Raw genomic sequence first — 72,089 nt, 5'->3', positions numbered from 1 at the left:
CCACACTATGCTCATTTAGCAGAAATGCTTGGGTAGATGTTGTTGAAAGGTGAGATTCTCTGTGATTGCCTAGTGGGTAGGATGATACAACATATATTTTATGTTTGCATGGGCCCCACAGCTTCCTTCACACTACTCCAGAAATAAAAGGAGGCAAAGATGAGTAAGGTAATGGCAGGCCTGAGGCCAACCCTCCGATACACCCATCAAGTTGTCCATTGGGGGCTGTAAGCTGCACTCCATGAAGAGAACACTGCATGCTCCAAGTTGTGTTTTGCCATTAACTTTTTTATAATCAGGATTATTTTTGAGAAAAATGATGCATTGAAATGTAATATATCATCCGGTTCAGATGGTATTGAGCCAAGAGTTCTGAAGGAACTTAAATATGAAACTACAGAACTACTATCTGTAGAATATAACCTGACACTTATATCACCCTCTGCACCCAAGAGCCATGTCTACACGTGCACGCTACTTCGAAGTAGCGGCACTAACTTCGAAATAGAGCCCGTCACGGCTACACGCATCGGGCGCTATTTCGAAGTTAACTTCAACGTTAAGCGGCGAGACGTCGAAGTCACTAACCCTATGAGGGGATAGGAATAGCGCCCTACTTCGACATTCAACGTCGAAGTAGGGACCGTGTAGTCGTTCCGCGTCCCACAACGTCGAAATTGCGGGGTCCTCCATGGCGGCCATCAGCTGAGGGGTTGAGAGACGCTCTCTCCAGCCCCTCAGCTCAATGGTGGCCGCGTGGAGCGGCCCCTTAAAGGTCCCCTCCCCCTCCCTTCCTGTGCAGGAAGCTGAGGGAACGTGCAGGTGGCAGCCCAGACACGCGGCCGGCCTGCACGTCCCTCAGCCACCCAGAACAGGGCCAGCACCTGCCATGGCTGCCCAGCAGCACCCCCAGCGCCCCCAGGGGACTCCCCCCAAGGGGAGCCAGGGCAGCCAGTCCAGCCAGGAAGGCAGCCAGGCTGGCAAGCAGCAGCGGGGCCCCTCCTGGACGGAGGCCGAGCTGCGGGACCTGCTGGGGCTCTGGAGCGAGGAGGAGGTGCTCCAGGTAATGGGGAGCAAGAGGCGGAACGCGGATGCGTTCGCTCGGCTGGCCGACGGCCTGGCTGCCCGGGGTCACCCTGCCCGCACTCCAGATCACATCAGGAGTAAGGTGAAGGAGCTGTGGTAGGGTTACTCCTGGGCCCGGGATGCGGCCGGCCGATCTGGGGCCGCCCCCGTCACTTGCCCCTTTTACAGGGAGCTCAGGGACATCCTGGGCCCCCGGCACACCTCCTCCCCTCCGGCCACCCTTGATACTTTGGCCGACGAGCCTCAGCAGGCCCTTCAGCCAGAGTCCGCCCCGGAGGTAAGCCCTGCACACCGCCCCCCCCCCCCCCCCGGAGCCCACCCCCGGGACATCGCGGCAGGAGGAGGAGGAGGACGAGGAGGGGGGCTCCTCCTCCGCAGAATCCGGGCTGCAGATCCTCCTCCTGCCATCCCGGAGCAGCAGCCGGGCCTCCGCCCCCCAGGGATCTCCGGACCGTGGGAGTGGACCGACAGGTATGTACCACCCTCTGGTGTACACCCCTGGGCTTGAGGGGCGGGGGGTAATAGATATGTGTCCAGGGCCCCCCACATGCTCACATGGCCATGGCCCCAAGGACAGCAGGGCCATGTCCCTCACAGCAGTGCATCAGCCCCTGCCCCCCCCGCACCCCGCACGACAGTGCCATGCCCCATCCCCGGGGCAGGGGGGAGCGGAACCTCGAGGGGCCCCCGGGAGGAGGGGGTGGGACACCCCACAGCAGCAGCAGCAGCAGCAGCAGCAGCAGCAGCAGCAGCAGCAGCATGTGATGGAGTGGGGGGAGTCCAAAAGGGAGACTCAGGCTAGATATGAGCAACAAGAGCCGAATAGCTCCCAGGGGCAAAGGATAATCCTGGGGCTACAGCTGGCAGGTGACACCTCTGCCCTGAACAAAGAGGAGGGAGGAGCCGAGCTGGCTTTGAATCGGGGGGCGAGGGTGGGGGCCACAGGTAGAGGCTAGGGGAAGGGAGAGCTGGAAGGCAGACAGCCTGAGGAGGGGGACAGCTGCATCCCAGAGGGGCCCCCCTTGGGGTCTTCTCCCCAGGACGGGTTGGAAGGACTGTCTCTTCCGACAGCTGGTGCTGTCACTCCTGGCAGAAACTGGGCATCTGTGGCCTAAGAAACCTCTCCTGTCAGACCCTGCGGAGTGAAGTGAGAGTCGCTCCCACCAGGGGACGGGGTGCAGTGCAGGGGGACCCCTGAACCCCATCCATCACAGCAGCATCTCCAGGGGACGGGGATGGGGAACCTGCAGCACAGGGCTGGGGGGACAAAGGCCACGGCTCGGGGCCCACACTAACGCCTGTCTCCATTCTTCTTCCCCCCTCCTCTCCTGTGTCCCGCACCTGCACCATCAGAAGGACCGGAAGAGAGCGCCGGTGAGGCATCAGTGGTCCCGGAGAGCCCTCCGGGGCCATCGCTCCAGGCAAGTCCCTCAGCCGAGGACCGACCGGCCCCACGGCGGGCTAGACGGTGGACCCCGCGCCACCACCAGCCGATGGCGACGGACCCCCAGCTGCTGGCCATCCACCGTCGGCAGCTGGAGGTCGCGGAGCAGCACCTGCAGCTGCAGAAGCGGGCGCTGGCCTGGCGCCAAGAGGCATGGGGGGCCTACATGGAGACTTTCAACCGTCTGGTGGACTACCTGGCCCCCCATGCCGCGCCGGCCGCCGCAGCGCCCGACGTGCCCGCTCCACCCGCCACACCACCAGCTGCTCCGCCCATCGCCGTCCCATCCGCCATTGCCCCGCCACCCACCGCCGAGGGCCGAAGCGCCTAGGGACCCCTGGAGCCAGCTGAGACTCGCCGGGCATATCTTCTGGTCCGCCCCACCCCCAGCCAGCCCCAGACAGGGCTGCGGCCGCGGCGGGGCTCCCGGCCGCCCACGCCCAGTGCCGGACTTTAGGGGCGAGGGGCCCGGGACGTGGCCCCCCCAGTTGTATATAGTTGGGACTTATTATTTTGTGCCCCCCATTTGCCCCGTCCCCCCCATGTAAATAGTTCTCCCCTTTATCCTCCCTGGTTTTCTTTTTATTACTGAGCACACTTTTTTATTACTATTGTTTTATTTGTACATATTACTTTGGTTCCACACATGTTGCATATAGTTTGTTCTTGTTTTATATTTATAGTTAAAAAAAAAAGTTCTAAAAGAAAAAGCAGTTTAAGTTCAGCCACAAGTGCGTGCTGTCATTTGTCCAGGAAAAGTGGGAGGGGGGTGCGGTTGGGTGCTCCATGGTATGGGTGTTGGGGCAGGGAGTGTGGTGGAGGAAGGGGCGGGCAGTGGGGGGCCTGGCAGAGTTCACCCCGCGGCCTTATCATCGAAGTGGGCCCGCAGGGCCTCCCGGACCCGGGTCCCTTCGGGGTCCACCTGCCGACTGGGGGCAGCGGGTGGCTGCACGTCGGCCCTGCCGGCCTCCACAGCCCAGCCCTGGAAAAAGGCCTCCCCCTTGCTCTCCACCAAATTGTGCAGGGCGCAGCAGGCACCCACAATCAGGGGGATGTTGTTGGGGCCCGCATCCAGGCGGGTCAGGAGACATCTCCAGCATCCCTTCAGGCGGCCAAATGAGCGCTCCACCACCTGGTGCGCGTGGTTCAGGCGCTGGTTGAAGCGCTCCTGGCTAGCGGAGAGATGACCCGTGTACGGGTGCATGAGCCAGGGCCGGAGGGGGTATGCCACATCTGCGATGACGCAGAGGGGCATGGTGGTGTCCCCCAGAGGGATCTCCCGTTGGGGGATGTAGGTCCCCGCCTCCAGCCGGCGGCACAGGCCCGAGTTCCGGAAAACCCGGGCGTCGTGGGTGCTGCCAGGCCAGCCCACATAAATGTCCTGGAAACGGCCCTGGCTGTCCACCAAGGCCTGGAGGACCACAGAATGGTAGCCCTTGCGATTCATGTAGCGTCCTCCACTGTGATGCGGGGCACGGATGGGGATGTGAGTCCCATCCAGAGCCCCGAAGCAATTGGGGAAGCCCAGGGTGGCAAAGGCCGCGATGGTGGCATCTGGGTCCCCCAGCCTCACGAGCCTGTGCAGGAGCATGGCATTGATGGCACGCACAACCTGCAGGGAAAGCACATGGGAGAGCACCAATGAGGGGTGAGCAGGGTGTGCGTGGCCCTGCCCTGCCCTCCCCTCCCCTCCCCTGCCCTGCCCTCCTCTGCCCTGCCCTGCCCTGCCCTCCTCTGCCCTGCCCTCCCCTCCTCTGCCCTGCCCTCCCCTCCTCTGCCCTGCCCTGGCCTCCCCTCCCCTCCCCTGCCCTCCTCTGCCCGGGCCCCCCTCCCGTCCCCTGCCCTCCCCCCGTGGGTTCTCTTACCTCCATGAGGACAGCCCCAACGGTGGCCTTGCCAACACCAAACTGCTGCCCCACGGATTGGTAGCTGTCGGGAGTGGCCAGCTTCCAGACAGCGATGCCGACCCATTTCTCCACTGTGAGGGCACGCCGCATGGCGGTGTCCTGGTGCCTGAGTGCGGGGATGAGCCACTGGCACAACTCCATAAATGTCTGCTGGCTCATCCTGAAGTTCCTGAGCCAGCGGTCGTCGTCCCACTCCCCAAGCACCAGCCGGTCCCACCAGTCGGTCCTGGTGGGGTAGCTCCACAGCCGCCGGCGTGTGAGGCGGGGGTGGGGGTGGGGTGCTGCAGGGTTGGGGGTTGAGCCCTGCTGCCCTGGGGGCAGCTCCTCCTCCGGTGTAGCAAGGAGGTGCTCAGCTGCCTCCCACATGGCATGGGTCAGGGCAAGCCCTGCTCCTGCCGGGAGGGCTGGGTGGACCTCTGGCTGCTACTGCTGCTGCTGCTGCTGCTGCTGCTGGGGGTCTATGACTGCGTCGCCCGGGGTCTGTGTGCCTATGGCTCCTCAAACTGCATGCTGTGCAGGCTGAGTGTGTCTGGGAGGGGCCCTTTAAGGGAGCGGCTAGCTGTTGCCCCGGAAGCGCTAGTCCGCCCTGTGACCCTGTCTGCAGCTGTGCCTGGCATCCCTATTTCGATGTGTGCTACTTTGGCGTGTAGACGTTCCCTCGCTGCGCCTATTTCGATGTGGTGCTGCGCAACGTCGAAGTTGAACATCAACGTTGCCAGCCCTGGAGGACGTGTAGACGTTATTCATCGAAATAGCCTATTTCGATGTCGCTACATCGAAATAAGCTATTTCGATGTAGGCTTCACATGTAGACGTAGCCAAGGACTGACAGCTAAAGTAATGCTATCTTAAAAAGGCTTCAGAGGCAATCCTGGCAATTACAGGTTAGTAAACGCAACACTTCAGCATCAGGCGGGTAAATTATTTGAAGCTCTGGTAAAGAACAGAATTTCAAACAGAGGCAAACATGACATTGTTGAAGAGTCAACACTGCTTTTACAGAGGAAGCAGTCCTATAGAACCTTAAAAACTAACAATTTTGCTTGGAAATCATCCCTCACCCACCCATTAGAATACTTTGACAGGTTAAACAAACATGTAGACAAGACTGATCCAATATATATAATGTACTTGGCCATGTAGAAAACCTTTCATAAAGTTCCAAAACAAAGGCTCATAAGCAAATTAAGTGTTCATGATTTCAGAGAGAATGCCCTCTCTTGGAGCAGTAAATGATTAAGAGATAGTAGGGAAAGGGTAAGGTCAGTTTTCAAAGTGGAAAGAGGTAGTGAGTAAGGGCACTTCAAAGTTGCGCTGGTACCTCAAAGTGCCCACGGCTACACAGCTCGCTGGTGTTTCCAAGTCTGCAATTCTGAAGTTCCTGAACCAAGAATTAGCCTAATGAGGTGCTGCATATGCAGTGCAGCACCTCTTTGCTATTTGCTGCTCCGGCTCATTTCCATTCCCCCTTCGAAGGAGGGGGCTTGTATAGACAAGCCCTTCTTGTGTTAAATTAAGCCTTTTTCTGTTTCTTTCTATTTGTAACTGAAGACGCTGTAGGAGTTTGTTATTGTTTGTTTCACAGAGCAGGGATTGAAACTCCAGTCTGGGGATGTTTGATTTTATTTTGTAGCATGTTAGAACCCCATTCACGTTTGTAACCATTTGTTTCCCTCAGGGAAAATGTTTTGTTTCTGAGATGGCACAGCTCTTCACCGACCCTTATCACAGACTGTGCCTAGAAGGCACACTCCAGCACTAAGCTTGTTAGGCTTTAACCTGCAACGGTCTTAAAAGGTCAGACCTGGATCTCGCATTGATCAAGCATCGAATGGCGCCAACATTGCTGAAACTGTTGTCATGGCTACTCCTCTGCCTTTGTAACAACAACAAAGGGTCCTGTGGCACCTTATAGACTAGCAGAAAAGTTTTGAGCATGAGCTTTCATGAGCACAGACTCACTTCATCAGACACTGGTTCACATGCATTCACAGTGAATGGCTGGCTAAACACAAAAGCGGCTTCTCCTCCCTTGGTGTTCACAACTCCAGATCAACTGCTGGTAGTAAGCTTCACCCTTCCTGACTGAGCTAACCTTGTTACCCCCACCCTTGCTCTGGCTTATTTATACCTGGCCCTGCAGATGTCCATGACCAGCATCTGATGAAGTGAGTCTGTGCTCATGAAAGCTCATGCTCAAAACTTTTCTGTTAGTCTATAAGGTGCCACAGGACCCTTTGTTGCTTTTACAGATCCAGACTAACACGGCTACCCCTCCGATACTCCTCTGCCTTTATTACTGAGCAGCCAAACTTCTGCATGTTGTATAGTTAGGGTTTCCACATGGAGTTGTGGTTGCAGTTAGCTAGCTTGGAGGTAACAAAGGTGAAGATCACAAGTAGCTAGGGCCTCATTGGGGTGGGGGAGTAACTCAGTGGCTTGACCATTAGCCTGTTAAACCCAGAATTGTGAGTTTAATCCTTGAAGAGGCCACTGGGGCAAATAGATTACTGTCAGAAGAGATCTTTCAGCCTAACTTCTGTCTACAGATCACATCCACACACAAAAGCAGATCAAAAGAGTAATCCACTCTGTCAACAGAGAGCAGCCCAGCTGCTTGCTCAGCAAACAGGGCTGCCCATTGAACTGGAAGCCCAGTCTGTCAACAGAAAGCCCCACCCCCCAAGCATTTTCCATGCCTCTTTTTGTTGCCAAAAACTGTCAACAGAGGTGTTATTCCTCCTTGTGGAGAGACAGAATCCTGTCAGCAGAAGTCCCAAGCTTTGGCAACAGACTGCTGACAAAACCCATTTCAAGTGTAGATGCTCCATGGATTTTGTTGACAAAATCCTCTCATGTAGATGTAGCCATTGCGGGTGCTACTCCTGGAGACTATTTCTACCTGTTTAGTCACCTCCTTCCATGTTTGCCAGCAGACTGCCCTCAGGACCTCAGCATCCATGGCAGGAGGGGAAGACTGCAGCTCGATGCTCACCATTGCTCCTTTCCAGTTCAGCACTACGTTGAGAACAAATGGAGTCGGTAGGAGCTGCTGCCCAAATACTCCCTGGGCTGCAGGTCTCCACTCTGCACAGACAATACAAACAGTGAAGCATCCCAGCAGAAAGCAAATGCTGCAGCAGCCGCTGTTGTTGATCACCTGAACTGCTGTCCAGCCTGTGCAACTCAGGCCGCCATGAGCATCATCCAGCCACTAACACCGTGGCAGTCACAGAGCACTGCAGGTAAGCTGCACTATACAGTGCCTCATGACTGAAGACACTTAGCACTATACAGTGCAGCTTACTTGGGTGCAAACCAAGTGTGCCTTCACTATATAGTTTGTCATGCCTGTTCGGTGAGAATCACTAAAGTTAGGCAGCAGGGACCAAGGGTGTGAAACTGAGGCAAAAGAAAAGCCATGAAGAAAAAAGCAGTCCAGTAGCACTTTAAAGACTAACAAAATAAATTTTTAGGTGATGAGCTGTCATGGGACAGACCCACTTCTTCAGATCATAGCCATACCAGAACAGACTGTCTGTTCTGAAGGGAGTTTGTTCTGGTGTGGCTGTGATCTGAAGAAGTGGGTCTGTCCCACTAAAGCTCATCACCTAATAAATTATTTTGCTAGTCTTTGAAGTGCTACTGGACTGCTTTTTTGTTTTGATAGTATATAGACTAACCCAGCTATCTCTCAGTTACTACTGAACATGAAGAAAAGTATAAAACAAAGAAGTGACTGTTCACACTCTTCACTGTTTTCATTTATTTCACAGGAAAATCCAGAAGAAGGAGAGAGATTAAATAACTGGTAACAATCTTCACCCAGTCAAAATGAGTCCTAGAACTGGATAAATAAATTCGAGGCTCCTTGCCACACGTGCAATAGTCTCAAATCTGTCAATGTTCTTCTTTGCTGATCTGTAAAAATACCAGTTCTTCCTCAGCACTCCTGATGGCTGGTAATAGACAGCTATGGGAGTTTGAAGAACTGTGGCAAGAGTGAAGAGCTTGACATCTGTACCCCAGACTTCGTCTTGCTTCGTTTGGCTTTGGAGCAAGTCTTTCTTCACAGGAACACTGGTCAAGACTTGAAAAGCTTCTCGGTATTTAGGAGATTTCATCACATTCACAGCAGCAGCCCTAACTACAACACAGCAGTCTTCAGACAAGGCAATCTCTTTGCTGATAGCCCTGAAGAGGCAATTGTCATCACCAGTCATCTTGCCTAGATTATATTGTGGACTCAGTTTTGCTGATTTCTTGGGTAGCTCTTTCTTTGATCAGGGAATTGGCATTTGCAGCGTTTTACAGGCTGCTGTTCATCAAGTAGCTGAGGTGGGAATGAAGGGCTTGTCGGGACGACTCTTGCCCATAATTCTGACAACAGTGTCTGAAGGATACAATGCTTTTTTACAAGTAGTAGCAGGCGTGGGAATGATGGGCATGTCATCATGCCTCTCACTGCATGATACGTCTGTGTCTGCAGGGTCTGATGTTGACAGTAAGTTTGAAGGCCCTTTCATCTTGAGAGGGATTTTGCACTCATAAAAATCTTTTAGATTTGAGCCATTATGTTTCTTCTGCAGCTTAATGCCTTTTTCATTTGCTAAGGTATACAAGCCCTTTGAGTTTTTTCCCATGGCTGTATAAGGGCCCAGGTAAGGTAGCTGGCCTTTGTCCCCCTTCCTCTCTGCCCTTTGCATATAGTAGAGGAGCACCTTTTGACCAAATTTAAAGATGTCTTGCTGCTTGTGGCATTCTTCATAATCCTTTCTTGTCTTGCTTGCCCCTTAACAATGTTCTTTGAAGCCTCCTCCTCCTCTGCTATTTTTTGTACCTACATGATGCAAGTCAAGTGATCTTGGACATCACTAGCATCTAAAGTACAGTCCATTAAATCAAGATCAACAGGAATCCCAGCATTTAAATCTTCACTGTCATCATTGTCTAGGCAATGTATGGGCAGCACAGGCTTCCAGGCACACATAAGTTCAGAAGGTGTAACACCTTTTGACCTATGCCTGAATTGGCCGATTTGCACGCTCTACAAAGCCATTTGCCTGTGGGTAGTAAGTGCTGGTGACCCTTTGCTTTGTTCCTGTTCAAAGATGTAATTTTTTTTTTAAACTTTGTTATGGAACTCATGCCCCGATCATTAATTTGGATTTTGGTGCAACCAAATCTGCAAACCAGCTCATAAAGGAAAAATGCCACCCCTTCGGCATTCTTATTCTGCAGGGGCTTCGCCTCTAGCCACTGAGGCTATGTCTACACTTGCAGTCCTCTTTTGAAAGAAGCATGCAAATGAGGGAAATCAAAAATGCAAATGAGGCACAGATTTGCATATTTTCCACCTCAATTGCATATTGTTATTTCAAAATAGCTTCTTTCAAAAGACGATAAGCAATGTAGACACTGCTCTTTCGAAAGGAAACCCCCATCTTGGAAAGAATCCTTCTTCCCATAAAAAAAGGGAAGAAGGATTCTTTCAAAGATGGGGTTTACTTTCGAAAGAGCGGTGTCTACACTGGTTTTCTTGTTTCAAAAGAAGCTCTTTCAGAGTAAGACTATGCAAATGAGGTGTAAGTTATGCAAATCTGTTCCTCATTTGCATTTTTATTTCCCTCATTTCCATACCTCTTTCGAAAGAGGATGCAAGTTTTGACACATCCTGAAAGAAATAATCTGCTACAACACAAATACACACATAGCCCTCTGGATTTTTGGGTAAAGAACATAAATCTTCTACTTGAAGCCATACTTTATTTGGGATGGGCATATTGTGACATTCTGGAGCTGACTTGCTCAGTTTTTTGGCCCCTTTCTGGCAGTGCTTGCAGGTGGCAACATATTCTCTAACATCCTTGTTTATATTTTGCCACCAGAATCCTGAGTCTAATAATTCCCAAAGGGTCTTATTGCAACCAATGTGCTCTCCAAGTGCCTTAGCCTGTTTTGCTGTTCCTAACCCTTCACAAGCACATTTCAATAGTTCATGTCTTTTCTCCTTGTCCTTAATAATTTTTAAAGTGTCATATGCCAAGAGTCTCTTCAGTTTCCTAATATCACTGTACCGGTAATGCAACTCTCCATTCTTTATTGTGAAACACCCAGCTTGTTGAATAAAATTATTCTTCACCCCAATATTCTTGACTCCTTTGACACACTCAGGAAAGTCACTGCTCAACAATTAACTCGATTTCTTCGTAGTTGGGTTCAACTCCCACCTGCCCTGCTTTTTTTGATCTCACCATTTTGGATTGTCTTGTCATTTTGGAAAGATCTTGCCATTTTGAAAGGGGTGAGTTCTGATTAACAAGTGGAAGTAGTGGGTAACAGAAAGTAACTGTAACAGTGACAATGTCAAATAAATAAATTTGGTTTTAAAATTCAAGCAGTCAATTGCTTATAAATGCCTGCTCCTCTACCATTCATGGTGGAATGCAGATGTCATACCTTCAGTGGCTTTTCCCATGCACCCATTGCATGCTGTATGCCTGATTTCATTTCTCAGGCAGTGCACAGTGTATAGTGAAAGTTACCCAACTTCAGTGATTGGCATCCAGGCAAAAGTTAATAAATTTAGTGTATGTTGCCCTGGGTGAGGAGAACCATATAGTGCTTGCTACTGGTTTAGCGCCTCCTGTCTCCCACACCAAACTGCAGCATCACCTCCAGCTCAGCCTGCAATCCTCAGCAAACAGGGAACATCTTGTTTACAATATTGTTGTAGCTACATTAGTCCCTAGATGTTAGAGAAACATGTGGGTGACATGATGTCTTTCGCTGGACCAACTTCTGCTGGTGAGAGGGAAAAACCTTTCTCAGAGCTCTTTTCCAGGTCTGTGAACGTCTCCAATTATCACAAGAGGCAAGTATATCTCATCCCATTTTTACAACAGGAAAGAATAAGAATGGCCTCTAGCACCCCTTCTCTTTCCTTGCTTCTTTTGCTGTGTAATCATAGCCCTCTCTGTTGTACAGACAGGGAAGGTTTTTTACTTATCCCATCTCTTCTCAGTGTAAAAATAATTCGAACACATGATGTGAACAGTCACCATGAAAGAATTTTTCACATAAAAATCCAGTAGGCATTTCATTGCTTGTTGATGCAGTATGTTCTCTTCTTGCCATGAAATTCCTTATGCTAAAACATTTCATAATAATTTCTGTAGTAATAAGCCCTTTTCACAAATGTTAATATGATGTCTCCATCCAGTGGTGAAGTTATAAAATGCTTTCTGTAGACAATTGTATAAATGTGAAGTATTTCTCCATCTATGCCTAGTAGTGATCTTCAGCTTCAGGTCACGGATTGTAAACTAAATCCCTGTCAGTTACTGCTATCTGATCCTACAAATTCCATATATTATAAATGGTGTTATTTTGCATTACAAAATGAGCGTTAGCGTTGGTGACAGTCCCATTTCAGTACTTATGACTTTTATCATTCAGGCTGACATTTTCCTGCCTTTTCTGTCCCAAAATATATTTATCCTCTAAAAATTGCACAAAAAGAGATTCCTTGGGAGAGGTTAAAAAACAAAGAAGATTTCTCCCACCATAAAAAAGATATATCATGACCTTTAAAAAAAAGCATTCATTAGCACTCAAATTGGCAGTGATTGAAATCTGAAGTAGCCCTTAGTGAGAAGCACCTATGTCCTGGGGGAAAAGAAAAAGAAAAATATGTTTTTGATTTATTACTACTGTTTATTTTGGGGAGCATTCACAACGTGTCAAACTTTATCAAACACAAAAAAATGACGAATTCCATGCTGATGGAATAATTGTGCAAGGAGCCTCTGAAATTCCCCCTCCCTTCCCAGTTTCTAATAGCATATGGAGTAAAGGTAGGCTCATTGCAAATACAACAGAAGCTAATTTAGCTACAGAATCAAAAATGTAGTAAATCCAGGCACCAAAGGTGTCAGAACTTTGCAGGCACTTGCCTCCTTCAATTCACTTCTTGTAAAGTGAATTATACTCATCCTGTTGTAAAACTAGACAAATATGTAAATTAGTTGGTTTACCACCACGAAGACCTCTGCATACCCTGCAAATTCCATCAGGCACCAGCAACCTTTCTGGGGCAGAGTGCCAAAATATGACTTTTGCCCTGTATATACAGTCTAAGTGCCGGTGATACTTTTTAAAGTCACTAAGGCTGTGTCTAGACCACAGCAATCTTTCAAAAGATGATCATCTGGAAGGTCTCTTCCAGAAGATCTTCTTTCAAAAGAGCACGTCCACACACCAAAAAGCAGATCAAAAGCTCAAGCCACTCTTTCGATAGAGAGTGACCCCACAGCCACTCCTTTTTCAAAAGAATGGGCCAGGATCAAAAAAATCCAACGCCCATGAGAACTGCTCCTTTGAAAAAATGGCCTGCGGACCATCTACACATGCTTTTTTCCAAAAGAGGCGGTCTTCCTGATTAGGAGTGGAAGAGGGCTTCTGGAAGATGAGCTGCGCTGTTTCTGTTTTGGATTGAAAGAGCACTTTTGTGTATGTATGCTCCATGTGTTCTTTCAAAAAAGGGACTGATTTTCCAAAAGAATTTGCTAGTGTAAATGTAGCCTAATAGTCCTACTTACAACAGCTTCATTAATAGGTAAATAAATTTGTAGAGTTTTAACGTTTAGATAGTGGTTGCTAGCATTAGGTGCTCTTTTGTTAATCCACAGATGGCATAGCTCTAAGCAAGCTCCCCTTGCATGGGGGAGGAGGGGTGGGGCTGAGATCCTGCCTCATGTGCCAATGAAAATTGGCTCACATGCCACTCTTGGCACTATTGCCAGGGGTTGCTTATCCCTGGAGTACATGTACTCCTAACTGAAAACCACTGGTTTATTGCACACAGACTTTTATTTTCTTTTTTTTAAAAATGCTCCCAGATTTTCTTGAACTTTCTATCATCCTAGGTTTGCCCAAGAGTTCATCCAATATACCATGATTTCCAATTTAATCTCTCACAGAGATCTACCCAGTCATCACCATTGTTTAATACTCTTCCTTGTCCAGAATCCTATGTTGAGGATTTTTTGAAAAGCCTACTTTTTAAGAATTCTGTCATAATAACTTGAATGATGGGCAGTTACAGCTGCAGTAATTACAGATGCAATTTGTGCAACACACCTTTGAAAGTGTGGGCCTCAAATATTCAAGAGATCATTTAAGTGTTTCATTTCAGAATTTACAATGTTATTCCCTTGGTTTGTCTGTTCACATTGATCTCATGTCACTGGATAAGGCCCATTAATTGGCTGTTTCTGATTTCAACATAATTGTAAGAAAGTCCACAGTGCTGGAATTTAAAATATCGTTATTTGGCTGCTGGGTTAACACCACACGGAGGTGAACAGGGGAATTTGCAGTTCTGACCTTTCTGATGGTCATGTCTCAATCTAACCATATTGTCAAGCTTTTTGGATGTGAGCCGATCAATCATAAGAGCTATAATAATATTATTTTTAAATTAAAACTGTCATTCTACTGTAGACCCTATTTTGAGAGTTCCCATAGCACATATTTCTACTAGCCCTGACACCCAAAACTCCTGTAAGAAGATCAAGAGGATGGTCATCTGTTTTGCCTTTTTTCCTTGCCATAACAAAATATGAAAATACAATATGGAATCCTGTAGCATCTTATAGACTAGCGTAACCTTTCAAGGGTAAAAGCACTTTGTCAGATGCATGAAGAGGAAATCACAGAGGTTGAGTAGATATAAATATAAATACAGATATATAAACAAACTAGCATATCAAAAGAAGGAGGCTACTAAGTATAGGCTAAGCGTAGGGCCAGTGTTAGCAAGGCCAGTGCAGTCAGGATGAATGGATAATATGGAGAAACCACCTGATTAATAGTGGTGTGGACATAATCATGTTCTGTAACTGTACACATAATATACAATTGTGCATTCTACATGTGCATTCTGCCACTCTGACAGAAAAGAGAGCTATTTCAGGAATCAGACTATTTAAAGAGTTAGTAACCAGTCACTAAAGACAACCTCACACCATCTGAACCCAGGGATCCCATGATTCACTGTAATGCAGATTGAACCTCTCTAGTCTAGCACTCCCTAGTCCGGCAACATCTGTAATGCAGCATGATTTTAGTTAGACAGACAACCACTTACTACGGGTGTGGTCAAATTTCCGTAAAGTTTGTTTACAGTCACCAGTCCTGGCTCTCTGTGTTCTGTGCTGTTATTTAGCTCTGATTTATCCCTGACTGTCCCCTAAGAGCCTAGTAAGCAGTCAAATTGCTGGTAATGTGCTAGACAATATTGACCTCCCATGGTTCAGCAATTTTTCTTACCCATCCATTCCCAAGGGCGCTGGACAAGAGAGGTTCACCTTTAACACTAGGGATTGGTGAACCAGTTTGAGGGGAAAAAATAGTTAACACAAAACCTTGTCATCACTCAAGCCAATTTTTTTCTTTTTCTTTTTTTCACTGTTTAGAGGTATTTAAGTCACTTTCTAATTCCATCAAAAAGTGTGCACTTGTTTCTCTCAAGGAGCAAAAGCAGTCACGTTGGTGACTGACCTGCTTGGATGTGGTTTTCTGACCCATTCGGCAGACTCAGGAGATCCAATTTCAGATTCAACCCACATGAATTGAACTGTTTGCATTTCCCTGAGCACTATCTAAAACATATTTGTTTTTAGCTCTAGGGCATGTTACTCCAGCTTGTCCATTCCTATGCACTACTGAACAAACCAGAATTAATCCCAACCATGCAATCTTCCACTGTGCTGCAGAACAACATGGAGAAAATATTTCTCTCTGACTCCTATATCCCCAGGTCAGTGCTGAAATTTGCAATGAAAATTTGAATACAGATGTAAAAAGATTGCATGTGAAAATTAACAACATCAAGAACACTGGCAATTTCACAAGGAAATATTGACAAAACAAGAGTTTGCCAAAGCTCCAGAACTGAAGAGCATCTAAGTGGTAGCAATCTTTTTCAATGTACGTGCAAATTCCAGGGAGCTATAGGTCTACTGCATGCATTTCAGCTTTCATAGCTTCTTATCTACACAATCTCTGCCTATTTCTCCATGCCGTCAGTCATAGTGACCGTGGAATTTTATGCAAAATGCTAAAACATTAGGCAGCTTCGTTACAGATAAAATACAGCCATTGGTAAATTAACATGCATAAAACCAAACATTTCAAGGATATGCTGCTGTACCAAGGAGCCAGTGTAAATATTCAACTTTATTTTCTGGTTCAGTCTCCTGATCTAGCTACAGGTGACAAATATGAATATTTCCATCACATGACTACAGTCAAGCTCCACTGCTTCTGCAATTAGTTGTGTTTTAAAGCCAGTGAAAAAAAATTGCGTAGCATCCCATGTTTTAAAAATGGAAAAGTTTGGTTGACATTAAAAAGAAATATCCTTCTTCTAAATGTGGATTGACTGCTGGCACCTCATTCGCATCTCTGCCATGGCTTTACCATTCTTTGCTCAGGGAGCTGGAGGTAACAGGCTGGACAAGGAGAATTTGAGCGCTCAGCTACTTCCTCAAACAACAGTATGACAGAGTATTTTAGAGTAGTTTCTTTACGGGTATGTTGAGAAGGAAGTGGCATTGGAGCAGATAGCAAGTTTTACCTGAGGCTTTTGTAATGGGGAACATTACTCATCACAGGGTAGCTCCTCTTTCTGGCAAGTCTTGGGATTATCTCTGCCTAGTTCAGCACCTGCTTTTTTCCCCTCTTCCACTGTTGCAGCTCTGCTTCAGCTCATGGAGTTTCACTATGGCTGCTTCCCAACTCAGCACCGTTGCTACCCCTTCCAGGAAGGGAGGCATTTCAACATCTATCTGTACAAGCTGCATCAGGCATGCTTAGTCCTCAGTCCTGCTGCGATAACTATGTCAATCCTACAGTGCCCAGTGACTTGATATAATGCTGTCAAGTATGCAGCTGACAGGGCTCCCAAGTTACAGATATCTATGTTCCTGGAAAGCAAGAAAAGTCACCTCAGGCACTGGGAAGCCAGATCCACCCCAGCTGGCACTGAGCACAAAGGCTGTTGTCTAGCAAAGCAGGCATTGGCTGAGGAGAAATGTGCAATTCCTGAGCAACTGAGTAGGCCTGTTGGCAGTTTGGAAGTGTGTCCAACACCCAAGAGGAGATCCCACGAAGCGAAGAGCTTCAGTCGGAACTTGATGGAAGCAAACCAGCTTTGAGACTGTACTATTATTTGAGTTTAGGCTGCATTAAACTCAGCATTGTTTCTTTTTGCTTGGGCACAACCCTGAGAGACACTAAATTACTGTCTTATAGGGGCAATACAGGGTGGGCACAGCACCCACCGCAAAACTTTTACAGGGCCCCAGCCCACAAACAGGCATTAAATAAAAAAATAAAGTGATATTTGCCAGCTGTGCTACAGAGCCATGGGCTTTTGCACGTGAGCTATTGAGGACTGACCAAGTGCTCTATCGTGATAATACTTTGACCTTCCTGGGGTGAAACATTACTGGTGACATTACAGGTGACGGGGGCATTAGCCTTTTATATACCTGGCCTACATCAGGGAACAGAAACCAGGAAATAGAAGTCAGTTGCTTTCCAGAAGTCCTGTTTGTCAGACCATTGTTATACTAGGGAATGATGATTTGTCTACCACTTTATCTTCACCCTGCAGTGATGGGTTGTATCACAGATTCCTTCCACCTGCTGTGCAAAGGGAAAGCTCCATTCACCATTGCCCTAACTCCTCCACAAATGCACACAAGTGCCATATATGTTAGTCATTGCTTACCCTTCCCACCCCATAAAACAGCTCTGTGTCTGTGTAGTCATTACCTTTACAACCAGGATCTCATGAGCAAAAGGCTAATCCTGGAAAGACTCTCCAACCAACCAGCTGTAATGATCTAGAATGAAAACTCAATGACAAAAGAGAATACTGAACCTTCTGTGTGTCTTGGGCAGATGTGAGACATTTCTGATCTGCAAATTTGTCTTTTCAACTCTTGACTTAATTATTCTCCCAGGAGGGAATTGTATTATGTGCATATAATTATAATTGCTGGAGGCATATGAAAGCACCCTAATGACTAATGCACTGATTAACTAAAGAAGCTTGTAGAGCATCTTAACCACTAACCTCTTCAAATTGATTGAAGCAACAATATACAAGTAAAAATTCAACAACCAAAATCACTTATACTCAAGATGGTTGTGAGGGCAAAAGAACATACTGCAATGAGAACCAATATTCTTTCTTTGCTTTAATTTTACAAGAAAAAAAAGAATGGAAAGCAAAATGCATCCACAGTTAAAAAAAAACCACTTTTCCTGATTTGAATAACTCTATGGGTGTGTCTACACTAGCAAGTACATTCGAAATTGAGGTCGAAAGATGGCCTTCTTTCGAAAAAACCCACGGAGCATCTACACACACATCACAATCTTTCAAAAGTACCATCAAAAGAACGGAGCCATTCCATCTAAGTCGGTGGTGGGAAGAGCGCCCTCCAGCAAAAGACTCTTTCGAAAGAGAGCAAGTGTGGATGCTCCATGGATGGCTATTTTGAAAGAGGGAGTCCTCCATGGCACCAATCAGCTGGCAGGCAACAGCGCTGCTCACAGCACAAGCAAAGCTCTATGGTGCCCGCATCCAGCCATGTTTAAGGATGTAGGCTCCCACAAACCTCCAGGCAGGAACCTGAGAGCGTGCAGGCAACAAGGACCCCACACTGCTCTCCAGCCCACTGCCTGTCACAATGCCCCAGACAGCTCATCATGCTCCCCAGATCCATGGCCAGCTCCCCAGACACCCACCAACACCAGGGGCTCCCCAAGGAGAACAGAGAGTTCTCCCAGGAAGGGAGCCAGGCCCCGAAGCGCCTGGCCCCCTGCTGAATGGAGGCTGAGCTGCAGGACCTCCTCACCCCTTGGGAAGACAAGGAGGTCCTGCACCAGATGGGGATCCAGCACTGCAGCTCCACAGCATTTGAGCCCCTCTCCAAGGGCCTCGCTGCCTGGGGGTCACCCCACCAGCACCCCAGACCAGGTGAGGTCCCAGGTGAAGGAGCTCTGCCAGGGATATTGCAGGGCCCAGGACACTGCCGGGCAGTGGGGGGCAGCGCCTACCAGCTGGGCCTATTTTAAGGAACTGGACTGGCTCCCTGGGCCCAAGGAGGCGGGACCCCCAGCCGCGGTCCTCAACATGGCAGACCCCAACACCAAGCTACAGCCCAAGACAGGGACAGAAGGAGATGACCGCCCAGGACCAGTGACTGGCACCAAGCACCCATGGATGGTCAGGCTGCTCCAGACCATCAGCGATAACGATGGCTCAAGTAACGGCACCCTTGTCATCAACGTCCCATCCATCCTGTCCAGCTAGGCCCTCTCTGACCATGCTTCACCTGAGTTGATGGAGGGACACACAGGTACACGCTGTACATGCCAGTCACCCCTGGGCACAGGCAGGAGGCACTCGGTCCTGCCTGGGGTGGCCATAGCCCACCTACATGGCTGTTGGCCCTGGGGCACATGCAGGCGGAATGGTCCTGCTCCCCCAGCCTCAGAGGTCTTAAGTGCAGCACTCAGAACCACACAGTCGGGACAGGACCAAACACCATCCTGCTATGGCGGGACCAGGGGGGATGGAGGGGAGCTCACGCTTGTGGCACCCATATGGGGAACCCTGGGACGTGGTCTCTTCAGGGACCCTGGGACTGAGAGGGGAGGGGAGTGGGGGTTCACAGGGGCCATCACTCAAGACTAACAGCCCATTCCTCTCCCCTCTTCTGTCTCTACAGCTCCAGCAGCCAGCAGCTGGACCAGCCCCATCACAGATCCAGGGAGCCCAACCACAGAGGTGGAGGGGAAGTGGCCCAGAAGCTGACCAAGGACAGCATGGGACCGCCATCAGACCGTGCACCAGTACCACCAGGGTGGGGCGGAGGAGGTGGGGGATGTAACCCACACTGCAGCCTTGCAGGACCTCACAGGTATGCTGCAGGAGTGACTCACCATGGAGCAACAGGCCTGGGACCAGGTGGTGGCCAACCTGGATGCCCTGACCCAGGTCGTGATCGGCCACCTCGTCCTGGCCACTGCCCCATCATGAGCTGTTCCCGCACCCACCCCACCTGCCCCCACCCCACTGTGCCCCACTCCCTCATCACCTGGCCACTCTCCCGCCTCACCCCTCTGACCTCCCCCTGCCCCAATCCCTCCCCCACAAGCCCTACCTCACTTCCCTGCTCCCAACACACCTCCCAACAGCTGGTCTCATGCAGCTGGACCACACATTTCTCACCAGGGCTGGCCAGAAGATGGCTACGCCCCTCCACCCCTGCTCAGCCCCTGCTGGCCCTAGTGAGACCACAGAGGCCTTGCCCCAGCTGCACCCCTACCTCCCTATGCTGCTGGCCCCAGCCCAGCCCCACTGTGTTCCCCCCCAACACAAGGGGGGAAGGTGTGGGTGTGGGCAATGGGGTTCCAAGTCTTCAACCCTTATCAAGAGGTAAAGCCCCCACCGCCATGACCCTTGGCTCCCTGGGACTCGCAGAGCACCTGCCCAGGACCAGTACACCCCTATATATAGTCCTCCCCTAGCCCCCTGTTAACTGTTCCCCCACCTGCCTGTATATAGTTCCCTTAACTACGCAGAGACAAACAGTTATAGGCCGTGTCTACACATGCCCCAAACTTCGAAATGGCCACGCAAATGGCCATTTTGAAGCTTACTAATGAAGCGCTGAAATGCATATTCAGCGCTTCATTAGCATGCAGGTGGCTGTGGCACTTCGAAATTGACGCGCCTCACCGCCGCGCAGCTCGTCCCAACGGGGCTCCTTTTTGAAAGGACCCCGGCTACTTTGAAGTCCCCTTATTCCCATCAGCTCATGGCAATAAGGGGACTTCGAAGTAGGCGGCGTCCTTTCGAAAAGGAGCCCCGTTTGGACGAGCTGCGCAGTAGCGAGGCGCGTCAATTTCGAAGTGCTGCAGCTGCCCGCATGCTAATGAAGCACTGAATATGCATTTCAGCGCTTCATTAGTAAACTTCGAAATGGCCATTTGCGTGGCCATTTTGAAGTTTGGGGCACGTGTAGACGTAGCCATAATGTTCTAGTATGTTTATTTTTTGTGGCTAATCTCATGTCCCCTGCGCATCTGTGAGGGTGTCATTGGGGTGTGCACATGAGGGGCGCAGTATGGGGGGATCACTGTGGCCCCTGCTCAAAGGCCTGGTGTAGGGCCTCCTGTACCCACACCCCATCCTGCTGGGCCTGGTGGCATGGGGTGGCAAAACGCTGCTTGTACTCACACCCCGCTGTGGTGGCCCACCCCTGCATGAACAGCTCATGTTTAGCCTCTACAAGGTTTTGCAAGGTGCAGCAGGCCCTGACCACTGCCAGGACGCTGCAGAGGCCCACCTCCAGCCTCATGAGGAGGCATCTGAAGCACCCCTTCAAGTGGCTGAATGCCCACTCCAGCATATTGCAGGCCCAGTTGAGCTGCTCATTAAAAACATCCTGGCTAGGCTGCATGTGTCCCACATACAGCCTCAGCAGCCAGGCCTGCGGAGAGGGGCGTAGGCTGTGTCCACCACAATGCATGGTGGTATCGTCATGTCCCCGATGGGGAGCTCCCACCAGGGGATGAAGTTCCCCTCAGCATGTAGTGGCCCAGCCCCGAGTTCCAGAACACCTGCCATCGACGGCATGGCTGGACCAGCCCACACAGATGTTCTGGAAGCAACCGTTGGCATTGATGAGTGTCTGCAGGACCACAGAGTTGTAGCCCTCCCGATTCACACAGGCCCCGCCGCTGTGCTCCGGGGCCTGGATGGCAATATATGTGCTGTCCCGTGCCCCAAAGCAGTTCAGGAAGCCCAAGTCCTCAAAGCCCTGGATGGCATTGTCCAGGTCCCCGACATGGATCAGCTGCTGCAGGGAGACACTGTTGATGGCCCAGATGACCTGCCCCCATCCCCTGCAGGTCAGACCTCTCTGGGGCACTCAGCCTTCATACCTGCCCATCCCTATCCCCACCCCTGCCCCGTACTCCCAGGGCCTGCCCCTCAGTTCCAAACAGTGCCCCTTGCCGGGATGTCCTGTGCCCCATGCCACCTGCATGCAGTCTAGGTGTGACCCAGGCATGGCTTACCTTATTGAGGATGGCCCTAACAGCCCCAACAGTGGCCCTGCCCACCCCAAACTGGTGGCCAATGGATCAGTGACTGTCCAGGGTGGCCAGTTTCCAGAGGGTGATTGCTACCCTTTTCTGGACCAGGAGCACCGGCCTCATGCCAGTGTCCCGGTGCTGGAGGACTGGGGCGAGCCCATGGCACAGTTCCAGGAATGTCCCCTTGGTCATCCTGAAGTTCCGTAGCCACCGGTTGTCGCCCCAGTCCTCCAGCACCAGTCAGTCACACCAGCCACTGCTAGTGGGAAAACCCCACAAGTAGCAGATGACCCCAGGGACTGGGTGGGGACATTGCACCCTTAGGACATCCTCCAGGTGGCTAGTGGGGTGGCCACCTGGAGCCGCTGGTGCACAGTGGCTAGGCCAGTGCACCAGCCACTGCCTGGATGGGATAGGAAGCTGCTCAGGATCCACAGGGGCCCAGGGTATCTCCTCTGCTTGCTCTCCTTCTGCTTGGCTAGGGACAGCTAGCTGGCCCTCAGCATATGTGGGTTGAGGCTCAGGGTGGGAAGCCCTTTAAAGGGGCAGCAGGCCGCAGCACCAGACGGGCTCATCCGCCATGCGACCCATGGCATTTCCTGCCCTTGTACTTTCAAAAGGCCACCTGGGCACTTGTGGCTGCTCTCTTTTGAAAGTGCGGTGGGAGTCGTTCAAAAAGGCAGGTCAGATCTTCACTCTGTGGTTGTTTGCATGGATGCTCCCTTTCAAAAGGCTGCCTTTCGATGTTTATTTTTGATAGCCATCCTTTTGAAATGGAGCTGTAGCGTAGACACAGCCTATATGTGTTCTGTACCCATTGCTATAAACTGTGGTAAGAATAGAAATGGCGATGATGATCTAAAGCCAGAAAAGAAATATTCTGTAAACTGTAAGTTTTCTTAAATTATCTTGAATAAGTACTCTGGTTTTATTGCTTCCCTGTTCTGCCACAGACTTTATAAACTACCATGTGAAGTAAATAGAACTGGAAATTTAGATTCTAGAGAACTTTCAGATATATGCATAGAATAAAAAATAGACACAAAAAAAAAAAAATCAAGTTAACCACTCTCGTGAGAAATAGTTTCAAAGTAGAAGCTGTGTTAGTCTGTATCTTAGCAAAACAAAGCAAACAGTCCTGCAGCACCTTAAAGACTAACAATTTTATGTGTTAGATAGTGAGCTTTCATGGGAAATACCCACTTGTTCAGATCTGGGAGCAGAGTTCTGTAAAAGTTCATCTACCAAATTTACTTATTCTGGAGTTCTGCTACAGAACCTGAAGAAGCGGGTCTTTCCCACAAAAGCCCATCACCTAATAAACAAAATTGTTAGTGTTTGAGGTGCTACAGGACTGCTTCCTTTGTTTTATTCCAGTGGGAAGTAAGCTGAAGCTTACCTATGCAAAAAAGAGAATTAACTCTGGAAAGTTGCAATGCTGAAAGAGACCTTGTGAAGATAGCAGACAGAAAATCAGACTTGATCTTATGTGAAAATTCTATGGAAAAAAAAAAGACAAATAGAATTTTGGTACATTATGTCTTTCTAATGTCTTGGCCTTGACATGGCTACCAGGACATTACACACAATCTTATAATGATTCTTTAAGTTATCAGAACAAAATCTCCAAACACATTCTATAAGGAGTAAACCTGCATTTGCAGATGGATGAACTAGATAACTAATAGGTTTTTCAAGGCCTAATTTCTTTGTTTGCTCACCTTGGGAATACATTATTGTGTTTTAAATTAAATACAGTTGCTATGGAGTATTTTGGGTTATGGTTAGGTAAAATAGTATTTCTGAGAACCTCTGAATTTTTCCCACCTGGATAACAGGTAATTAGATTTACCATACTGCTTGAATAGCCTTTGTTGCATTTACAAGGCATGGCAGCTGTTATTTTATGATACTCAAATTGTGTGAGCCACCTAGTGAAAATAACATTTATAGACCTGTACCTATGCATGCTTCTTATATTGCATTGGTAAGGTAATATCTTGTATCGAACTTAAGGGAGCCATATTTTTCAGATATATTCTCCTTGGTAATGTGAGGTTTCAGGAGAAATATGACAATTGCCTGATTTTCACATTCTTCATTGAGTACCCTTCCCTCACTGAAATGGGCACTCTGCAACCTTGCCACCACAGTTCTTTTCTGGTGTGATTTAGTCCACAGATCTGAAAACCACTACCAGCATTTTCTTTAGCAGAAATCAGCGTATGAGAGAGAAAGTTCACGTTCTCATCAGTGTTGAAATTCAGACACAGTCTGGCCTCCCTTTGACATAGTAGAATACTTTGGGAGCCTGGATGTTTTCTGCTCATATTTTAAAAGGTTTCATACAATGTCCATATCTTGTGCCCTTTCACCTGGCTTGAGTGATCGTGGGAATATGAGTGCAGTGACAAGACCTTGTGGTTAGCACCAGCGCCAGATGGCCACTTAGGAATAGTTCACCTAGAGGTGCAGATGCAATTTGCCAAGTATGTGATTTTCTACCCCTTTGGGTCTATTTTTAGCTATCAGTTGCCAGGGGCTTTTAGCAGTTGCAAGTTGCAGTATTTGGGGCTATTTTGCTGCACTGCTACCACTGGTCTCGTTGCTGGAGAGTTCTTGCGCATCGGAAGGGAGGGAGATGAGATGCCCCACACGCTGCTTTTGTCCGTTCCGTACATAGGTGATATTTACAGCATGTGCAAAATTCTCGTCCAAGGAATGCAGAATTCTTTTTTCTGCAGAAAATGTGCCATAGTTCTGCCTTTCACCCACCAGAGGCCACTGTGGTGTCAGAACAGCCTGAGCTGGCTGAGGCTGGCAGGCCTGACCGGTGATTTGGGGTAAGAGGACATTTTTTTCTCAATTTACAGCAGCCTTCTCGGAGCTAGGTTGGGAGACAGAACAGACCAGACAGGGCTCCTGGGAGGCCATCAGACAATAAAGGAAGTGGATGGTTCCAGGCAGAGCCACATGGGGCTGCAGAAAGGGATGCACTGAAGATGCTGTGGTGAGTTGCATGCAAATTGTAAATCCATCCCTAACTTGGGACACAGGGCTGAGAGCCTAGAGATCAGGCTGGGCCTAAGATTGCTTGTATTGTCATGGACAACTCCTTCACTTGGTTCTCCCAAACAGAAACATTACTTGCCTACTTCACAGACATGTTGGGAAACTAAATTAATTAATCTGAACTTCAACAGATGTGAAAATTTCATGCAAAAGTTCATAACAAATATGATGTGGCAGCTTCGGAGGGGTGTTTTGCCCCTAGATGCCATTCTTGAACTACGATTATGAATATAGCTGGGGTTAAGATTCATCTCAGAGAGGGGGAGGAGGTAGGAAGTTACCATAATTGCAATAAAAATGTTTCTACCGTTTTGAAAGATTTCAGTGCAAAATATTTCCTGTTGCGGCAGCAGGGTATCTTGACAGCACACAAATATTTTATGTGCAATCACTGTCAAACAGATGGGAAAGGGACAACGGAGACAGCAAAGAGGACAAGTTACAGAGAGGGAAAGAAAGAAAATAGAACGGAAAGCATGGGAGACAGATGCAGCTTCATGCATTTATTAGCAGACACACTGTTGCTTGCAGAAGCATTGAAACAAATTCCCTTTTTCAGAAGGGGTAACAATATTAGTATGAAAGTTGTGCACACATTTGACATGTCCAGTTGCAGAAATTTGCTGTATTTGCATCAAAAATTGTTTCATTTATTCCTTCACCAGTGACAAAATGTGTACATTCAACAGAGCCCACTTGGACTGGTACATCCCATTGCATGTACTACTCTCTGGTTAGTTTCCTGTACTATAGCTGGCAGCTGTACATCTCATTAAACTCTTATGTAGACTAGCCACTAAAGAGGGAGAGACCCATATTCTTCTAGGCTGAGTGACTCAACCACAATTTAAATATTTATGCTAACAATCAACTGCGTCGAAGTCATCATTTGGACTTCATGATGAATTTGGCCCATTGGTAGCATTGATTCTTGAAAGTCACATAGCTAGAGCTTGTGAATATGTTTATCCCTGTTCTTGTGGCATGTACCATGACACATGCTTTACCTTACTCAGACGGAGTGCGGAGAACACTGACACAAGAAAGGTATTTCAGCTCCACATTGTACATCTGATAGAGTCCATTGAAAAGTGAAGTGCTTGTTCTCGCATGACAGAAGAGGAACTCAAGTTGCTCTTGCCTGGAGGAGGAGGGAGCATAATATAGCACTTTTCAATGGATCAGCAGATAAAATTCTACGTAAATTCAAAGCCAAACATCTTGCGAATACCAGGTACTGAAGGAATAAAGACGCATGGGTGTCTTCAGTCAAGTCTCACTTACCAGGTTGCATTCTCCTTCATCCCTATTTACCACATCCGCTTTTGTGCCAATGGGAGGTGAAGGGTAGATGATCTCAGTAGCCACAGTAAGACACAAGTTAAGACCAGAGCATTGTCTTTCCCACTCATGCCCAAGACATAGTTCTGCTGACTGCAGCGATGCTGAAGAAAGAGCTGTGATTTAGTTTGAAAATATAGGCTGCAGCTTCAGATAATTACATGTTGCATATATGAACAAGATGAATCTGTAAAATAGATAGTTCAGTTTACAATAAGAAAACTGAGGACAGAAGGTGTCCTCACATGAAATTGTCATATATGCCATACAGCCTACAGATAGAGTACAAAAGCTTTGTAGGAAAGAAAGAAGGCAAAAGTTTCTGTTGTGACCCCCTGGGCTAGAATGTATTGGGAACTTAACTAACTGTACCAGAACTAAACATCTAAGAACACTAAGAGGGAGAGATCAAGGAGATAGATTATTGGGTCTTAACCAGCAATGGTTAACCAAGGCTACTAAGTGGGTCATATGAGTGGCCCACCTACATCATAGTGGGCGACATGATTGTCTGCAACTGTACAATCTCTGAGAGGGAGGGGGAAGTGCAGGAACAGGCACAAATCAGCAGATTTATTGCACTCTGAAAGTGCTGGAAGGGAAGCAGCCAGGGCTCCAGTGTCCCAATGCATGAGGGGCACTGAGGGAAGGGGCAGAAAGGTGGTATACAGGCTGCAGGCAATCAGCAGGCCGCAGGTTGCCCACGACTGTTTGAAAATGATACCTAGTTGTATTATCTCACTAATAAGTTTTCAGGGCCATAAGGAAGCTATATGTGTGTAGAAACCAAGCCTTGGATCTAACAAAAACAACCATGCAGGTGGACTCCTATATTGGCACAGAGCCACAACTGGCTATTTATGGTGTCAAAGTCTGCCCATGAAGATGTTTTAAAATATATTAGGAACAATAAACATCCTGGCAATGATACTGGTTCACCACTAGAGGGAAAGGATAAAAGTATCAATATTCAGGCAGGAAAAGCAGAAGTGTTTGAAAATATTTAGATTCTGTGTTCGGAGCAAAAAACTTAGATGACACAGTCTCATCATATGGTGACAATACTCTTTCCATTCCACTAGTATCTTCAGTGGCTGGTTAGGAGAAGCCAGTAACATCAACCATTTTAAAAATCAGCAAATTCAGACAATTTGCTTTCAAGAGTTCTAAAAGAGCTGGCTGGTGACCTTATTGGACCAATATTTTCAATAATTTTTGGAGCACCGAGGAAGTTCCAGAACACTGGAAGAAAGCTAATGTTGGGCACTCTTTTTAAATGGGTAAACAAGATGACTTGGATAATTAGTTCTGCCCAGTATTCTCTGTAAGCTGTGTGCTTGTGTGGATGTTCAAATGCTGACCTAGCTCATTTGCAGAGTGCTCACAGCTATTTTTGTTTTGTTTTATTTTGCTTTTGTTTCCACTGTCTTGCACATTCACACATGCCTCAATGGACATAAAAGATTATTCAATACATGAATAGAAAAAATCTGCACATGGAAAAGATTAGAGGGCACATTGATCATGTCATCTGACAGTGATGGCAGGCAAGATAATGGATAAAGAGTAATGTAATTAATTGAATTCATTTTATTTTATAAAAAATAGATTCTGCCAAACTAACAATTTTTGTGAAAAGATTGTAAGTTAGTGTGATAAAGGTAATGGAGCAGATGTAATATAAATAAATTATTGTAAGGCATTTGACTTGGTACCCCATGACATTTTGATTAAAAAGACTAGAACATAAAATTAATATGGCACACAATTAATGAAATAAAAAGCAGCTAAATGATAGATCTCAGAAACGTAATTGTAAAATGTGGAATCATCACTGAGCAAGTCTTCTTCCAGTAGTGTGCTACAGAGATAGGTAGTTTACCCTATACTATTAAATATTTTTATCAATTCCCTGCAATTCCCTGGTGGGCTGGTCAGTTTCCTGGCTCACAGAGTGGTGGGGAGCCAGGAACCCCATCTCCCCACCACTTTCAGGACCCAGGAAACTGACCAGGGCAAAGCCTTATTCAGTTTCCTGGGTCCAAGGAATGGAGTGGACCCAGGAGCCAGGCTGACCCTGGTTCCCAGCTCCCCTCCAATGGCTGGAGCCAGGAAACTGACCAGAGCAGCAGCCTTGGTCAGTTTCCTGGCTCCAGCCAGTGGAGGGGAGCAAGGAAGCAGGGGTAGCCTGGTTCCCCTCCACTCCTTGGAGCCAGGAAAATGAGCAAGGTTTCTGTCCTGGTCAGTTTCGCAGCTCTGCAAGGAGGGGAGCCAGGAACCAGACAACCACCTGGTTCCCAGTTCCCCACCACTCCAGGAACTGGGAAACTATTCCTGTCAGGGGCAGAGCCACGAGTCAGGCTGCCATCTCCGACAGGAGCGGGGACTGCTGCTGCCTCTGACAGGAAACTGCTATTATACTTTGAGATTCTTTAATGGTTCTCCTTAAATTTCATTCATTTATAATCTAAACTCCAAATTAAAGATTTTCTCCAGCAATATATTTTAGCTGCTTGGTCTTCCAGTAATCTTAGTAAAAGGGCAGCATTAAAAAAAAAAAAGAAAATATCTGTAAAAGGGGAAGATAAATTGGAATACATCTAGAAAATCTAACCAACATATTATGTTTCTTGGAAAATTAATTCTAGAATCAAAACAAATGGTTTAAGTGGTACAAAAAGTACATTTTATAAATGAAAAGAAATGCAAAGACTGAAATAGCTTCTCGCTTGTGCCTAAAACTTTATAGCACATTACTTTAACACAGATTCCAATTCTACACAAATGCACTTGGGTGCACCAAGCATTGAGTTACAACCCTGACTTAGAACTTTGGATCAGACATACCGCCATAGCAAGTGACAGTCCGTTAATCTCCCAGCTGTTCAATGACCTATGCAAAATGCGCTGATCTCAGTCCAGTCCCTAGAAGACAGATTCCCACATTCCAGTAGCCCGCAGCACAGTTGGTATGAATTGGCACCCTTGTGGGTAATGTGGCTGGAGAGGTCAGAACCTGAACGGGATTAGAAATGGCTGACCCAAGCACCCTTCCCCTAATGAACACACATTGGGCGTGTGTACACGAGCCCCAAATTTCGAAATGGCCACGCAAATGGCCATTTTGAAGTTTACTAATGAAGCGCTGAAATGCATATTCAGCCCCTCATTAGCGTGCAGGCAGCCGCAGCACTTCGAAATTGACGTGCCTCGCCACCGCACGGCTCATCCCAACAGGGCTCCTTTTCGAAAAGACCCCGCCTACTTCGAAGTCCCCTTATTCCCATGAGCTGATGGGAATAAGGGGACTTCAAAGTAGGGGGGTCCTTTCGAAAAGGAGCCCCGTTGGGACGAGATGCGGGCAGCAAGGCGCGTCAATTTCGAAGTGCCGTGGTCGCCCGCATGCTAATGAAACGCTGAATATGCATTTCAGCACTTCATTAGTAAACTTCGAAATGGCCATTTTGGGACTCATGTAGAAGTAGCCATTAACAGTGGGACGCAGCACCTATGTATGCAGCCCAGAATGGCTATAGGGAAAAAAGTCTGGGAACCCATCCTTAGTTGAAACTACCATAGAGGACTGTTTCTGGTTTTTTTAAATGAACTCCTTGCACTGTTTCCCTGTATACTTCAAGGGGCAATTGTAAACAAGCTGTGCTGGAAAATGTTAATCTCCTTTAATCTTTATAGTCCTATTTGTCTACAAAGGTGAAAGTGTTGAGACAGTAGCAGAGCTAGGTACCAAACCATATTCTCCTGCCTGTCATTATTCAATTCATACCCAATTCAAAAGGATTTAGAAGACATCCATGCCATTTCCCTCCATAAAGCAAGGAAATACTTTGAATTCTCTCAAAATAAAAAGCAGTCAAGTAGCACTTTAAAGACTAGCAAAATAGTTTATTAGATGAGCTTTCGTGGGACAGGTCCACTTCTTCAGACCATAGCCAGACCAGAACAGACTCAATATTTAAGGCACAGAGAACCAAAAACAGTAAGCAAGGAGGACAAATCAGAAAAAGATAATCAAGGTGAGCAAATCAGAGAGTGGAGGGGTGGGGGGTGGAAGGTCAAGAATTAGATTGATACTTGGCTCAATACCCAGTCTCTCTCCAGTGGCAGCTGCACATGCTCCTTTACTCTTAGAATCAGGACCAGAATGAATGCCATCACAACCAGAAGGTGGCCCAGATCCTCTGCCTGTGTAAAACAGCATGATTGCATTGCCAGCTATTTTACACCAATCAAGGATCTTCATATAAACATTTCCAGCACACACGAGGGGCTACATCAGTGTAAAGGTGTCAGAACATCTCCAAAGCACACAAGACAGGAATAGCAGCCGCTCTTCCAAAATACACTTCCCTCACCCCAGAACATCTGAGCAAGGAAATCCACCATCATCAGCAGGTAATAAAGCTAGGAAATAACCTCTTTTCAGGGTATGTGGCCTTACGTGCTGCATGAGTTATTACTGGACATCAATGCACAATTATAGTAGGTGGAACCAGCTGTAATTGTCCCTGAGCTTTCAGAGCAGATAAGTAAAGCACAGGCTGCAGAGTACGGAGTCTGTTGAAATAGATTCCCTAAGGAACCATATTTTTGGGAAAGAAGCTATAGAAATATTGTAATGGTGCCAAGGAACATTCTTCATTTTCCCTCCTTCCCTCCCCAAGCAGGGACACTGGAACAATTTGTACTGTGGGGTTCTGAGAGTCATTGAAACCAACTGAAAACTATATGATGAAAATTCCTTCACAACAGGGTGAAGCAGCACTGAGCCCTATGTCCCCAAGTGAGGAACATGAAAGGTTGGAACCTGGATTCCATGCAAACTCAAGATTTCTTGTCATGATCCGTTTAATCAAGCAGTAAACCACATATACACCAGGGAAGCACACTGAGGAAACGCTGAAGTTGGGGGGAAAAAAAAAAAGAAAAAACAACCCTTTGATTTCCCCCACCATTCTATAGCTCAGGGGTGGGGATCCCCCAGCCCACAGATTGCCTAGGTCCAGCTCCCAAGGCATAGAGCTCCCCTCCCCAGCTTCTGGCCTGCTGTGAGATGGGGAGTGTGGAGCCCTGAGCCTCACGCACCAGGGTGAGGGCAGGTATAGGAAGCAGCTTCATGTGCCACCACTCCCTCACACAACCAGGGAACAACAGCACAGAGGAGTGCAGCCTAGAGACATGCCCCTCCCCACCACACACACACAGGCTGATTGGACAGAATTGCAGCCAAGCAGAGCCATGGTGGCTGTACCTGGGAGTAGAAGGGGACACAGAGCCTTGTTTACCACCAAACAGCTGTGTCAGGAAAGCACCCCCCCACCCATCGCCCAGAACCTGCACCCCCAGACCTTTCCTGCACCCCCTCCCAGATTCCTGCTCCTGCTTGTCCCTTCCCAGCCCAAGCCTACTTCTGTACACTCCCTTCCACCCAGACCCCACTCCACAAGCCCACCTTCTGGAGGCCCACTCCCACACAGAACCCATCACTTTGGCCCCACCCTGGAGCCTGAAGAATTACAAAATCTACTAGCTCTATACCCCTCTGAGCTCCGGGGCTGGTGTGGGAGGGGAGTGTCTTCTTCTTCAGTATGTTTTTTGGTGGGGACCTTGTCAGTGAGTGTTTTTTTTTTTTTGTTTGTTTCTCACTTGTGGGCCCTGACTTGATTTTTCTGTGGGTCAGTGGCCCCCGACCCAAAAAAATTCCCTGCCCTGTTAGAGATCTTTCTACAGGAGATACATTGATCAATGTGTCCAATAAAGCACACCAATCTATATATATTACAGTGTTTCTGACTGCGCTTCCTTTTCATGGTCCTAGCTCTTACGGCTTCAGAGTTGCTCTTAAACCACCAGAAAATCTGGTATTCAACTTCCTCTTACCCTAACTTAATCAAAGATCAGCTTTTGGCTGTGCCTAGAAAGTGGCAAGTGCCTGAAATCCCACAGATTTCCAGAACATGGAAAGGGAGGAACACCAAGCTTCAGACTCACCACCAAGGTCCACAAGTGGAAGGAACAGCAATAGTGGAGGGGCCAGTGGGGGCAGCAGCAAACAGGAAAACTGTGGCCAGATGGAGACAGGGATCTCCACCCTGCCAGACTCTAAACATGAGTGCCCCCTGCCTCAATCTCTGCAGCATGCCAGGCTGGGAATGAGCCCACCCCCAGAGATGCAGGGGCCAAGAACTCCAGCCCTGACCCACCGCCACCTCAGGCTCAGACTGGGGAAAATAGACTAGCCCTGGCCCCGCCCCTGCAACTCTTGCTGGGATCAGAGACAAGCTTTGAAATCCTGCCCCCAGACCACCCCCCGCCCCGCAATCTCTCACCAGGGCTGTAGAAAACTGCCACACACATGCTTATTCAGGCTAGAGCAGGTCCTCCCCCACACACACTTTAAATATACAAACAATGCCAGGTAAATTTGCCAGGACCCTGTAAAGCATCTCAATCTTCATAAAAATTCAGACATGAAACTAATATGTTCCCACAGATTTAATGAGTACAAATGGAAATGAAATGACTGAATAATGAACTAGCTTTTCACATAAGTTTTAAAACTCAGCCATCTGAGTTCATCAAAATTTGAAAAAAAAATTACACAAAAATTTGTGTGCATGCTCAGAACACAAATGAGGACACAGCTCAAGTATAAAAGCTTCAGCCCCAAATGAGAACTGGAGAAATTTCAGTTCTGCAGTCCACCTCAGGGACTTGTACGGTTATATCAGGACTTCAGTTACAGAGCATGCCAGTGCTGTAATTGAATAGGAAAAGAACATGCTAGAGCTCTGAGTAAGCGAGCAGCATGTTTCACAAGCTTCTTTTCTGAAAGTATTGTCCTGGCAACAGTCTTATTTGGGAATGAGTATAGGCACACCAGTCTGAACTGATTCAGTAACAAGCCTGAACAATTTACGTACCTAAGTGAAATTCATTGTCTGAGTGGCCACTTCAAATAAAAACCACTGCAGCTGAATCAGTCCTCTCCAATATTCCACTAATTCTTCCTCCCATATTTTAATTCTTTTCCCTATGAATTCTCTTCCCTCCTCAATTCTTGGCCCATTCCACTAGTCTGTTAGGCCCCTTTGGGGCTTTTTCTTCCCCAAGATCCTAGAGTAGTGAAAAAAGTTGTTCTGAGAAATCTTGTCACTGTGGAATACTTTGAGCCTCAGACATGCTCCCTGGGACAAGAAGATACATTTTAGTGAATATGGTATTGAGTAAGCTATACCAGGCATGTTTATTTAAAGTGGCATTTACTTGGTATTAGCAACTCCAATTTCGTGGATTGTTTCACAAATTGACTGAGAGCTGAGGAAATTGGACATACTCTAACATGAGCAGTGGGTAAAGCTACGAGTGGGAAAGGCAAGCTCTTTGCCCCTTCCAACCAAGATCCCACCTCTGCTGCCCTTGGCCCAATCCTCTCCCACTGTAGGGGCAGGCCACCTCCCCCAAACAGAAGGTGCCTGGCCCCAGCCTTCCACAGACAACAGGGGGGGTGCTCAGCACATGGGTCCTGGGCCCAGAAGTGAAAGCAGTGCCCAGCCCCAGCTGGCTGGAGTTAAATAAGGGGAGGATGGGACCAGCCAGGCAGTTTTGAAAGGCATTGCCTGCACCAGCCTCTTATATTCATCACCTATGTCAGGGGTCTGCAACCTGCAGCTCAGAGCTACATACGGCTCTTTAAGGATTTCTTTGGGGGCTCCCAGTGCTATAACTGCAAAGTACAGGAAAAAAAAAAAAAACCTGTTGAGTATTTTCAGTGAGTACATGAAAGCCCAAAAATGAACAATTCATATTTAAATAGCAAACGATATGTGATCTTGAAAGTTGGGTAAGTCCCCCTAGCGTCCTCCAGAGACAGAAGGTTCAGGAGTAAAAGTCAGGAAGAAAGTGGTACAAACACATACTTAAGGTGTAAGGAAATAGAATAAGCAAGATGTTTGTGTACATGTATTGTATTAAAAATGATTGTGTGCGCACTGTTCTTAAAATAGGGGTTACAAAATTATGGTTTGTTATTTATTGAGGACTGTCGTGTATTCACAAGCATTGTGATGCTTGAATCGATTGAGTATCATCAAATTAGAAAAAATAGCTCTTCTTGCTATTTTGATTGCCAAACCCAACCTATGTGCTCAGCGGTCCAGATACCTTTGGAAATTGACACCTTAAACCTGGGAGGAGGAAAGAACCTGGAATCATTCAGCCACAGGAATCATAGGAAATATAGTATTACAGTTGCTTCTAATTGGCTATGGAAGGGCCAAATGAAAGGCAGGTTGTGTTGTTTTAAGGGAAGTAATGGGCTTCCCATTTTAAGTGTGCCACATGCAATTAACCAAGATACTTGTGGCTTGCTTTAATCTGAAGTGGGCAGAGAACTTTGGGTAAAGACCTCTCCTCAGCAAATGGGTTGGGTCAACAGCCAAAAAGAACTCGGATCCTGCTAGAGAGAGAAGGAACTTACTCTAAGCCAGACTCTGGTACGGAACATTAAGCCCACAACAATCAAGATAACCAGAACTACTTAAAGCATGATTTATAAGCTGTTAGGCTTTCATTTTAAAAAAAGTCTTGTAACCCTTCCCATTTTCCTAAGATACTGCTTCACCTGGATGAGTTTTAGCAGTCTACATCAGTAATTCTGAAACTGTGGCTCACGACCCCAAAGTGGATCACAACACCATTTAAATGGCTTGCCAGGGCTGGTGTTAGACGTGCTAGACCCCAAGGCCACAGCCCAAATTTGAGCCCCACCTCCCAGACTTCAGCCCTTGGTAGCAGGGCTCAGGGTTATATGCCCCGGTCTTGGGCTGAAGCCTTTGAGTTTCAGCTTTGCAACTCCCCACCAAGTCTGGGGATGGGATTCAGCTGGGCTCAGGCTGTGGTTTCCCCCTTGCAGGGTCATGTAGTATCTTATCAAAAGAGGGTCATGCTCCAACGGAGCTTCAGAACCTCTGGTAAGCACCATTAATGCGCATTCACTGATATACAAGCTCAAATATATTATGCTGGCATGCCCTATTTATGCCAACAGTTCGTGTGGGTAATTTTTCTCCAAGTGAAAAAATGGTTTTTCCCAAACAGTACGAAGATGTTTGTAAGCTTGATGCTACAGGACAAAATATTTTACAAGATGCACCCAAGTTGTAAATATTTGTTTACTTTCATACCAATGTTGAATGAATAACAACAGGTGTTATTTTTGCTTAAATTTATCCATAGGATTAATATCCATATGGAGTATACTATGGGAAAAAGTGCAGAAATTTACATTAACTACACATTAAAGTATACAACAGAAATTAAAATCTACTTGCACAAAAAAAGCACATTTCTATCATAAGAATATTGCACATTTTGATAAGGTTTCACAAATTACTGGCTTTTCATAAAGACAGAATATGAGGTATTAGTCAATTTATAAATTAAGTAGACAAAATGAAAAAGAGAAAGCACAGAAAGAAATCCTTTTTAGGATTCTAGGTGAGGGACACTGAACAAAAGACAATATTGATAATCATAGAAAGTTTAGCACTATGAGTGAAGATGTAGTTGAGGAATATGAAATGAGCTGAAGGGCAAAATCACTTCCTTATAATATTAGCCCAGGACTTTTTAACCCACTTAGGACACTGAAACTTACAGAAGACTGCACTCAATTTGCTTCTTCAATCAAGATGAAAGGTAAGTTCACATAAAGTAAAATGTAATTCTGAAAATGAGTTACAACTGACAATTCTCAGTTGGGAGTGGTGGTCATCTTATAAAAAAAGATGCACTCTGGTATAGGGACTGCAAAGCAGTCCAGCCACTCCTATACTAATACTCAAAGAAAATCTTCAAGGATTGACACACAGAATTCCTCAGGTGACATTTGAATACTGAGGGTTATTTTTATAGTTTATGTTGGTTTATGGACCTCATTTCTGGCAGTCTAACAAATGACAACTTTAGTATGATGTCACTATAGCAGACTCAATTGCAAATGTAATTAAATACCACAAGAAGTCTAACTTTCCATTTTGCTGTTCATAAGCTTTGGAGAAGGGTTCACCTTTCACACTGTGAAGCTGAGCCAATACATTCTTTTAAATGAAGACATCTCCAGCATGGAGTTTCTAGATCTATTTATACAGAAAAAAAATGAACTTGTTTGACCTACAAGTCACATCAGGCACAGGGATCTAATTTTACGTTTAAGTTCACTGCTGCATGATGAGAATTTAAAAAATAATTTGAGGACAAAATAAACTTCCACTAACCAGATTTCCAGGGGAATATGATAACTAAATAGCAAGGATATGCTGCAATAATACAGATTCTCATATTTAGATTTTAAATACTGTCCTGGATCCTACAAAGAGGTACACATGTACACAACTGTACACACAAGTAGTCCCACTGAAGCCAACATACGCACAGTTATGCTCATGTTAGTCTTTGCAGGCTTCAGGTCAATGAAAGGACGTGTGAAATAAAAAAAATACCCAATTAAACTCCAGGTCATGGTTCCTTATATTGTTCATTGAACTATTTTACACATGTTCTACATCTCTATTTCAAGAATTGATCATGCAAATTAAAATGCGCATGAACTAAATCTCCACTGCTGTATTGTGTGTGAATTATACATAATACCCACAACTTAATCTACAGCAGCTGAATACTGCAAGTTAAATCTATAAAGATAATTTTAAAAAATAGGAAGTTTTAAGTGCCACACTTCACAATAAGGTAAAATCATCTGTACCAATCCATGCATCAGTAACTCAAACATTCTGCCAGGACTATAAACAAAGGTCACATTAAAAGGTAAAGACTAGAAAGAGACTCCTCTTATTAATGATAGAAGTATATTTCAATTTAGTAAAAATGTATCCTGTTTTATCATATGGGATTTATTTCCCCTCCCATGCCCTTTGTAGAAAGATGAGGCACTCATCTCCCACTTGCTGCATGCAGTTTCAGCTGCAAAAGTTTGTTTGGTTAGCATATCTATACTGCAATTGAAGTTAAATATTTTAATAGTTTATCAGACAGTTCAAAGGAGGAGTTTCAGTTCTAAATTAGCACTAATCGAGAAAATCATCAAATTGAGGAAATGGGAAGAGAAAACAGGGAAGAAAAAGGAAGTGTTATTGTCCAGAACAATCTGTGTATGTAGTAACCATGTTTCCTCGGCGCTGAGTGACAGTTCTGCAGTGCTTGCTAGATCCATGGAATCTGCTATCAGTTCGCATTGTGTGCTGCTGTGCACTGTCAAAGCCACTGAAAGAAAACATTTTTTCCATATCTTCAAACACGTCATCAAACAGTCCACCTCCAAAGGAGAAATCTTGGAAAGAACGTCTTTGCCTGCTGTGAGCCTCCCGATGACCTCGGAAGTGATTTTCAAAATGTTTCTTTGACCGTGAGTTTTGTTTTTGACCAAAAAAGTCAAAATCTTTGAACAAGTCATCAAAGTTGAAATTAAATGATTGCTGAAATGGGCTTCCGCTATTTCCTTGTCCTCCACCATGGCCAAATTGGTCATATTCTTTTCGTTTATTCTCATCCGATAAAGTTTCATATGCTGTTGGTTGAAGTATTGAAATGAGAAATTAGATCAGAATTATACATACAGTCTTATTTAAAGCTTCCTGTTAAAACCACATTCGCTTTTTTCCCCCTCAAGCACCAAATATGTCAGCAACAACAAGAATGGGTGGAAGCTATACTTTAAATGTGAAATGAAATTAAGCCACAACTTCACTAAACGTTCATGTCATTGCAAAATAAACGCACGTGTTCTCATTCAGTAAACAGATAAAATTGGACCTCTATTTTATCCTTAAAAACTGCATATTATTTAAATAAATTAGCATGTTTACAGTTGTTTTTTTTTTAAGTCAGGGTTTCCCAGTCTATGGGTCACCATTACATTTCAAAAGGGTCACTGGCTTGGCTGGGCAGCTCTACAGGTGGCTATTAAGAAGCCATTCACACTCCTGACATAAAAAAAAATAAAGCAGTCCAGTAGCACTTTAAAGACTAACAACATAATTTATTAGGTGATGAGCTTCCATGAGATAGACCCACTTCTTCAGATCATACCATACCAGAACAGACTCAACATTTAAGGCACAGAGAATTACAATTTTAATTTTAAAATTAAATTAAATATTGAGTCTGTTCTGGTATGGCTATGATCTGAAGAAGTGGGTCTGTCCCCGAAAGCTCATCACCTAATAAATTATGTTGTTAGTCTTTAAAGTGCTACTGGACTGCTTTTTTGTTTTGATAGTACATAGACTAACAGGGCTATCTCTCTGTTGCACTCCTGAAGCAGTTCTCAACTTCTTAATTGGATTAACAGCCATCTGGCAGTTAAGCCAACCAATTATATTGAGAACCATTTCATCTACGGGGCAGAGAACTGCATACCTGAGGAGCAGCGCCCAGCTCAAGTAAGGTGGGTGCCTGATTCCAAGGTTGGGAGGGAGGGCAGAGCTGACCGTCTCACTGGCTTCCAGTTGCTGCAGGAGATGGGGTCCCCAGCCTGCTTCTAGCCGTGGGGGTCCCTTTGCCCCCCCCAGCTCCCTCTAGCCTGTGAGTGACTCCGAGCCCAAGTGAGACACCCTTAGCCCTCTTCAGACTGAGTGACTCCTAGCCTCAGAGTGTGACTCCCCTAGCACCCTCTATACCGCTCCAGTCCCCAAGTGCGACTCCCCTAGTCCCCTCTAGATCCCCCCAGTCCTTGAGTGACTTCCCTAGCCCCCTGTAGCCAGAGTGACTCCTAACCCCCTCCAGCCCCTGACTGACCCCCCTTACACTCAGGAGATGGAGGGGGCTGACTCCCCACACCCCTCATTGTGGGGTTTAAGCCAGGCAGGGAGCAGCTTGGGGACGAGTGTCTTTCCACAACCACAACTCTACTTAACAAGACTCATTTACTATAGTTATTTTATTAATATGTTTCCCCTTTTCTATGAAAAAACTATCATGAATATATAAACATAAGGGGGCACAATTTTATATTCTTGCCTCAGGCACAAAATTAGCTAGTTATGACACTGCTCTCACCACCCAGTTTTTGAATTGCCTTGGGTCCCCAAGTCTTCCTGAATTCTCAAAATGGGTCCCCATCCGGAAAAGACTGGGAACCGCTGCTTTAAATGGAAGGGAAATAAGGAAAAAATATAAGAAGACTTGGCAAACCAAGCTCTTGCAATGCATTCCTATCACAGGAACTCTCATTCTGTATTGTGTTTCAAATAAACTTTCCATTTGATAGTTATCAAAGCAGTGGGAATGAAGTTATTTGCAGAGGAACTGTAGCACGTATATCTAAACCAAACAATGCTTAATACATAGCAGTAAGGAAGCAAGGTTGGTTTGAAGATGAAATAGTGGTGTTCTGCATAAAAGAGCTGATACATGTAATACCCAAATCTATGCGTATTTAGATTAGAGAATGAACAGTGTACCTTATATTTGGCACAGGATCATAGCTTATAAAAATGGACAGATCTGCCAGTACAGTAAACCCTCGATTTAACAGACTAATGGGGGAGGTGCGTCCATTAATGCCAAAAGTCCATTAAATACGAGGGTTTACTTGTATTCGCATAGCGCCCCCTGCAAATACTGTAAAATGGGTGACTCACAAGAGCTGCTGGAGCCACCCAGCCGGAGCCACAGCTGCTGGAGCCTCCTCAGGCATTGGGCTCCTGTCAGGGCTGGAGGAGCCACCACAGCTAGAGCCCTGCTGCATCCAGAGCCACCATGGGCTCCTCTCACCAGGTGTGGGGCTTGTATGAAAGTGCCTTCTGCCTGTGTATGTTCCCCATCCCTGGTGGTGGGAGCACATGGCAGCTCCTACAGCCGCGGCATGGCTCCTGCAGCTGCACTGGTGGCCCCGATGATGTCTCAGGAGCCGCAGCGACTTCAGTGAACTCTCAGCATTTGTGTATTTTTTTTGGCAGGGGATGGAAGCAGAGGGGCTTGTCAATTCAGTGGATTTTGGGAACAACAGGGGCCTGGCAAATGTCCACTGTTCCTAAAGTCCACTGAATTGGGGTCCACTACATTGGGGGTTACTCTATTTCCACTTTACAACAAAATGCTGAACTTTAACATGCGTGCCTTGCCCAGTTAGGCCATTTTCAACCCTATTTCTGTTCCTCTCTTTGAAAGCTCTTAAAAAAAAAACTAACAAATAAAAGTTCTAATTCTAAGAAAGTAGTATGACTTGGGCCATCACAATGCACTGATGTATGCCAGGAATGGCCAATCAGTTAGGGATGAAGAGACATGGATAAAGTTCCTAGAGCCATGAATTATTTTTCTCTCTCTCTCTCTCTGTATATATATTTAGATATAATATATGTATCTATATAATACACAATGCCCACCCCACCTCCCCTTGAGCCAGGCACCCCTAACCTCCCACTCTAACCCAATTCCCCTCCCATCCACCACAGCCAGGCACCCACACCTTCCCTGCTCTAATCCAATCTCCCTCCCCACATCCAGAGCCAGGCACTCTCAGCCCCCTGCTCTAACCCAATGCGTCTCCTCCCCCAGAACCAGGCACCATCAGCCACCCCTCCGATTCAATGCTGTCCCCCTTCCTCAGAGCCAGGCACCTCTAGATCTAGTTCCCTTCCCGCTCAACCTTAACGCCCTCCCCCCGACTCAAACTTGATGCCAGCAACTCACTGGAGCCATTGCTACCACCACACACTTCTCTTGAGTGCTGGGGCATGTGCACAGAGCGGTAGATGGCACTCCCAGTGTGCAGCTCCACCCAGGAGCCACATTTAATTGCTCAAAGAGCCGCATGTGGCTTGAGAGCTGTGGGTTGGCCACCCCAATGTACAAGAACAAGCAAAGAATCAATAACGTTAAAGGAAGAGTTGCAATTACATTTCATGGCATTATATATTCATACTGAAAGAGTTACATTTAGGATAAGATTCTTGAAATCCCCTGTCCAGTTATTTGCTCCTTTCAAATCATTTCAAAAGTATCAGCCATTAGAATTCTATTATGAAAATCTATCTCAAGGCTAAATGTTATGTTTCTATCTGAAGTTCTTACAGAGAGCAGACTCTGACATGTCAGAATCCTGAGGGGAAAAAAGTCAAAACTGTAATCACATATTACATTATTTTAAGACTAAATCCTTCTAGCTAACCAAAACAAAAATGTATTTTGAGTTCTGGTAGACAAAGATGTCATGGCAGGTGCCTTTTACCATGAGCACTTTTGTAGCCCTATTCTAGAACTGGCTAAATCTGGCAGATTGCGTAACATTAACTGGTGTAATTGTTAACCAAACAGAAAAATTAACAGTCATTTTCAAACCTACAGATGTAACAATTCACAGCCCTCTAATACTTTTACATAATTTATATTACCTTCTGCAATTTCTCTGAATTTTGCTTCTGCACCAGGACTCCTATTTTTGTCTGGATGGTACTTCATTGCCAGTTTGTGAAATGCCTTCTTGATCTGGCGGTCAGATGCATTTTTTGGAACTCCTAAAATATCATAGTAGTTTTCTGTAGCCAATATCAATTCAGTTATCATTAAAATGCAGAGAGCAAATGTGAAGACAGACTGCGTGGTAGCCATTTCTGATGCACCTATAAAAACAGAAAAATAATTGAATATAAAACAAAAATTTTTCGCTATGGCATGATACAAGAACTTAAGACAATTCAATTGTGTCTAGGCTAATTAAATCAAGTAAGTCTATAATATTTAGATATAGGAACCAAGAGACATTTTCACTTTTGCAGAGTTTTCAGTTTGCAGTATGAAGGCTTTGGGGGATTTTAATTATCGCCACATGTACACATCACTTGCAACACAAATGTACATAGGTTCTTCTTTTGTTCACGTTTAACTTGCCTTCTCTACCCAGAAGTCCTGATCCCAATATTTGGGTTTCGCTAACTAGCCATTTTCACTGCAAGACCCATTATCTGCTTTCTATACTTTGTCCAACACTACACATAGCAGCTCATGAACAGCAGCATTTGAAATAACATGAAAAGAAGTGTACTGTATTAGAAGCACCCAAAGCTGAGAAAGAACTGGCAAGAATCATCTTCTCTATTGAGCAGAAGACCCAAGGCCCAATCAAGGCACACACACACACACACACACACACACACACACACACACACACTCTCTCTCTCTCTAGCACACATGTATGCAAAGAACTTTCAGGACTTAGTACTGACCTCCAAGAAAGAGGAAAGAGTCCAAATCCCAATGCCCACACACTATGCCTAGGGGCCAGTTGAGTGGCATAAGTAGTTACTATTGTGGAGAAAAAGATTACAAGCCACAGAGACCCATTACAAAGTGCAAGTTTCTCCTTTCTTGGTGAATGAAAACATGGGGTGGGCTTGGTATTAAATTAAATCAATATCCTGGATACAGAGAATTTAAATCAGTAACATTGGAAGTTTAATGTTTAAGCCTCCTACATACCAAGAAGTGAACTGAACCCTTGAAATTCAATCTGGTTGGAAGCTTTCCATAAGACCCAAGACATCTTTAGAACCTAAGATCATAGAGAACTTGGGAACTTTCAAAGTGTGGCATTTTAGAAAACTAAAATAGCTGATGAATTTTATCAGAAAGTCAAGAAATATTTGTACAGACTATGAGAGATAGTGATAAAAAGGTCTGGAGTTAATAAAACCACATAAGTGTCAAATTAAGGAAATGTTGACCAGTACATCTGTACACAACACGTACTAGTCATTTGAAAAGAAAAGCTTGAGGTTAAGCAGACAGCACCAATTACAAAACAGGCACATGCGACATTCAATTAGTCAGCATAGCAGGAACAGGAATCTTTTGCAGAAGAAGCCTAATTATCTAGTACTTGGAAGCCTCTCCTTATTGCAAGGAACATTCAAGATATGTAGTGGGGATGTAGACTGCTCAAAAGAGTGTTGGACTTCACCCAGCCAGCAGAACGGCAGGGAACTGCATGGAGCATACTTAAAAAAACCATAGGATTAGGAGAAGTGGACACTTCTTGGTGGACACTCCCTTGGAAAACACTGACTAACTCAGCCAGGGAAAAATGTTGAATTTGACATGGATCTATTTTATTTTTTTCCTTAGTGACAGCACCATCCTACTTCCACTGAATAAGCAGGAGGTCTCCCTATATGGTTTTGATTGTATTTGGATCATATGACCCCCTAAAACGTTTGCAATGCAGACATTTTATTTTGTGGATTTCCATGATTACAAAAAAATTTAAGAAAAGCATCTCCCCATAAAATTTCACAGCTAAAGGATCAAACCCGGTATTTGGCTGCAATAAGACTTCACACACTGCTTTATTTGTAGGCCCAATTACACTTAAATGAAGAGAAAGATTCCTTTTGATTTTAAGCTTAAAATCAAGCCTAAGAAGCCTATTAAAATACTTTCAGTATTACCACTCACTGAAAAAATAAGGTATATTCAATGCTATTGGGTTATAGTTACACTACAGCACACTGTCAACAGAAGTCACCGTCGGGAGAGATTTCCGGACAAAACTTCTGTTGACAGAGTGTGGCCACCTACAAAAGCAAATCTGGAGAGTGCTCCGCTCTGTTGACAGAGCAGCTCGACTGCCCAGCTGCTCTCTCAACAAAACAGTCACACAGAAACACAGCAGACAGGGCTGCCCATTGTTGTGGAAGCCCTGTCTGTCCAGAGAGGCTCCTTGAGGGCATTTAGACAGCTGTATTTGCTGACAATCAGTGGACAGCAGTGTTCTGCCTCAAAGCTTTGAGGCAGAAAACTGCCAGCAAAAGTGATGTGTTTTGTCAAGAAGCTGTTGACAAAATACATTTTGTGTGTGCACTCTCCAACAGTTTTGGAGACTGGAGACGTAAGTACCTAATGTCCTCCTAAACATTTTCTTGGTAGCATGTCACGTCTCAGTGTTCTGAATTGTATTTTGATCACTGTATTTAGAGAACAAGTGTACAAATCATTCTGGCATCTCTCTTGCTCAATATTGAATATTTCATTAGTACAAGTACAGGAAGCTTTCTGAATTCTTCTTTACATCTATTCTCTTCCCTCATTCACGGATCTGAAACTTTAACAGTTTGACATTGATTAGTCTTTTAATATTTCCTGCCTGTTCACCCTGCACCGCTGCTTTTCATCTCAAGCCCATAAAAATCAGGCATACTTTTCTTGCACACAAGCACCCAAGTCAGTTAACTCCAATCAGTCTATAACCTTGACATCACCTGGAACCCCAAGCTTCCTAACCTGCTATACATAATGTCCTATGACCATCACCACTACACTGCTCAGATAAATCCTTTCGTCCCCCACTTATGCTGAAACATGTGCCCAATCACCTCTTAGCACTTTGATCCCTGAAATTCTTTTCCAACCAATTTCAAAAAAAAAAAAAAAAAAAAAAAAAAAAAAAAAAAATCACTTTTCCCAAAGTCAGCAAGTGTACAACACCGATACATTTCTCACATATGTTGCCCGAAACAGAACTGTCTCTCTCCCACCTCTAAACACGTCCATGGGCTTCCTATTTATTCTAGTACCCTTTTCGAGGCTCCCCTACTTATCTACAAAACTATCTTTGCAAGAAAGAGGCAGACTCTGTGCCCACCACCTCATTCTGGCATCTTACTTTTCTATCCACTCCCACTACTGAAGGGTAGCTAAACCAGAAATCACTCCTGTGGCTCCCAAAAATGCTACAAACTACCGCTCTTGCTCTACTCAGGCCTCTACCTAAATCGTGGTTTCCCAAACTGGGGAGGGGGGGCACAAAGAAACTTCTGGTGGGGGGGGCCCACGAGGCAACCCATTCTGTCCCCCCACCATTCCCTCCCCCAATCCAAAGAAAGAGACAGCCTTTGATTCCAGCTCTCAGCCCTGGTCATTTTATGTGGGTGACCCAGTGCAGCCGCTATACAAAGGGGGCAGCCAGCAAAGACCCACATGGATTTATCTGCCTCTTGCAAGGGGAGTGAGCATGGGTTGGGGAAGGGAGCAGGAGGACACGTATGGGGTTAGATAGGGGCTGGGGAGTGCCTGGCTTGTGGGAGGAGGATAGAGTGACTGGGGGACTGGGGGTGTCTGGCTTGGGGGGAGGGGAGGGGCTTGGGCAGGGGGTCTCACGCAGCTGGCTTGCAGTGCTTGTGGGGCTTGGAGAATTAGCTGAATGGTGAGGATTTCAGCAGTATCATTAGTCTGGTTACAAAGGTTTAAAAATACCTTTTATTTTCTGTAGAAGTAATATTATGGACTAGCAAGAGACTATTCGGTGCTAGTTTTCAATCCATAATTAAATGTTTGGCCAATGTTTCCATCCTCCATCTATGACCATATTTATTCATTTCAAGATAACTGAATATTACAAATTCCTTAGCCCACCCCTTTTCAAGTTAGTGAAGTGGGGTTTGGAAAAAAAAAACAAAAAAACACAGAATCACGGACACGTAACACTAGGAAAAAACCTTGAGAAGTCTCAATTCCAACTCCCTTGGCTGACTGAGAAAGGCCAAGTAAATGTAGACCACCCAGGCGCATCTACACTAGCAAGGTCTTTTGGAAAAGCAGGATCTTTTTCAAAAGAACACACAGAGCATCCACACTCAGAATGTGCTCTTTTGATCAGTAAGAGCGCCTGTTTTCAACAGCTTCTTCTGAAAAACAGTATGTGTAGATGCTCCAGAGGCCCTTTTTTCAAAAGGGCAGTCCTCATCACAGGAGATTTTTTGATTCCTGGCCCTTTCTGTTGAAAGAGCAGGGGCTGCGTGGATGCTCTCTATCGAAAGGGTAGATCAATCTTTCAATACACTTTTGTGTGCGGATGTGCTCTTTTGAAAGAAGATCTTCTGGAAGAGCATCTTTCAAAAGATCATTGCAATGTAGATAAGGCCTTATGGTTTATAAAGCACTATAACAGCATCCGCTACATACAATTTTAATACACCAACCAAGCGAAGCAGTTTAAGTTTTGAGACAGCTCTTACAACCACCACCTGTTAATGAAAGGCTAGAGACATTTTAAAGAGCAAAGCTCAACTACAAGAACATAAAAGATGTTTTATACAACTCTACCAAGACACGAAGAGTGTTGTAGAATGTGAAAATGGAATCAGTATTTCAGAATTAGCTTTTCCTTCTCTGTACCTGCCACTTTTTTAAAAGCTGAAACATAAAGGAAAGGAAGCTAATAGGTTTAACCCAACTCCACCAACACAAAGGCATCCTTTTCAAAGACTTAAATAAACGTAACCGCCAGTTAGTGGGCAAAGAGTCAATCTCTGAGACAAGTTTTACCCTATTTAGTACAAAGGCCTCACAAGTGGAAAAGGGTTTCACTCAACTGTGGTTGGCACTGAAAGTTTAAAAAAAGCATCATAATTTCTTTCTCCCATGCCCCAGGTCACCTGACTAGGAATTAAAATAGAACCTGCTTCATCCATGCTACCAGGAGGAACCCTAAAGACAACCGCAGCTTTGTATGTGGTCATTCAATTGCTGACAGCCCCTCCTCCACCGATAACTTTCATGAAAACAAACTGATGGGGTTCACGATTATCCTGAAGAATTCACCAAGGAGACAAATGATTGAAGGCTGGAAGATTACCCCTCCCCCACCCCAGTGCAGCTTTTCCCCTGCCCTCCTGACCAAACTGAACCTCATTACACTGAATAAGCCCAGTGCGTACACGCCAGAGCAGCAGCGCAAACCCGCACCATGCAGATCCCGCTCCCCAACACGCGGAGAGGAGCTCAGCGCACCCCTCGCGGCGCAAAGGAGGGAAGCAAAGCAAGGCCGGAGAAAGTGAGACTGGCGCGACCTGAAGAGCCCCAAAGAGCGGAGAAATCACAACGCCCCTTTGCCCCACCGCGCCTCTCTCCCCCTCTAGCCACTCACCGTACTCCTGCCCCAGGCGGCCGCCCCTCAGCACCTTCGCTGGCCAACCCCCCCCCCCCCCCCCACGCCACCCTTAGGCCCCCCGTCCCCGTCCCCATACCCACCCCTCCCCCCTCAACGCACCCGCTACACAAGCAGAGGCCCGGCAGCCGCCTCACTCCTACATTCACCCGCTGCTCCGCGCGCCCTTCTGATCTGGGGAAACGAACGCGGCCGTAACTCCAGATCAGACAGAATCCTCCACGAAACGCTCCGCTATTGGCTGCCCGATCTCACCTGACCCCAAGGCGTTAGTGCACGTGGACGGCTGTTGTTACTGCTGGTTGTCTACGTCACTTCCGGTTGATGAGCTCCCGGGGAGGGGTCGGAGTCTTGGAAGCGGAAGTGGAGCCATGGGCTCGGGGAAAGCTTAGCGGCTGCCGTGAGGGTGGTGCTGCTGTCTGGGAGATCCCCGCGTCCGGTAGCCGGTGTGGATGGTTCCTGCAGGGAGCCGGGTCCTCCAGCGCCCGTTATGCCACGGTACTGCGCCGCGTCCTGCTGCAAGAACCGGGGGGGCCAGAGCGCCAAGGACCAGCGCAAGCTGAGCTTCTATCCGTGAGTGCTGGCCGGGGCGGCGGCGGCGGGAGGGGAGGGAAGGGGACGGGACGGGACGGCACCGGACGCTCTGCTGTGCTCTGCTCTGCTCTGCTGAGACCTAATGGGCCTTTCCAGACTGTGGTAGCAGCGCCTGGGCTGGTCACATCCCATTGGGCTGTGCCCGGGACCTCTCCCTTTCCTGCCCCGCCGGCCGCCCGCCCTCCCTTGGGCCCATGATGTCCTGTCCGTCGTCTCTAGGCCCTATTCCTCAACCTCCCCCCACTCCTGCTATGGGCACCTGCCGATCGGGCAGGGGGGCGGCTCTGAGAGCTGCTGCGGCCACCTGCCCGCTGCAGTTCTCCAGCTCCCCTTTCTCAGCCCCGCTCTGCTCACCCCATAGGCCAGCGTGGCACTTGCTGTGCCTTTGGACAGAGGCTACCCGGTCAGGGTTCTGCTAGGAGCAGATAAAAGCATCAAACGAAAACGAAACGTTATTGAAAGTAGCCAGGCAGTAGAAGGGGGTTCGAGGAGTGGGTCTGTGTCAGAGGGAGCCCCAGGAGGCCGGGGGATCAGATTGCCTTGTAGGGTTAAGAAATCCCATGGGCTCTGCAAAAACACTCTCGGACATACAAGGCTTCAGAGGCTGCTTCTGATGAATTTTCACACATCCTCAGCCCATTACAGACCTGTACCGTCCTTTTCACATCCCCAGGAGGCCCTGTGACCATATATACCACAACTTTGGGTTTTGATTTGAGCGTGACAGTGATTGGATGTGTGTATTCTTTAAGGAGTTGAGGAAAGTTGATAATCTTTTTGACATCTTACAGATGTTTGGTGAGAGATAGGAGTTGAGGTTGGGCTGAATGCTAATGTTACTGTACAGGGAAAGCCTTGACTTCTTCTAAAAACAACAAGAAGTCCTGTGGCACATTATAGACTAACACACTCACTAGACTAACTTGACTACCCCTCTGATATTTTACTTCTTTTTGTGATTGCATTGATTACTGACTGAGTCTGTGTAAAAATGTTGGTCTTTGGACTTCCAGATGTAGCATGCAGGAAACTGCTGCACTACATAAGTTTCATGGCTTTGCTTATGTTTTTGGTAAGCTCCCTACATTCTGTTTCCCGTGGACTGTGTCTGTCACTTTGCATTAAGAATATTTTAAAAAACCTTACCAATGTTTATGCTCTCTTTTGCTTTTCATTTCATTTGTATGCTATATATTACCCCATTTAATTTTCTTTTGTTAGTTTTTTGTCTTTCACTTTCTAGATCTCATGGACTAATCAGTGTCACTGTTTGGGTCCACTGCTTTATAAAAGAATGTTTTGGGAACAGACTGACAAACACATATTTTATATAATTATTTTTATACCTAAATGAGTAAAATGGCTTTCCAAATAAAAAGATACTTGGAATTTTCAGATTAAGAGAAATACTGTGTAATTAAAACAAAGTTGAAGCAATAGGCCAGATCCAGTAACTTGACAATTGTTTGCTTATTTGTTAAAATAAGGATCACGTCCTCCTACTTCGATACTGAAACAAGTATTCCCAGAAGTATCAACACCAAGGGTTCCAGGATCAGCCCATTATAGAGATTTTTGATCTCAGTGGTAGTTTTGCCAGTTCCAGTTGCCAAGAATTCTCCCCTAATCATTACCTAGTTTCATGGTTACTTCATTTAGAACTTACATGTGATGGTAATAAGTACTAGGTATTCAAGAATCAATTCTGAGTTTTTAAGGGAAGAGTGAGATAAAGAGATTTAATTTGAAAAACATAAAATTGATTTTGTACTAATCTTTTAAACCAGATTTCCACTTCATGATAAAGAGAGACTTGAGAAATGGTTACGGAATATGAAACGTGACACGTGGACTCCCAGTAAGCACCAGCTCCTCTGCAGTGACCATTTTACTCCTGATTCCCTTGATGTGCGATGGGGAATTCGATATTTGAAACACACTGCAGTACCAACTATTTTCTCTTTGCCTGATAATCAGGTAATGTGTCACTTTATTGTTTAATACAGAGCTCTATTTGCTGCATATTATTACAGTATAATTTTAACCTATATCTACAAAGTAACTGTTGGACAAAGTTCATTTCATAACTTCATGTTTGGAAAGCAAGCTGCTGGTTCTTCCTTTGAAGATTTATAACAAAAAGAGATGGAAAAAAAAGGAAATGCAAAATTCCACTATATTCTTCCTTACTGGTTTCACAGTCTTTTGAACACCTAATATTTCATACTTTTGATTGAGAGACTGAATCTTGGAAGTATTGCTGTTTAGGTAATTTCTGTCCAAATACTAATGCTTCTTTTATAGCTATTAATTTGCTTCAAATAGCTATTTTTGTTAAGGTTGTCTTATTTAACTGTATGGTAAAGTATTAATTTTTGTCAAATGTTTTTTAGTTGCAACATGTGTACATTTTCCCTTTCTTGACTCTCCTCCCATTCTAATGTGAAATTGGCATATCCCTGTTACTGCTTTATACAATATAATGTACTATAATAGGCCGTCCTCAGCTTTCCTGTACGTTTTTCAGAACTTGAGTATATACATTTATTATATGTGTCATAGAGTCTTCCAGAAGTGTATTATTCAGATCTAGCTTAATTAAAATTTTCCAATAGTTGTTGCTTTCTCAGGCATTCCTTTTACACCCAAGTATAAACATTGGTTTTATCCTGTAAATGATAGTGGGCGCACAGTCATTTTACATTTTGTATCAATAACAACTGCAATCTGCTTTTAAAATAGTCAGAGTAAAAATTGTAAGAACTGTCACTCTTCTATCATTTCATCCACATATTGTGTCATGAAGACGTTTCCGTTGCTATCTTACACGGTGTTGTGGTCAAGCAAAGATCTAGCGCTCTACAGATATTATGGTATTGTTTTAATATAATGCTTTGAGGGAGACTATATGAGTTAATTGCTTTTCTCTGAAGCATCCAGTAAAGAAGTGTTTGGAGGCAGGGTATATAGATGGGCATTTAGTTTCCATCATGGCTTAATTTATAAAACTGCAATTTTATCTACCTAGCTACTTTAATATTGAAAAAGAAAATATGCAACAGACTTTTTGACACTTACGTGAATTCCCCAACTATGGCTACGTCTACACGTGTATGCTACATCGAAATAGCTTATTTTGATGTAGCGACATCGAAATAAGCTATTTCGATGAATAACGTCTACACGTCCTCCAGGGCTGGTGCCGTCAATGTTCAACGTCGACGTTGGGCAGCACCACATCGAAGTAGGCACTGCAGGGGAGCGTCTACACACCAAAGCGGCCCACATCGAAAATAAGGGTGCCAGGAACAGCTGCAGACAGGGTCACAGGGCGGACTCAACAGCAAGCCGCTCCCTTAAAGGGCCCCTTCCAGACACACTTGAACTAAACAGCACAAGATCCACAGAGCTGACAACTGGTTGCAGACCCTGTGCATGCAGCATGGATTCCCAGCTGCAGCAGCAGCAGCAGCAGCCAGAAGCCCTGGGCTAAGGGCTTCTGCACACGGTGACCATAGAGCCCCGCAGAGGCTGGAGAGAGTGTCTCTCAACCCCTCAGCTGATGGCCGCCATGGCGGACCCCACTATTTCAATGTTGCGGGATGCGGATTGGCTACACGTGCCCTACTTCAACATTCAACGTTGAAGTAGGGCGCTATTCCCATCTCCTCACGAGGATAGCGACTTCGACATCTTGCCACCTTACGTCGATTTCAACTTCGAAATAGCGCTCGCCACGTGTAGACGTGGCGGGCGCTATTTCGAAGTTGGTGCGGCTACTTCAAAGTAGCCGGCACATGTAGATGCGGCTTATGTGTAGGTTTCCTTTAATTGCGGGAAAACAATGTAAGCAGGTTTTCACTTTTCTAGAACTAAAACTGAGTTTAAAAAAAAGTAGAAAGAAAATCCCGCAGTTCGTAATACAGTAATAGCATTTTGGGAGTGTTCAAAAATGATTATCAAATTTAAATTCTTATTCTTTCTATTACAGCATTTGCTAGAGGCCCTTATCATGGCCCAGAACACCACTGGGCTGGATACACTGCACCAGAGAACAAAAAGATTGTTCTTGACTCAAATAATTTATTGTTGCTTAAACATTAGTTTGCTTCTAAAAGGGAGGGAAAGGTACTGATTTGCATTTAGCAGAGTCTTCCTTTATTATTATATAAATAGATAGGTATAAAATAGCTATAATCAGTATCTTTATAACACAAATGTTACACAGGTAACTGATACATAAAACTATATGAATAATTAGAGGTGGTGCTGCCAAAATTTTAACTGCCATTTGTCACCCCAGACACCAATATGTGAAACATTCCCTGGACAATACTGTGGCTGCGTCTACACTATGAGATAAATTCAAATTTAGGGTAGTTAGCGCGATGTTACCTCGTGACTGTCTTCACAACAAGGAGGGGGAAAGCATCCATTCTATATTCCCTTGTCATTGACAAAGCAGAGAAAAACAGTACAGTGTGCATCTCAGTTTTTCTTAGATATGCAAGATAATTCTTTAGAACACATCCCAAACTCAGCGAGCCTTTTTACAAATGCACGTGAATGGGAAAATAATTAAGATCCTGTGTTGAAGAAGGTGAGCCTATGTGATTGAACGTTTCAAGTAATCATATCATATTGGTTTGTGTTTTTTTTTTATTTGAAAACTGTCATGGTAAAACAAGGGCTAGGAGTTTTTTTTATGAAAATTTTTTATGAGATTCTGCTTAATAGGGCGCAATGTTTGAAGAATTAATAGGCTTCGGCGAGCATCTTCTAGCTCAGTGTTTTGATGACATGTCCACTGACAGGAAAGGTAAAGTGATACTAGAATTCTTGAGCTATGCCTTTAGCCTAAGGAAAACATGTATATATGAAAACTATCTTCTCCTGATGGATACCCACTGCTCAATCATTCCAATAGTGATGAGCCTTCATTCAGTGCTTTGGAGCTTTGGTGGTTTGGATTTTTATCTTTTAAACTGTATTACCGCTCTCTTGCTCACACGTTTGAGGTACTGCAGCTGCATGTTGAGGCATCTGTACAAAACAGATGATGTAGTACCTCAAAGCTCTTTGTGTGAGTGCTTTACTGAGTTGGGATTTTTGGTTTTTTTCCCCCTCCTCCTCTCCAGCCTAGTTAGGAGTTCTAGTAAGGCTTTAGGTTAGAATTTCAGGAAAATCTGGGTGTTTTCTTCAGCATACAGAGAGATGAAGCAAGGCCCAGCAATTCCATCAAAGAAGCCCTATTCAGCTTCTAAGATAGGAGGAAGGGAGAGAGACCCTTTAATTTTGAAATCCTTGGGACTGAATGAGTTATCCACTTTGGAGATGATAATGCTACAGATAAGGGAACTACTTTTCTTTTGTATGTAACTTTATCAATCCTTTAAATTTGGAAGTGTGTTACAGGGCAAAGAAACCCATGTCACTCTCTTTTGAATTCCTACCTATTTCTTATCTGTAAAGGACATGGGAAAACACTGGACACCCGGATCAGCCAGTAGTAAGGACAGTCTGAACTAGGCATATCTTTATGAATGTACAGTTTAGAATGACTGGTCGTCTTTTTTTCACCACATGTCACTACTTGCCCTTGTAATTCTTATTAACCCTCTCCTGTTTAATTTTTATATTTAGTTAGCAGAGTTAAAGTTGCTTATACCTTTATGTTTTGTTTTTATTCTCCTCATACTGGCCTAATATGACTACAGCTTTTTTCTGCTTCAAAATCAAACCTATTGAAAAATATACCATACGATGTCCTATATTTTTGTATTAGTGACAGACATGTCAAAAGCTTATTTAGATTCTAAACCTAAACATGGGGAGATGAGATTCATGTAGATGGGGAGAACAGAGCAGCCTGGGAAGCATGAGCCTTGATGATATTAAACACAAAAAGCAGTATCAATCTAAGGTTTTTTCACTTGTTAATTTACCATCAGTCCTAACAGAAATAATGCTATTCTTATGACGTGTTCAAAGTTAGAACCACATGCTTGCTTGTATATTTAAAAGTCAACCTGTGTGAATGTGTATGTGTAACATGTATGCATGAATGCACGCACACACACTCATCTATCCCACTCCAGTTATTTACACTCTGGAGATTGTAGGTTTCTTTTCTACAATGGTACTAAATTGCAATGAAAGTAAAGTTGCTTGGAAGTTGGCTGAAAGGGTCATCAGTCCATAGAATCACATTAGATGAAAAAAATTAACAGGAGCGTCTGTGTGTTGCTTCAAAAATGCAAAAGCAGTATTATGCATTGTTAACTTGTATATAATAGCATGTTTTGGCATAGAATATGAGAAATAAACCAGTTTATCCAAGAAAAGCAGTTTGGTGCATCTATTGTATATGTTATTGATTTATACGAAGAATTATAAAAACAATTTCAGGTTTGGGAAATTATATTACACAGATTTAGACTAATAATTGAGTACTTCTGGTGGTATGCAAAGTTTAAGAAAAACATTCTGTTAAAAATAAATATGTGGATTGTTGGCAAATTACTGGTTTAATCTTTCAGCAGTATTTTCTTAAAGTAGTGATTATAAAAATGTTACTTGAAATGAGGAAAATTGTTTGCATTATTTGTAATTATAGCTAAAGGTGTCATTTCCTCTCCAGGAAAAAGACCCTTCTGTGCACAAGCCACAAGAGGTAAAAACAGAAGATGGGGAAGAAACCAGTGTGTGTAAAGAGTCAGATAACATATCTGCACCATTTGAACCTAGTTCACCAAAGAAAAATGTCATAATTGCAGAAAACCTCGATGAAAAAGCAGAAGCAACTTGCTCATCCACTCTGAGCAAACCTCCACAAAAAGTGCAGTTTCAGAACACAGAAGACTTGCAAGCAGGCACCGTAATTCTTAGTTCATCTGAGCAGCCTATTCAACAAACTCCTGTTTTAATGGCAGAAGCTGTACATAAAATCGAAGCAAGTAATGTTCATACGTCTGTAGAGAATCTTTTAAGTTGCACGGCCACAGTTTTGCAAGTTACAGACCCTGACTACCTGGATTCCTCTTTAAATTTTAAAAATGTGGTTGGACCAGTGATTGACCATGCAGTTGAGAATCCTAATTCACATATTGCCGTCTGCTCTGTGGAAGTACAGCCGAGTGAAAACGCTGTTTTTTTCAGTACAATCACACGAACTATCGAACAGTTTAATGGAAATGAAGAATCTGTCATTGCTATCATTGTACCTGCTGAGTGTTCTAAGGAGCCTTTAGTGGAAAGTAGTTCTTTTGTGCCTATTAAACAGGAGTTCATAGACATGGAAGAAATAGAAATTGAAAAATCTGCATATGTAAACAGTTATGGTGAAACTGAAGTGTTACAAACTGAACATTCATACTGCAGACAAGACGTAGACAGAGATCATCTCTGGCAAAAAATTGCAAAGCTACATTCCAAAATAACACTCCTTGAAAAACAGGAAAGAAAAACTTTAGGTAGGCTCAAATCCCTGGAAGCTCTTATTGGACAACTAAAACAGGAAAACCTGCTTTCCGAAGAAAAGCTCAAGATTGTAGAAAATTGTTTCACAACATTTGAAGTGACTATGATACAATAAAATCTTCCAAATTGGTGTTCTAACATGGCTTTTTCAGTTTCTTTATCTATCTATCTATATAAACAATACAGTTTTTCCATGATGCCACATTAATGATAACACAGAAATGCTGCATAGCAGATGTTCTTGAAAAAGATATGTCATCCATTTTACCAAGGCCCAGTGGTAGAGTATTTGTCACAAACAAAAATCATAAATGAGCAAAATAAGAGGAATATGTAAAAATGAAATATGAAGTTGTGAAATAAAAATGGGAGGCACTTTTCCAGACTGAAGCCTCTTTAGAACAAATAAGCTTTACATTTCAACACCACAATACAAACTGAGTGGAGATCAGGGCTGTGTGTGGCACATACTAGATGGTTATAATCAATTTGTCGCCGCTCGTTCTCCAATGAGTAAGAATGGTTTAAAGTTACTGCTTCTTAAACTGGAAGGCATAATGTACATTGTGTACTGAGGTCATGCTTGCTGTTAATGTCCTCATTTAGCATACATTCAAATAATATTTTGTATAGGTCGACCTTAATTAAAATTACATTTATACAGTAAAACAGTTTGCCTTCTCTCTTCTTCAATAAGAACATTATTTCTAGTTGAACAGTAGGGACAACACAATACAGCTCTTAATTTTCAGGATACTAAACTACCTACAATACAATTTGAATAATGGCTTCTGTACTAGTAAAAGACAAAGTTTTAAATCTTTGGTAAAACGGAAGACGTCTACTCTACTTTCAGCCCTCTACTGTAATATCTCGGGTGAGATTCCACCATAGTTGTTAAGCTCATTAGTAGTTTAGCTGTACCTTGAAGACAACAAGACTACATACAGAATGGATAGTTGTGAGTAAGGGTGGCTGAATGTGTGTTCATGTCCTGTTATACTTTGGTCTTGGTCTGCACTGCAGCTTCACATAAGGCAGCTTACATTGATCTAACTCTGTAAATGTCAACAGCACAATATTGCTTCTCTTAATGTAAGTCACTTCCTACACAGGCCTAATTAACTCTACACAAGAAACATAGCTGGAGGCCTCCATGTGGGAGGTTCCAGCTGTCAGCCCCCCACATGCTGAAGTCTGTGGAAGATTTTCTGGTGAGGAAACCTAATGTGGACATGAGCCACCACAGTAGTTACTGCAGTGCCTGTGCTACAACTCAGCTTAGGCCTAATAAGGCCTTTTCTACACTACTTCATTTTGTAGTGTAAACAAGGACTCACTTTAAGGAATAGTGCTTCATGAGGTTGGAAACTGGTGGAGATGGAATGTCAGTTTACACTAACTGCTATGATTCTGATGCACTGCACTTCACTGGTTTGGATAATAAGAAAAATAATAATAGTCGTTGATTACCCATGGAATTATGGAGTAATCTGTCTCTTAGGTTATGTGTACACAGTACCCTAAACTTGAAATAAGATACTCAATTTGCACTACACAAATTGCATATCCTTTTGTATTTCTTTCAAAACAGGCTATTTCCATTTTTGGCACTGTGTAAACAGCACCAAATGTAGACATAATGCGCTATTTCAAGCATCCCAGGAGTACAGGGATGCTGAAATACCATGCCTGTTGTTTTGAAAAATATTTTAAAATAATGAGCATGTTTCAAAGACATGGAGTAGCTATTTCAGGATAGCAACATACTGCAAAATAGCTGTGCTGTGATGACAAAGCCTTAGTGAATAAAATTGTGAGCTATATTATTGAACAATAATGCATTAGTAATGAGTTTTGAAATATAGTGCTTTGTGCTACACATTGTAGGGATAACTATTAGGGATTGAACAGGTTTTTTGGAGAGAGAGAGACAGAGACAGAGCGTGGGTGGGTGGGTGGGTGAGTTCTACAGTTTTATTAGCCCTGTAATTGGGGGCTGGGAAAGGGGAGGCGCCAGATTTGCCCCTGGCTTAGTTTGATTCAGCCCATGGCAAGGGTTTGCACTGTGGGCTGGAAGCCCAGTACCACCAAAGGATCTTCATCATTAAGGCAGTAGAGGAATAAAATTACAAAGACTAATGCCATATACCAGTGATTGTGATTATTATTCCCACACCAGTAAAAGCACCTTTTGCTACCTGATGACGGATAAGTTAAATCTCTAGAACAGCAATGGGTGACCTAGGCTAGGGAGTGAGCCATATGAGTGGCCCACCTTCATCTCAGCAAGCCATGTAACTGTTGTAACCAAGACAGTCTTCCAGGATGTAGTTTTGCTAACTGCACTTGTGCATCTAGAATTTGCAGGGTGTGCCATTTTAACCGAAGCAGTGCTTTGATTGGATGCAGAGGGAGCAAATGGCTCTTACAGTCAATGTTGTATGCAATCAGCATGCACTTCGCTTCATGTGCCCTTGCATTGTACATCGTTTTAGTAATACCAGTAGGAAAAAAAATTGTGCATGGAAACCAATGGAACTTGGCAACCCTTTGCATGAGCAATAGCAACGAAGAACCTGACAACTGGGTGTATGTTTAATTTTTTTCCAAAGCCTGCCAAGCTGGTTATTTTTTATGTGGGAGAAAAGAAGTGAGGTGAGGTGGGGGGCTGGAGCAGCGTCTATGGGAAATGTTTGGGCGTGATCACAGGACCATAGCAGGCACAGTTGAGGGGACAGCTTGATTATCAGCTACTGAGGAAATAATTTCAATACAGCTGGAATTCCACCAGGGTGCCTTCAGGAAGGTACACATTAAGCAAAGAGAGAGAATCTTGTGTTACTAAAAAAAGATGAGACAAGTACTAATTAGATCTGAGACACCTGGATTATCTTATGTGATGCTTAAGAGTGTGGGTCAAATACTGAAAAGTCAATCCATTATTGTATAAAAAAGTATTTTTCATTTTAACCTGATAAAGCACACTTAGCTCTATGCCAAATATTAATTAAAAATTGCTTTTCAACCTTGAGCACTCAGTGCTCATGGTAACATGACGTGTACACATAGTTTTCATCACATGGTGCTGAAAAGGTTTCACTCTCTATGGGCTTTATTTTTGAGAATACTTAATGTTATTGTTCCCATGGAATCCATTTGTGGTGTGCATATACGGCAGACAGATAAAATCAAATTGTTTTTGTCAGCAGCGTCCTCTGGGACCTCACTGGCATCTAGATAGCCTCCCTCCTTCCCCCACATCTCCCAAGGTCATAAGGGGAGAGCAGGCCCCCACTCATGCATCGGATGGAGCAGGTCTTTGCCCACACAAGCTTATGCTCCAAAATATCTGTTAGTCTATAAGGTGCCACAGGACTTCTTGTTGTTCTCGAAGATACAGACTAACACGGCTATCTCTCTGACACTTGTAGGAAGCAAATTTCCCTTTGTTCGTAACCCTTCCTCCTGTTTGATACTTTTATGTCACCTAATAAGGGGTACTCCAGATGTCTCTTGCTTAGGGGAGGAACATGTTCCTGAGTGGTGTTTTGTATATTGTGCTTTCTCCAAGTGACATAAAAAGTGAGGTGCTGAATTTTTTCCTCTTGGGTGTTTGCAGGCTTGGAGAGTGCACCAAGAGGGATGTATAGCTGGGCTTTAGTCCTCCAGTCATTCCATCTGTGCAGTTGCCCCAGTGAGCTGCAATTGCACTCCAATTCCCATGCTACATTGACCAAGAGGCCACAGTTACCCACCTCCATCCAGTGTCAATAACTGCAGAAGAAGTAGAAAGGCATAGAATCATAGAGTACTAGATCTGCAAGGGACCTCAAAAGGTCATCAAGTTGCACCCCTTGCCCTCATGGCAGGATCTCGTACCATCTAGATCATCCCTGATAGATGTTTATCTAACCTGCTCCTAAATATCTCCAATGATGTAGAATCCACAACTTCCCTAGAAAAGGTATTCCATTGTTTAACCAACCTTACAGGAAATTTAACACCCTTTTAGGTCCTTGAAAACTATCATCATGTGCCCTCTTGGTCTTCTTTTTGTCAAATTAAACAAATACAATTCTTTCAGTCTTCCTCATAGATCATGTTTTCTAGGGCTTTAATCGTTTTTGTTGCTCTTCTCTGGACCCGCTCCAATTTCTTCATATCATTCTTGAAATATGTTGTCCAGAACTGGATGCAATACTCCAGCTGAGGAAGTGCAGAGTAGATTGGAAGAATTACTTCTCATGTCTTGCTCACAGCACTCCTGCTAATGCACCCCAGAATCATGTTTGCCATTTTTTTTCCAACATGATTCTGGGGTGCATTAGCAGGAGTGCTGTGAGCAAGACATGACAATGTCCTTATTGAATGTCATCCTATTTACCTCGGACCGTTTCTGCAGTTTGTCTAGATCTTTTTGAATTATAAACATATCCTCCACAGCACTTGTAACCCCTTCTAGCTTGGTATCTGCAAACTTTATAAGCATACTCTCTATGCCATTGTCTAAGGCTAAGGCTATATTGGCATTTCTATTTTGGAATAAGTATCAGAGAGGTAGCCGTGTTAGTCTGTATCTTTGAGAACAACAAGAAGTCCTGTGGCACCTTAAAGACTAACAGATATTTTGGAGCATAAGCTTTCATGGGCTAAGACCCACTTCATCAGGTACGTGAGTGGGACGGCGGTTCCAGTGGGGCATTTAAAGAGCAGGGTCCCAGTAAAAGGGAGGGTCAGAGCCGACAAGGTCTATTCAGCAAGGTGGATATTGCCCATTATCAGTAGCACACATCAAAAGAGGAAAAAACAAGTCAGGTCAGACAGGCCCATTGTCAGAGTCTAACGGGGAGATATTAACAGCCAGGGCTGAGAAGCTGCTTTTGTAAAGGGCGAGCCACTCCCACTCTCTGTTTAATCCTTGGTTGATGGAGTTAAATTTGCAGGTAAATTACAGTTCAGAGATTTCTCTCTCCTTTTGATTTTTGAAATTTCTTTGTTTTAGAACTGTTACTTTTAAATCTCTTTCTGAGTGTCCAGGGAGAGTGAAATGCTCTCCCGCAGGTTTCTGTACATTACCATTCCTGATGGCTGATTTATGTCCATTTATTCTTTTACGTAGAGACTGTCCAGTTTGGCCAAAGTAAATTGTAGTGGAGCATTGCTGGCACATGATGGCTTATATTAGTAGATGTGCACGTAAAGGAGCCCCTGATGGTATGGTTGATGTTAGGTCCTGTGATGATATCACTGCTGTGGATATTTGAGCAGAGCTGGAAGTGAGGTTTGTTGCAGGGATTGGTTCCAGGTTTAGAGTTCCTGTGTTATGATATATAGTTGCTGCTGAGAATTTGTTTAAGGTTGACTGTCTGTCTGTAGGTGAGGACAGGCCTGCCTCCCATGGTCTGTGAGAGTGAAGGATTATTGTGTCGGATGGGTTACAGATCACTGACTTGGAACAACGCTTTCTCAGTTCTTGTCCCCTAGTGCCCCTCCTCTACCTGCGCTATATTCATGACATCTTCTTCATCTGGACCCATGGGAAGGAGGCTGTTGAAGAGTTCCACCATGATTTCAACAGATTGACAGAGCCAGATGGGTACCCAGAGGCCACCTGCTACAAGACAAGCCTTGCAAGGAAAATAATAGAACACCACTGGCCATCACATACAGCCCCTACCTAAGGCCTCTCCAATGCATCATCAGTGATCTGCAACCCATCCTGGAGAATGGTCCTTGTTTTTAACTCTTTTGATACATACTACTGATAATGGGCCATATCCACCTTGTTGAATAGACCTTGTCAGCTCTGGCCCCCTCTTTTACTGGGACCCCACTCTTTAAATACCCCTCTGTAACCTTGCCCCCACCCATGCATCTGTTGAAGTGGGTCTTTGCACATGAAAGCTTATACTCCAAAATATCTGTCAGTCTATAAGGTGCCACAGGACTTCTTGTTATTTTGAGATACAAATTTATCCCAAAATACAAACTCCATGGCCAAATGTCATGCTATTTTGAGCACGGTACAGTAAACCCTCAAAATATGTGATTTTGAGTTGTGCTTAACTAGCATTACTGTGAGTTAAGTGCAACTCAAAATCCCACTCCCTCCGGCTCTGGCTCAACCCCCCAGCCCCAGCTGGGCCTGGTTCAACCCCTACCCCAGCCCTGGTTCAACCCCCGCCCATGGCCTGGCTCACCATCCCTGCTCATTGCACTGGCTCAGCCCCCCAGCCCCGGTTCAAAACTCCTCCCTCCCCCCTCACTGTGCAGCTCCAGTTCAGCTACCTCCCCCCATGCAGCCCCAGCTCAACTCCACTCCCCCGCAGCCCTAACCCACTGCACGGCTTAACCCCCCTGCCCCTCTCCCACAGGCCCAGCCCACCTCCTTGCTTAACCCTCCCCAACTCCCCCCAACCCCAGAACTTGCCTCTGAAAAGGAGCTCCAGGTGCTTCTGCTGCTTCTCCAGCTGCAGAATGTGCACTTTGCCAGGGAAAAAAGCTGCCCCCCAACTTACACAAAATTTAAGTTATCCAAGGGTGCGTGGGAATGCAACCCTCGCGTAACTCAAGGGACTTCTGTATTTCATTCCCACTACCCCTCGTTGTGAGAGGGACAGCAGGGTCTGCAAAATAGGTACTTATTTCAAACTGTGATGCCATGCAGCCAGCACCGAATACGAAACAAGTTATTTCAAAATAACGTGTGCAATTTGCACAATGCAAATTGCAAAAGTTATTTTGAAATAGGGATAGAGGCTAACCCATTAATGAAGATATTGAATAAAAGCAACCCCAAAAATGATCCCTGCGGAATCCCACTTCTTATGCCCTTCCAGGATGACTGTGACTCATTAATAGCCAGTCTCTGACAGAAGTTATACAGCCAGTTATGCACCCACCTTACAGTAGCCCCCCCTACATTGCATTTGCCTAGTTTATTGATAAGAAGGTCATGCAAGACCATATCATATTACTTTACTGAAGTCTAGATATGCCACATCTACCATTTTCCCCTTATCCGTGAGTCTTGTTAGCCTACCAAAGAAAGCTATCGGATTGGTTTGACTTAATTTGTTTGTTACAAATCCATGCTGGGTGGGTGACCATCGTCCCATATTGGGTGGGACAGTCCCACATTTGGGATGCCAAAAAGGCATCCTGACTTATTTTTAAAAAGGGACTAATTGCCCCGTATTCAGCCATCCCACTTCTGACTGGCAGGAGTCATTTCCCCAAGCCTTGGGGAAGTGGGTGAGTGTGGGTGGCTGCCATATCCCTGCCACTTCCCTGGGTCTCTTGGGGAGGACCAGTGGCTGCTGCTTCCCTGGGGCATGCTGGGGGCTGCAGCTTCCCTGGGGCTACCGAGGCGTGCCAGGGGTTGCAGCTTCCCTGGGGCTTCCAGGGATTGCTGGCACCTGCTGCTTCCCTGGGGATCCTGGGGAGGCCTGGTGGCTGCCGCTTCCCTGGGGAGCGCTTGGGTCTGCCACTTCCCCAGGGCTTCCAGGGAGCACTGGTAGTTGCTGCCTCCTTCCTGGCTCCCCAGGGGTTGGTGGAGCCAGGAGGAGCCGCCCCTCCCCACATATCTCCCTGTCCCATGTTTGGGACAGAGAGCTATGTTTGCCCTAATTACCTATAATCTTATTCTATTCCAGATATTTCCAGATTAACTCTTTAATTATTTGCTCCTTTATTTTTCCTGGAAGAGAGGTTAAGATGACTGTTCTGTAGTTTCCTACTTTTTTAATTTCCTTTTTTATATATGGGCACTATATTTGCCATTTTCCACTCTTCTGGAATCTTTCCGGACTTCCAGGACTTTTCAAAGAGAATAGCTAGTGGTTCAGATACCTACTCTATTAGTTTCTTGGGTATTCCAGGATGCATTTCATCAGGCCCCTAGTAACTTGAAGATATCTAACTTTGCCAAATAATTTTTAATTTGTTCTTTTCTTATTTTTGCTGCTGAACTTCCCCCATTTCTACTAGCATTTGTTACGTTGGGCATCCAGGCACCACTAACCTTCTTGGTAAAAGATGATTTGAACAAGCCATACGCACCTCTGCCATTTCCAGATTTTCTGTTATTTTTTCTCTATTGAGCAATGGGCCTACCCTGTCCTTGGACTCCCTCTTGCTGATTATAAATTTGTGGAATATTCCGTGTTACCCTTTATCTCTCGAGGTAGACTGAGCTTGTTTTGTGCCTTTGCCTTTGTAATTTTGAGCCTTTGCACTTGTGTTGTTTGCTTATATTCATCTTTTGTACATTTGATCTAGTTTCCTTTTTATACATCTCCTTTTTCATTTTTAGATCATTTAAGATCCCCTGGTTAAGTCAAGGTGGTCTCTTGCCATTTGTCCTATCTTTCCTATGTGGTGGAATAGTTTGCTCTTGGACTCTTAATAATGCCCCTTTGAAAAATTGCCAGCTGTCTTCAATTGTTTTTCCTCTTAGTCTGCCTTTCTGATATGCCAGAATGCCACTACAGGAATGAGGCAATGCCTAGCTCACCATACTGGGTGCTTACCAAGTCAAGACACAGAAGCCAGCAAGTGTGTCTAACTCATCTCTGGCTCAACTTTTAAAGGCTAGCTTGCAGTCCGACAATAGTCCCTGAGTATCCATTGTTAAACACATGCCTCTAGTGTTTGGTAAAGCGCTCTTTCTGCAGCACTGGCTGCGTCAGTACCCATCAGTCTGACAGCTTGCTCAGCAATGCCCGGTGTGTTTGTACCTTCCCTATGTCAGGGATCTACAGGATCTGTGCTATGCCCTGGCCTTTGAACAGTTCTTTGGAAGTACCCCTTGAGTGCCAAACCTTCAAGTTCCCACCCTGCCATGGTGGTAGGCCCCTCTTCCCTGACATAAGAGCTGCCTTGCTAACTTCAAGCTTCATCTGACTAAGTGGGTCTTTGCCCACAAAAGTTTATGTTCCAAAATATGTTGGCCTATAAGGTGCCACAGGACTTCTTGTTTTTGCAGGGACAGACTAATACAGCTACCCCTCTGATACTTACCTATACACAGGCTTTACCTTAAAAATTCCCAGGGTCACAAATTGCCAGACCCAGAAGGATATGCCGCCGCCACCCCAGACCTTGGAGACCCCTTTAATCCAGGCAGGCACACTGGGGAATGCCCCTGTGGGGAAACTCCAACCCCGTTCTTTCCTCCACAGAGTGCTAGAGAATGAAAGCAAGCTGTAACCTGATTGTGAATGTGACATTCAGCCATACAGCTGACAGACCCTTCTTAGGACACAGGATCAGATCAGTTGCTTACAGAGAGATTTATTCACAAAACAAGAGAAAAGTAAATCATGGGTTGCACACACAGAAAAAAATATTTCCCTGGGATTCAGCTTAAAAGTTCTAGGGGGGAAATCTCAAGTCAAACAACTACACAAAAGAGCAAAAAACAGAGCAGCCAAGTCCAAACAAATTTAAAATAAAACGTAACCTGATTGCATCTAACTATACATTTCCTTTGTACTTGCACCCCTATGGCTGATTTTGCAATGATCAAGATATTTATGGGACTCATTTCAATTTCCTGGGAGACATTCTCCCTCCTGTCTTTCTCTCTGCTTTCTGTAGAGACAATAGCCCCAGGAACTGCAATTGTTCTCAATTTAAACAGAATTGTGGAATCTCTATCTCTGGAAATATTTAAGAACAGGTTAGATAAATGTCTATCAGGGATGGTCTAGACAGTACTTGGTCCTGCCATGAGGGCAGGGGGCTGGACTCGATGACCTCTCAAGGTCCCTTCCAGTCCTAGCATTCTATGATTCTACTTTACTGCCATTGGCTCACTGTGGATTCAGGTTGCTTCAGGAAGATTAATCCCTTCTCTGCACTCATTCATGACATCCACCTTTGAAGAATATACCATTGAGCCCAATTTACCACTTCTTTCATCATCAGGATTGTTTGGGGAACCTGACATCTGATTCCATCCTAGACCTTCTCCAGTCCCTCTCCTGCCCCTGGCCTTCCACTCAAACTTCTGCCACCGAAGTCTCTGATCTTGTCATAGCTAGTGCTCAGTACCAGTACTCTTAACTTCATTCTCCTTCATCTGTCAGCCAACTTTGGCACAGCTGACAATGTTCTCCTTGAAAGCTTGGCTTCCCTGAGTCTTTGGACCATCTGCAACTTCTCTGGGTAACCTCATCCACAAATACAAGTTCAGCTATTCTCTCCACGTTGACCTACCTATTCCAGTCCTATTTCCTTCTGTCCAAAATAAAATCTTGGCCTGTTTTTCTGACAGCTGATTATGGATATCTACCCACTCAAGCTGAACATGGTTAACTTAATTGGAGGTAAGAGCAGTCCTCGTGGCACTGGATGTTTTGATCCCTGGCCTATTCCATCAAAAGAGCGGGGGTTGTGTGGCTGCTCTCTGTTGAAAGAGCAGATCAATCTTTCAACCTTTTTTTTCATGTGTGGATGCACTCTTTCAAAAGAAGGCTTTTCAGAAGAGCTCTTCCAGAAGAACTTCTTTTGAAAGATCGCTGTAGTGTAGACATAGCCATGGATACCTAGCCTAAGCCTGCAGAAGGACTTCATCCTCTGGCTTTACAAAACCATCTCCAAAACAACATTAGCTGTGTTGACAGAAGCCCTCATCCATTGGCAAAGTTGTGTTTACTCTGCAAGTTTTACAGATATAACAAAAAGTTGTGACTTTACTCCCTCTTACTCTTACACTCCTATCCACTATAATTATGTTGGAAAAAATTGGTAATGTTGGCTATGTCTATGTGAGTTATCCCAGCAAACCCAAAAAGGACTGCTAACAGCAGCTTGAAAAGCTTGTGAACATCCGCTTGGAGCAAACAAGTTTGAATCTTGCTTCAAAGAAAGAAGTTCCATTATACTGAATCTATCTTACCACTAGATATGCATATCAGAACTTGAACCTAGGCTCATTTGGTTACCTATCTCGCTGTGCTGGTTACCAACTAACTTTATCCGTGACCTTGTATAGCTCTGTTATTTTCATGTCCACAATTTCAATTGCCTCTTCTAAAACAGGAAACTATTTAACACTTTTGTTTATAAATTATGACAAATATAGATTTTCTTCATTTTTGTTCCTCACTGGAATCAAATGATCATCTTCCCTATATACCAGGCTATTTACTTTTGTAGTGGTGGTGTTTGTTTCCTGATGTATTTTGCGGTTAAATAGTTAGGCAGGAACATCCGGCTAGCCTCAAGAGACACAAGACTTCTCACTTTGTAAAAATGAATAGTAACAGAGAAAGAGCCCTGTTAGTCTATATACTATCGAAACAAAAAAGCAGTCAAGTAGCACTTTAAAGACGAACAAAATAATTTATTAGGTGAGCTTGCGTGGGACAGACCCACTTCTTCAGACCATAGCCAGACCAGAACAGACTCAATATTTAAGGCACAGAGAACCAAAACAGTAATCAAAGTAGACAAATCAGAAAAAAAAATGATCAAGGTGAGCAGATCAGAGAGCAGAGGAGTGAGGGGTGGGCAGAGTCAAGAATTAGACTAAGCCAAGTATGCCAAAGAGCCTGGCATACTCAGCGTAATCTAATTCTTGACTCCGCCCCACCCCTCTGCTCTCTGATTTTCTCACCTTGATCATTTTTTTTCTAATTTGTCTACTTTGATTATTGTTTTGGTTCTCTGTGCCTTAAATAGTGAGTCTGTTCTGGTCTGGCTATGGTCTGAAGAAGTGGGTCTGTCCCACGCAAGCTCACCTAATAAATTATTTTGTTAGTCTTTAAAGCACTACTTGACTGCTTTTTTTGTTTTGTACAAATGAGTACAGAATTTAAATCAGTATTTTTGATTTCTACTTTTCCTGTCAGACACTTGAAGTAAGATTTGCAAAAGAACATAAGCAACTTGAGTCTGCCTCATTGTCTTTCAATGAGATTTAGGCTACTTAGTCACTCGTTAGGGCTTCTGAAATATTTACTCTTCAAAAATAGAACCAGTGCCTTACATTAACAGTAGATGGAGCTACTGGATCACAATGTAAAAGAAATGGTAACAAACTGGATTATCCTTTGCCTTTGTTGTCTTCTGATACAGACGTACCCAAATTATATTTGTATAGTTTATTTTCTTGTTGCTGATATATATATATATATAATGGGAGTTAGTCTGAATAAACTTGCAAGAGCTGGAGATACATATTAGAAGGAATCCATCTAGATTCTCAACACAGAAGTGGTATGAAATGAAATTCTGTAGCCAGAAAGTCCCAAGTGAATGGAGGACATTTTCCTTGGCTTTAGTCAGACATTTTATTTTTTTAAGTGGATCAGCGTGATTAAGGTTTGAATCCTATGAAAAGTTTAGTATTGCTCAACTGCCTATTGATCAGAGCAGCTGTGTGACTGTGGCAACATACACTCATCAAGCATGTCCATCTTTCCTCATCACTCATCGAGCTAGGGCAGCGGTTCCTAACCTTTTGAAGTTGGGGACCCATTTTGACAATTCAATGAGACTTTGTTACCCAAGGTACTTCAAAACCAGGGGGAAGGGCGGGGGGTCTCCCTTGGGAAAAATGCAGTAAGACATTGTGACCCAAGGCAACTGAAAACCAGCAGGGCAGGGGGGACCCATAGCTGGGAGCCAGGTGGGGTGTGGAGCCCTTACCGACTCTCAGCCCCACCCCCACCCTGTTCCCAGTCTTAAACCCCTCCCAGCTCCCCCAATGCCCTAACTTACTTCACACAAGTTCCATGGGCTTCCACTGTTGCCCCCCAGCCCAAAATGCTCCTTTGCTGGGTTGCAGACGCCTCCTCCTCTGTGTAGCTACCCCCAGCCCTCCTATTCCCTTCCCCCACCTGCACTGCAGGGAGTTCCCTGCCCTGCCGTGCTGAAACGGGACTCAATTTAATTTGTTTAAGGGATCCCTCCTGCTGGCTTTTAAACCAATTAAACTGAATTTCATTTCTGCACTGCAAGGCAGGGCAGGGACTGGAAGCTGGAGAAGAAAGCAGCAGCAGCAGTGGGAGCCACAAATAACTCCTGTAAGAGCCATATGCGGCTTGGAGCCACCCAGCCTGCAAACCTAACTGTGACCCATGTTTGGGTCACAACCCATAGTTTGGGAATCCCTGAGCCTAGGGCATAAAAGGATTGAGACAGCAGATTCAAGTATTGTAGCTGTTCATATGAATTAGTCTTCTCTCAAAAGTTGTGCACCAAATTCAGCTTAACACATGCAGAACTGGAAATAACTTGGAGAGCATTTGAATGTGCATATATGATGCCAGAATTTGGTCCTGTAGAGTCAAGTGATTCTCTCCCAGCATATTCCAGTGGTTACTAAATAGGAATACAATAGATTGGGAGAGATTAATGGTATAGATGAGAAGTATCTTGGGAGTGTTATCATATTATCATTGCCAGAGTGAAAGAGTAATGATAAAAATAATTGAGACACTATAGGGTCCCATCATTGAGCGGTAGCCCTTTATTCTGGCTTCACTGGCATAAAGGGGTCACATAAAATCTTCGGATGCCTGAGGAGTTTTACACTATGCCGACACCTGTCACATGAGCTCTGTACCATGGATCCCTTTGTAGAGGACATGTAAGGGCATAGTCTGAGTGCTTCTAGCCTCCAGTTGTTAATGGTTGCCATAACAGTCCATTGGAATCATAAGCAACAGGGTACAAGCTATGGCAGCCCTGAAGCTGCTCTAACTTGTATTAATGGCACAGCCAGAACTTAGCACAATGTGATCCTGCTTCATGACTGAGCTATCATAACACAAATCATAATTGAATAAAATGTTGCTTTTGCCAGCACCTTTGGGTCTTATACTAACAGAGCTTGGTTGCATATGAGAACTGGGGGCCATATGCTTAAGTGATCAAAATCTCTGCTAATGGGAGGAGGAGAGGGGACACAAATTAAGTGGTCCAGGCATGTCCACAACAAGGAACAGAATTCAAAGGTGCAGTGATGGTAACCTCCCCTCATTCACTACACCCAGAATAGAAAAGGAGAAGATAACAACCTGGCCCAATGAGGGCAGACAATCGGCATGGTATTACAGTTTATTTAGGAAGACTCACTGGGAATAATAAAAACTTCTAATTAGAAGTATAATTAAAATATATATTAAAAATTACACTTATCTGGTAGTGCCATTAAACCAGGAGCTCAGCCAGTAATGTATTTGCATTAGCCAATTTTCATAGCATCAAAACATAGATTTCTTTGCAATGAAATCATGCCCTGGAATTAAATAGAATTTTGCATTGCAGAGTCTTGTCAATTACAATTATGGATTAACTTTTTAAATACATCCATTGTGTAATATAAAAAGTACCCCTGTAAAATGTGAATGCATTTGAAGGGCTTAAGGTACTTTATTCTGTCATCAGCATCCTGAAATGAGTTTATAGCTTTTTTTTTTTATACTGTTTTCCAAGTGTGGCCATGCTCCAAGCTTCCCAGAGGACAGGACATAAAATAGTCTTCCATATAGAGTGGGCTAATTCCTACTGGGAGAGAATGACATGGTTGCTGATTCAGGACACTTTTTCCTCCTCCATTTTATTTACAGTACACACAAAGTGGGTAGCAAATGGGTAGTCATTCTAACACAGGGGTCTGCAACCTTTCTAGGGCACAGTGATGGAATTTGAACTTTTGACCTCTATGTAAGTCTGAGTGCCAGTGATACTTTTTAAAGTCACTAAGGGCTTGTCTACACTACCTCCCTACTTCGAAGGGAGGATGGTAAGTAGGGTGTTGGGAGTTTATGAATGAAGTGCTGCCGTGCATAAGCAAATTCCTCCCACCCCGCACAGCAACTTCCAAGTTTTAAACAAAAGTTTGAGGAGTCAAGGGACTTCAAAGTACCCCAGGCACTTCGAAGTACTGGCAGGTGAGCCACAGCTAGACGCGAGCCAGCACTTCAAAGTTTAACACTTCGAAGTTGGTGATGTGGTTCGGAGGGTTGGGGAAGTGAGCTGCCTCTCATCAGCTGACATCAGTCACCCAGAGATTTTTACTTCCAAACAGGGAACACTTGACTACATCACATACGAAGTTACCTGTGTGTTGGGTTGGAAAGATTTCTAGTTGTAAAAAGCCTACCATATGTTCAGCATCTCAGCATGTCATAGACACAAAGCTCTATCTTGGACATTATTTAGACTTTAGGATAATATCCATGGGTAGTGGATATTGAAAGCCAGAGCAGGCTAAGCCTCCCCTGACCCGCGTGGGGGCTCTGTTCTCCCTCCCCATCTACCCTGAAGCCAGCAGGGGCTCAGCTCCAGCCAGCAGCACCACCAGCCACCGCAGGCCCCAGGATAAGATGGGACGGTGGCCTGGTTCCATGCCCTGGAAGGAGCACGGCTAAGGGCAGAAGTGGTGGGAACCAGGGCATTTGTCTGTGCTGCCTGGACTGTAGCACTGCCCCCACCCCCATACACAGCTGTGCGCAGCAGCACTACTCGAGCAATTCAAAGGGACCCAGTTGCAATTGTCCTCTTTGCCCCTCCTCCCCTATCAGCAGACCTGGCTCCAGCCAGTGGCCTCAAACTTGGGCCCTCTGGTAGCCATGACAGCTGGGGCAGTGCTGGGATAGAAGGAGTCAGTGACCCAATCCTGTGATGCTGAGGCTGGTGGGTGAGCCTGGCAGTGGGAATAGGTGGCCAGTGTTGCTGGAGTAGGCAACCATGTGCTAAGGGGAGGCAGCAGGTTCAGCTGGAGCTGGCTGGCTGGGGCTCCTCGAGCAACAAGGGAATGGTTTAGGGTTTTTCTGGCCATGGAGGGGAGCACCTCAGGGCTCCCATAGGTGGAAAGGCAGGGCCTTTGGCAGAAGTGGAAGGGTCAGTGGGCTAGCCTCCTGAAGAGGGGATTCATCTGTCACCTCAGATAACATGCTAGATTTATCAAGAAAACAAACAAACAGGAGCACTGACGATGGCTTCCGTCCTTGGACTGATGGTTACTTCTTCATGGATATCAGTCCAGCTGAAACATTTTCTCTCATCCAGAAACTGATAAAGGGGTAATTCTTTAGTGACAAGCACCTGGACCAATCCCTGATAATAGGATCCCAGATGCAGCCCTGGCCTTTGGGCAAGGTGAGCAAAGCAGTTGCCTTGGGCCCTGTGCCTTCAGGGCCTTGCACTCTAGTTGACTATAGCATCTACCACCCACTGGCCAGGCTCCACTATCAGCAGGCCACCTTGGACCCCACCCACCAGCAAGTCCCACTGGCCCAGCTCAGCCCACATGTGTGGCATATTCAGGCATGTTTGTTTCAAGGCTCTGCAGCAAAGTGTGCAAGCCCTCCAGCAAACTTCTGTGAGGTGGGGTGTGAAAAAGACAGTTATAAGTTGGGCCACACCTAAACCAAGACCTAATGTCTGCCCAAAATTAGCCTCCATGGGCAGACAGTTCCACTGGGTGTTGTGACTTGACTTGGAGACAAGGGGATGAGGGAAGAAACACACAGAAACTGAGAACACACAGAACAGAAAAAGAGGTAGACAGAAAGCAAAGCAGCAGCTTATGAGCACACTGTGACCCTGGACAAAAAGGTAGAGCACTTTTAGGTCTGACGACTGATGAGAGTTGGGGGCTGCAAGCTAACAACCAGTTCCTTTTGTTCTTTGCACATCTTGTATTTGGAGAAGCAGCACTCTATATATTCCTTGTAAATGAACAGGAATACATCAAAGAAAATACCAGGGTCCATCAATTTGTGCTTCCAGCTAGAACATCCCCAGGTCCTGAGCTTTGATTTGCCACTCCTCTGAAAGCAGGAAACTGTAGATTTAGACTTAAAGAAATGAAGACCTGGATATTTTGAAATTTTCAGAGCAAGCACAAAATTTCACGCTGCTGCTTATTTGCGGGTGTATCCGCTTAGCAAGCTTAATTTTAAACATGTATTTAATATTCATAAGGTATGTGATGCTCATCAGTAGGGCATTCAGGTATTGAAATATGCCTGGTGGA

The 72,089-nt window shown here is 45.0% G+C and overlaps 2 protein-coding genes across 2 annotated transcripts; one reads left to right on the top strand and one right to left on the bottom strand.

Annotated features, from left to right (window-relative positions):
* Window positions 1–34,979: 34,979 nt before the first annotated feature.
* On the bottom strand, window positions 34,980–47,235 carry DNAJB9 (DnaJ heat shock protein family (Hsp40) member B9). The gene is made up of 3 exons (XM_074984085.1): window positions 47,120–47,235; window positions 41,469–41,696; window positions 34,980–37,639 (listed from the first exon to the last, which is right to left on the bottom strand). The coding sequence occupies exons 2-3, from the start codon at window positions 41,683–41,685 to the stop codon at window positions 37,203–37,205; spliced, it is 654 nt and encodes a 217-aa protein (XP_074840186.1). The 5' UTR covers window positions 41,686–41,696; window positions 47,120–47,235; the 3' UTR covers window positions 34,980–37,202.
* A 164-nt stretch (window positions 47,236–47,399) lies between these two features.
* THAP5 (THAP domain containing 5) lies at window positions 47,400–55,702 on the top strand. The gene is made up of 3 exons (XM_074984084.1): window positions 47,400–47,590; window positions 49,399–49,588; window positions 54,252–55,702. Exons 1-3 carry the CDS (start codon window positions 47,508–47,510, stop codon window positions 55,203–55,205), a joined length of 1,227 nt encoding a protein of 408 aa, XP_074840185.1. The 5' UTR covers window positions 47,400–47,507; the 3' UTR covers window positions 55,206–55,702.
* Window positions 55,703–72,089: the final 16,387 nt, after the last annotated feature.

The sequence above is a fragment of the Carettochelys insculpta genome, chromosome 1 (genome assembly GCF_033958435.1).
Source record: "Carettochelys insculpta isolate YL-2023 chromosome 1, ASM3395843v1, whole genome shotgun sequence".
Taxonomy (NCBI): Eukaryota; Metazoa; Chordata; order Testudines; family Carettochelyidae; genus Carettochelys; species Carettochelys insculpta.
The sequence above is the reverse complement of the archived record's forward strand: the minus strand, read 5'-3'. Positions and strand labels throughout refer to the sequence as shown.

Bases quoted from the DNA above. Each gene is read 5' to 3' on its own strand.
- DNAJB9 (XM_074984085.1), bottom strand. From the start codon at position 41,685: ATGGCTACCACGCAGTCTGTCTTCACATTTGCTCTCTGCATTTTAATG. The intron at 37,640-41,468 runs GTAATATAAATT...TTCAACCAACAG, and splicing joins ATTCAGAGAAATTGCAGAAG to CATATGAAACTTTATCGGAT.
- THAP5 (XM_074984084.1), top strand. From the start codon at position 47,508: ATGCCACGGTACTGCGCCGCGTCCTGCTGCAAGAACCGGGGGGGCCAG. The intron at 47,591-49,398 runs GTGAGTGCTGGC...CTTTTAAACCAG, and splicing joins CGCAAGCTGAGCTTCTATCC to ATTTCCACTTCATGATAAAG. The intron at 49,589-54,251 runs GTAATGTGTCAC...TTTCCTCTCCAG, and splicing joins TCTCTTTGCCTGATAATCAG to GAAAAAGACCCTTCTGTGCA.